This window comes from Benincasa hispida, chromosome 1, assembly GCF_009727055.1.
Source record: "Benincasa hispida cultivar B227 chromosome 1, ASM972705v1, whole genome shotgun sequence".
Classification (NCBI taxonomy): domain Eukaryota; kingdom Viridiplantae; phylum Streptophyta; class Magnoliopsida; order Cucurbitales; family Cucurbitaceae; genus Benincasa; species Benincasa hispida.
In genome coordinates, this window is record NC_052349.1 from 57,203,289 (window position 1) to 57,275,377 (window position 72,089).

General features: G+C 33.6%; 3 protein-coding genes across 3 annotated transcripts; 1 reads left to right on the forward strand and 2 right to left on the reverse strand.

Moving 5' to 3' along the window:
* The first annotated feature begins 5,175 nt into the window (after positions 1-5,175).
* LOC120078148 (subtilisin-like protease SBT3.10) lies at positions 5,176-27,743 on the forward strand. The gene is given in 18 exon segments (XM_039032373.1): positions 5,176-5,245; positions 5,322-5,405; positions 5,529-5,748; positions 20,614-20,677; positions 22,145-22,297; positions 22,384-22,478; positions 22,554-22,651; positions 22,738-22,819; positions 23,150-23,336; positions 23,423-23,857; positions 23,996-24,295; positions 24,925-24,970; positions 25,037-25,437; positions 25,439-25,717; positions 25,938-26,063; positions 26,730-26,886; positions 27,177-27,616; positions 27,618-27,743. Coding segments are annotated over 18 exon segments (3,363 nt in total).
* A 1,009-nt stretch (positions 27,744-28,752) lies between these two features.
* On the reverse strand, positions 28,753-29,974 carry LOC120088550. Its single transcript, XM_039045943.1, has 2 exons — positions 29,778-29,974; positions 28,753-29,269 (listed from the first exon to the last, which is right to left on the reverse strand). The coding sequence occupies exons 1-2, from the start codon at positions 29,905-29,907 to the stop codon at positions 28,917-28,919; spliced, it is 483 nt and encodes a 160-aa protein (XP_038901871.1). The 5' UTR covers positions 29,908-29,974; the 3' UTR covers positions 28,753-28,916.
* Positions 29,975-67,983: 38,009 nt separating this feature from the next.
* LOC120078158 lies at positions 67,984-68,358 on the reverse strand. Its single transcript, XM_039032384.1, has one exon. The coding sequence runs from the start codon at positions 68,356-68,358 to the stop codon at positions 67,984-67,986; it is 375 nt and encodes a 124-aa protein (XP_038888312.1).
* Positions 68,359-72,089: the final 3,731 nt, after the last annotated feature.

The window sequence follows — 72,089 nt, forward strand, 5'->3', positions numbered from 1 at the left end:
AATGGTATTTGATCAAGAATTATCTTGCTTTTGTGAAGAAATTCTTGACTGCCCCTCGGTAGCAATTGTTCTAAATAATTTAAGTATCGTTGCAAATAAATAAAGATTTATTGGGTACTTTATTATTTTTGCTAAAAATGGATTTAGATGCATATTTAATAGAGTTTGTTTAAAATGTTTCAGCAATCTTGAACTCAATCATACAATTGCTTGCTTCTGATAAATTTAATGGAGAGGGTTATTCGAACTGAAAGTCAAACATCAATATATAGAGCTCATACCTCTTATAATTCTCAACCCCTACAAAGAATACCGAGGATTACCTCTTGGTGGTGTCCAAGTTAGGTTTGCTATCGTTTTTGTTCATGACCATTTGGAGAGGAAATTCGTGAAGATCTGGTCTTCAAAAGTAAGTCAATTTCTAACCCTTCTTTCTTTTCTGTTTTAGCATGCTATAAATTTTATTTTTGTGCATAATTTTTGTTTTGTAACTTGTAATTTTGTAAAAAAAATTGAAAATTGGGAACGATTCTGCTTCCGCAATGAACCTCATGGTTCCTTCAAAAGATTCATTTAATTTAAACAATGCCACTAACCCTTAATTACAAGTTTGCCATTGGGCATTTAATTCCTTCAATCTCCTAATAAAAATCCACTTAAATATTGCTCTTTATTTTCTACAAATTAATTGTTGGCAGAAGGTCTTTTTCATCTAAAATTTTAGCTACTTTTTTTTGAACCAAAAGAGTCTTATTCTTTTTCCTCCATAACCTGAAATCACCTCTCTCATCAAATTTAACAACTTTGAACCGTGTAGATAATAAAGTCATCTTTCAAATTAACCTCAACAAAAAATTAACCTAAACAAAGAATATGACAGCACACTACCACACACACTCTTTAGATCGAATGGAGCCCTAATACCACTAAAATTTAAATCGAACTCAAAATGCCCAAATAGAACAGAACACAACTAGCAGAATAAATTGAAAGCGATAAAAAACACATCGAACCATTATATATCCTTGTGTTTGTTGTGTTTTTTATCGCTTTTGATTTATTCTGCTGGTCGTGTTTTGTATTGTTGAGTTCGGTTTAAATTTTACAAGTGGTATTTGAGTTCCATTCAAGCCAAAAGTGTACTTATATTAAGCAGATAAAAGGAAAGTAGTTGCATGTTCTCTCACAATTTTGAATATACTATATTTGCAAGGGATGTTCAAATAACTCAATAACATGAACAATCCGGACTACCCAATCCAAAATGTAACGGTTGGATTGGGTTAGTTTTGTTCTTGTGTTGGGTTAGGTTAAACTTTTTCTATTTTTGTTGGGTTGGGTTGGGTTAGGTCGTGAATTGGCTACTAAAAGTTGGGTTGACCCAACTCAACCCGAAGTATATATATATTAATAATACATACATATATATACATATAACGTTTCAATTTTATGAAATTTTAGTTATTAGTCATGTGTTGTATATAAATTTACATATTTTTAATTAAAAAGAAAAATATACGCATGTACCCACGCCACCCATAGTGATCCCGATATAATTAAGAGAAGCCAGAGCAGCTTCATAATAGCAGCCCGTAGCTAGTTGGGATATAGAGTTGAGTTGGTTGTGCCGAGTGAGATTGGGTAAAGAGGTGCATAGTAAGTTATTCCGTGTTTTCTGGTGTATGTCCATATACTACATCTGGCAGGAGCGTAATCGGCGGTTGCATGGAGGTCGACCAAGGTTGGTGTCTATGTGTTGGCTTTGTTCTGGTCTTATCATGTTGGCTTTGTTTTGGTTTTGTTGCCTTGTCTTTGCTTGTTCTTTGTTGCTTTGATGCCTTGATCCCGAGTTGTGAGATCTCCCATGTTGTTGTATAATAATATCACATATTCTAAAAAAAAAAAATCTTTATACATTTACGAAGCACCCTTAATGTTAGAGAAAGAAAATGCATTTATTATATAGTATTAATTAGTTAAGATTTTCTTCTCATTTTCAATTGGGGAGAGAAAATATATTTATATGCTCTTATTTTTTATTTAACGTATTTCATGTTTCAAGCAACTGGTTTTATTGGCAAATTCATGTTATTTTTAAATATACCATTTAACATTGTCTTAAATTTATGCAAATGTTGTTCTAGCCAATATATGAAATATAATGGTAAATATATTTGATATGTTCTCAAATACAACTAGTTTCATGGCAACCTATTGGTTTTAGTGGATTCATGGTTATTTTTAAATATACCTCAGAACATTGTATTAAAATTTTTGCAAACATTCTAACTAATATATGAAATATAAATGTACTCAAATAGATAGTTGTACCACTCAAAAGTTTCAATATAATAGTATCATATGATAGTACAATATATGAGTATATATTATTTAACTGAATTCCTTTATGAGTTATACCATAGTATATAAATCACAATTTGACTCAATGTTCAATATAAATCACAATATATATCATAAAGTTCATTTATATCATAGTATATATCATACATTCAAAGTAGTCGAAAATAAACAAAAATATCTACCAATCACAGATTGACTCAATAGTCAACACAAAAATACATACGTACAACTGTATATATCATAAAAAAAGAAATCTAAATTAAAAATTACCCTAATTTATATAAAATAAATGAATATATATCACAGTATATATGTACATTTATTCTTTGGTTTCTGTGCATAAGAACCCTCCCATCATCATCTCTCTTTTTCTTTGTGAAGCACTTGCCTTTGTCACCCATCCTCATCTCTTTTTCTTGAAACCCTAGATCTACCGTTGCTCTTGTCTATCATTGCCACACCTTCCATAGCAGCCACCTTGTCATCGTCGTTGGGCCTACTTATCACCGTCAACAGTTGAGTCCGTGCACTACAGTCAACAGAACTCTAACCATCATCTAGAACCCTACGCCGCTCAGATCCGTGCCTCGTGCCAAATCTATTCGCCTTGCATCGTCAATTTGCCTCATGCTAGATCTATTCAGCGACTTCTCAGTTGTCGTCTGATGTTCGTCTCCTATTATTAGTCACTTGTAACTCGTGCCCCCGAGAAGGAGAAAAAGAGAGGGATGAGAAATAAATAATTTAATTAGAAGAAAGAAAGAGAAAGAATAAGGGATTTAAAAGTTTTTTTCTTTTTAAAAAGGGAACATAAATAGGCACGAGGCCCTAGGATATGCATGGGGAGAGATACACAAAATCTTAGGCATTTATTTTTATTTTATTTCAAGAAGCATGTTGTAATTTATTGATTAATGCATTATCTGTTTAGTATGATCGTAAATGTTTTAGTTCTTTCACAATGGAGTTTGGAACGATTCGCTTCCGCTCATATATCCTCTATAAAAAGAGTTCCTTCAAAGGCAATCGTGGACATCAACAAATGCAAAGTCGATCGCAACAAGAATCTAGTTCTTCCTCTCCATTGGAGAACATATTAAAGGAATATATGCAAAAGAACGATTCATCATTGCAAAGTCAAGCAACATTTATTTGAAATTTGAAACTCCAAATGGGGCAAATAGCTAAAGAATTGAAAACTAGGTCGCGGGGAACATTACCTAGTAACACAGAAGCACCAAGACATGGAGGGAACTTAGACAAGGAACAGTGTCAAGTGGTGACACTGAGAAGTGGAAGGCCTTTAACAAATGACAGACTAAAGAAAAGCAATCCAGCAACTCAACAATCAGATGAACAGACCACAGTGACCAATGAAAAGCAACACACAGACCAACCAACATAGAGTAATCAAAAGCAGAACGATTCAACATAAAGGAACAAGGAGAAGGAAAAAAAGTTAATGCAGGATGTTGAATGTAGAGGCTCATCCGCAAGCATTTCAACTTCGAGTGTAATGCATAATGTGCACCCACAACCGTCTTTCCCACAAAGACTGAGAAAAAAGAATGATGAGAGCTAATTTCGACGATTTCTTGATGTACTCGAAAAATCCCACATGAACATATCACTAGTAGAAGCTTTTGAGAAAATGTCGAGTTATATTAAATTCTTAAAGGACATCTTGTCCAAGAAAAGAAGACTGTCGCACTAACATAAGAAAGCAACACATTCTTCAAGACCGGTATTTGAGAAAAGATGAAAGAACTAGGCAATTTCATGATAACAAGCTCAATAGAGGGCCTAGATGTAGGTCAAGCACTATGCGATCTAGGAGCAAGTATTAATCTAATGTCGCTATCCATCTTCAAGAAATTGGGGATTAAAGAAGCCAGACCTACAAGTATTTCTCTTTAACTTGCTGACAGATCTGTTAAACATCCTGAAGGCAAAATTAAGGATGAGCTTGTGTAAGTGGACAAGTTTATCTTTCTAACATATTTCATTATATTGGATTATGAGGCGAACAAAGAGATACAATTTATCCTTGGTAGACCCTTTTTGTCAACTAGAAGGGCTCTAATAGACCTTCACCATGGAGAATTAATAATGCGCGTAAACAATGAACAGGTAAAATTCAATGTGTTCAACACATTGAAAACCCTGATGAATTACAGTCTTGCTAATTGGTGGACGCATTGGAATGGAGCAGTGACAACAAGGATAATGAATCTAACTTCTTACCAGTTAATTATGAAGAGGAACAACAGGTTGTCAAATCTGTATATGTGTTGAACGACATGAAGAGAAAATTTGAATCACTTGACTTATATAACCAAGAAACAAAAAAGACAAATCCATTGCTTGAGGAGCCACCATATTTGGAATTGAAAATATTACCAGCCCATCTGAAATACACTTATCTGGGATAGAACAATCCTTTACCAGTTGTTATATCCTCCTAGTTAAACGCATATGATGAGGAATCACTTATGCAGGTGTTGAAGAAGCATAGCAAAGCCATTGGATGGACGCTTGTGGACATTTGTAGCATTAGTCCAACATACTGCATGTACAAGATAAAATAGGAGGAAGGGGTCCACTCAGTATCAACCCGGGTTGAACCCAGTAATGAAAGAAGTTGCTAAAGAGAAAATTATAAAGTGGTTCAGCACATGAGTCATTTATCCTATCTTTGATAACCACTGGGTTAGTCAAGTTCAATATGTGCCTAAAAAGAAAGGAACTACGGTAGTGTCCAACGACAGCAATGAAATGATACCCGCTCGAACCGTGACAGGTTGGAGGATTTGCATGGACTACTACAAGCTTAATGCTGCCACAATGAATGACCACTTCTCTGCCCTTTACCGACCAGATGCAGGTCAGACTTGCTGGTAATGAACTTTTATATTTCTTAGATGGTTACTCAAGATAAAATTAGATAATAATTGTACCAGAGGACCAGGAGAAAACTACTTTCACATGCCCTTATGGGACCTTCATATTTCGATACATGCCATTTGACTTGTACAATGCACCAGGTACTTTCCAATAATGCATGATGGCCATCTTTTCTAAATTCTTGGAATAGTCAATAGAGATTTATATGGATGATTTTTCTATGTTTGGGAGTTGATATAATGAATGTTTGACAAACTTGGAAGTCGTTCTTCAACAATGTGAAAAGAGGAATTTGGTGTTGAATTGGGAGATGTGTCACTTCATGGTTACAGAAGGAATTGTTCTTGGGCACAAAATCTCCAAATCTGGACTGGAATTTGATCTTGTAAAGATCGATGTAATTGCCAAACTTCCTATACCAGCCAATGTTAAAGCATTAAGAAGCTTCTTAGGCACGCAGAATTTTATCAAAGATTATCAGAGGTTTCTCTCAGATTTTCAAATCTTTCAATGTGTTACGCGAAGCAAACCGACCATATGAGTTTGATAACAGCTGTCATCAGACCTTTAAGACTTTTATAGATGCGTTGACCTCAGTGCCTATCTTGATTGCACCCAACTAGGCATAATAATTTGAACTTATGTGCGATGCCAATGATATTGCAGTCGAAGCGATGTTAGGTCAACGTAGAGATATGATGGTGCATCCTATCGCCTATGCTAGTAAAAAACTCAATGATGCTCAAGAAAATTATACAACCACGGAGAAAGAGTTGCTAGTTGTGGTTTTCACAGTGGAGAAGTTTTGTGCTTATTTGTTAGGATCAAAAGTTGTCATCCACACGTATCACTCAGCCATCAAATATCTAATGACCAAGAAAGATGCAAAACCTCGACTCCTCCATTGGGGTTTTTTCATTGCAAGAGTTTGGTATTGAGGTGTGGATCACAAACAGACTAGGAACAATGTTATTGACCATTTGTCAAAGGTCGAGAATGAAGAAGCCTATAATAAGAAGCCTAAGATCAATGCATGCTTCCCAGATGAAATAATGTGAAAAATTAATGAGTTTGACCCATAGTACGTAGACATTGTAAACTATTTGGTGTGCAAGAAAATCCCTGAAGAGTTCAACATGCAATAAAAGAAGGACTTATGCATGAATGCAAAATTTAATAGAGCCTCATCTTTACAAGCGCAAATTTGATCACATCTTCCATCAATGCATACATGAGATTGCCTTTCACCATATACTATCTCAATACCATGAATCACCATATGAAGGGCATTTTAAAGGCCAAAGGACTACGAATAAAGTACTGCAATGTGGGTGTTGCTAGCTTATATTATTCAAGGATGCAAGAGAATTCGCTATAAGTGTGACCATTGTTAGAAGAAATATATTTACCTGCAATAAGATGCCCTTAACTTCTATTTTTGAAATTGAGCTATTTGATGTATGGGGGATTGAGTTCATGGGACCCTTCCCTCCTTCATGCGAGCATATATACATTCTAGTGGCTGTTGATTATGTTTTCGAAAGAAACGATGAAGTTTCATAGTGGAAGGGGATCATTCCTTTTTCTTTTTTTTTAACTTTTATAGAATCACAAATTTACATAACGGAATTATGCATTAAAATAAGAAATTATAGCATGCTTTGAAGGAAGGAATTAGAGAAAAAATGCTTACCCTTGAAGACAAAATTCTTCACAAGATCCCTTCTTCTAGTCACAAACTCTTCGAAACTTGATCTTCCAAAGAAAAAACAAATGACCACCACCAAGAGGTCAACCTTTGTATTCTTTATAGGTGATGAGAATCCAAAAGTTATGGGCTCTGAATTTTGGGAAGATGGAGAGAATTTGAGAGGAATTTTTTTTTTTTCTAGAGAAAATTGTTGGGAGTGAAAATCAGAAAGAGCTTCTCTATAGGCTTCTGTGAAGTAGATGACCACTCTCATTGAAACCGCAATTTTCGCGTTTTATCAGGATAGAAAAAATAGGGGAAGGAGTTATAACTCCATCCTTTATTAAACTTAAAAAATTAATTTAATTAATAAAAATATACTTTACCATAATCTATATATATATATATATATATATTATACTAATGTTATATCAAATATAACACATAACCTATAGTTATTATATTATATCTAATACAATATAACATATAGTTTTATTTCTCTCAATAATACATGGTATTTAGTATAAATCATATTTATACTAAATTTAATTATATGAATCCCATCCATAAAATTAATATTTGAATCACATTCGAATATTTAATTTCTCTCAAAACAAACTTTATATTATAATGTATCGAATACATTATATTAATTATATCCATATAATTAATTTAATAATTATATCAAATATAATTAATTCCCTCAATTAATTTAAACAATTCAAATAATCCAAAATTAATTCTCAATTATCCTTGTTGAGCTACAGATGGGACCTTATGAACCTATAGATCGAAACTCCAATGGTACTTGGATAATCAATTAAACTCGTTAATTAAATTACCCAACATCCATTAATTATCAGTCATTCCACTAAAGATCAACAGCTGCACTATTCGCACTATAGATATATGTCTGTGTCCATTAGATATAACCAGTCAACAGTATGAAGACCCTTTACAAATTGCTCGTAAGTACAGCTGGGCCAAAATTACCGTTTTTCCTTTGTAGTTACATCTAATTCCTTAAGTATCACTGATCCCTTTAATGAATAATAAGTCATAGACCAACTATGATCAAATCCCTCTCGGACCAAGAGAAGATGTGGCCACATTGTTCAAGCGCCAAAATGAGCCCTTAAAAGAGCAATTTATCTACTTATCCTGACATCAAGAAATGAGTGAATTTCATTTCATGTAGCTGTGTATCCAACTCCTCAATCGGACAAATATCCAAAATAGTAGGCATATTGATTCAGGGACCTAACCACTCTCACCTATGCAAATCAAAGGATCACCTTCATAGACAGGAGTTCACAGCTCACTCAATATTTAAGTTATGTCACTTATGGTCATCCTGGTGAAATGTAAGTCTCTACTATTAATGGCGTTATATATAATGAGACTAATCATTTCATGGTCTGATCTTATACAAAGTCTTTGTATAGGACACTCCTACTCACATGTCTCCATATGAATGATAAGGATCAGATAATTTATAGCACTTTACAGCAATTGTAACATCTACAAAGCGAGTTGTATCTGTAGTCTCACCAGGATAAGGTACCTAACTCTATTCATCTACGACAGACCGTTTAGGTTATCATTTAAACATGATCTACCTGTATGTCTCTACATACATGTTTAAATTACATAAAATAACCTATGATATTTTTTTATTGGATTGAGTGTATACTCATAAAATAACAATTATTTTATCAATAACAATTTGTTTATACAAAGCTTACAAATTGTGAGAATGCAAGAGAGATTTAGGGCACCAATCCCAACAGTTTTAAAATGGGTAGAAGCCATTTCTTGCACAAACAAAGATGAGTTGACCGTGTCAAAATTTCTTACAAAGCACATCTTCACTCGATTTGGTACTTCAAGAGCATTAATAAGTGATAAATGTACACAATTTCTTAATCATATCATTAACAAACTTTTATTGAAGTTTAATGTGCAACATAGAGTGGCGACTGCATACCATTCTCAAACAAATGGATAAGCTGAAATTTCAAACATAAAGATCAAATCCATTCTGAAGAAGGTTGTCAACACATCAAAAACAGGATTGGGCACAAAATCTTAACGAAGCATTGTGGGCATACAGAACAGCTTGCAAAACACCAATTAGAATATCCCCCTATGGAAAAGGATGCCATTTTCTGTTGGAATTCAAACATAAGACACACTGGGCACTGAAAAAAGCTCAACTTCAATTTAGAATCCACTGGTGAAGCGTGAAAGTTACAATTGAACGAACTGAAAGATTGGAGACTGCATGCATATGAAAATGTCAAGATTTACAAAGAAAGAACTAAACATTGGCATGATCAATGCATTAGTAGGAAAACCTTATATGTTGGCTAAAAGGTTCTCCTATTTAATTCACATTTACATTTGTTCCTAGGGAAGCTTAAATCTTGGTGGTTTGGACCATTTATCATCAAGGAAATATTTCCCCATGGAGCCGTTGAACTAAAAGGCGATGATGGATTCAATATGTTTAAAGTAAACGAACAAAGAATCAAACCACATTTTAGAGATGATGTGGAAAGAAAGAAGGCCTCCAAAGACCTCGTTCAACCTCAATGAGGATGACCGATTGTCCCTACACTAATCATCAGCATATCTTTCCAGGGACGCATCTTTTACTTTGCTTTATTTTTACTTTCTAGTTGCTTGTCATTGGTTTATTTTCTTTGATTTTATTTGCTTTTGTAAGATTGATTGCTTTAGTTTGATTGATTGATTGAACTTGGTGTATTTTTGCTATATGATGATTTGCTAATTGAAAAATGAATGATGTGTTGAATGTATGTATGCACTGATTGATTACATTCGATTAGTTCAACACATGTGGGATACGTAAGGCTTTCTGACCGTTAGTGGAAATTGAGGACACTCGAGTGTGCGTCGTCTGAGCATAAGTCTCTTCAAGTCCTCATTAAATGCACCATCATCGTGAGTGACATCAGCATCTTTTTCCATGCGTGTGCTCCCCCTTATTTAAGCCCTAACCCTCTTCGTTTTCCTCTTTCATTTTCGTTCCCATTCTCAAGCTCTCAAGATTTTTTTCTACTGATTCTCTCATAGATCCCTAGTGACCTTCAAATCTCTTCAATTTCTTCAAGATTTCTTCAAGCTCTCATCTTCCAATAAAATGTCTCACCAAGAAAACACCCAAAAGCCCTCTATTGTTCAAGTTGGTGAGAACTAAGCTTTTTTTTCAACACCATCACTAACAGTCCCTTCGCCTTCCTAATCTCAGCCATGCCCGAGTCATATTTTGATTCCGTTACTGCTCTTCAACCTCACCCAAATCCACAACGGATTTGCTCTTTCACTCGCGAAGCTTTTCGTCCATGGTTATCCCTACCATTACTCTGATTATTCCTCTGACCATTCAAATTCCCCCTTCCCTCCAAAAAGCCCCTTCATCTTCCCTACGCCCAGTCGTTCCCTTCGAGCCTGTGTCTATTGAGCTTTTGGTAGTAGTATCCCGCTCAGAGCCCACATTGTCTAGATCATCACTGCATAGCCCTAAAGACAATACTAGCGTTGAGGGCCAACTTAAGCCATTGCCATCCACCATAGGACCAATATTGACTTAAACATGCATCTTAAAGATAATATTTATGTGGCATAAAACAACGAAAGGTGAGTTCTTCATTTCGTAAGTCAAAGACATGAATGGATACTTGTGCATCACTTAGGTGAATGTTAGCGAACCTTCTCAACCCTACCATATTAATTGATTTTCAACCCATTCAACGCACGTTGTTTTCATTTCTGCCACATCTCTTCCATCAACGCATCTCATTCCCCATCATTCAATGCATCACCATCACACACACATACCTTCGATGCATCACCCTTCCATTATCACTCCCCGTTCACCTTCAGCCATTTTTTCTCTTGATTGTAATTAGTTCTTTATTTTATTCATGCAAACAACATCATCCAATCTAAGTGCTCTTACTTTGTAAAAATCATCTTACTAATTTAGATTAATTCAAAAGTCCCTATGTTTGACCTTGATACTTAACATGAATCTCTATTTGAGTTTGCACTTGGGTTTAATTAGAGAAAACTTGTATTCATTTAAGGACAATTTAAATGATCAATATAGCACACACGCACAATTATTTTCACAACCCATACCATAGTATGTATTCATGTTAATAAGTACCCCAAATGTGGTCATAGTGAAAAATTGGGTCATAACCAAAAGACTTGCAAATGTTCTCTCACAATAGTACTCATCATTGTTGTATTTTCTAGATGATTTTCATCATTGTCATTACATTAATATCTTTTTTGCACGATAGTAGTTTCCTTCAAAAGTATATTTAAAAAAACAATAATATAGATGATTGTTCCATTTGATAGTTTCATTTGATGGTATCTTAAAATATACTTTAGAATATTGTGTTAGGTGTGTATAAAATATTCTATACTATATATGCAATATACTAAGATTTTTTATATAACAAAATACATAAAACACCATTCCATATGTGAGTATAAACATTACATAAACCCTTTCACTCCATCTTCATTGTGCTCTTTCACCTAACATTTTTATACAAACCATTTTCCTATAACTTAGTGTCCATATGTGAGCACAAACCATACATAAATAACATATTACATGATTTCTCTTATCACACAGTCCATATCAGTCATTCCATATCATTGACATACGATGGTTCAATATATAAATTAAGAGTATAGAAAATTAAATTTATAACATTGACATATGACAATAGTACATATGTCATGACAATTCCATAATCATATGACAGTACAATATATATTATTTAGCCTTATTCTTTCATCAGTTATACCAGGGTAAACACAACATAGATTTATTCGATATGAATTATAAAACAATATATATCATAAAATCGATAGTCTAAATCACATACCTTCTTTGAATCCTAATTTTTGTCACAATATATATCCTAAAAATCTATTAAAGTAGTGAGAAATCTAATGAACCGACTTAAACATGGATCACATGTATTTAATTAGCATCCCAACAAGAAGAATTAAAACAGTATGACTAGCATCCTAAACGATTTAATTGGCATCCCAACAAGAACCCAAGAATCGCAACAGAATATATCACAAGTTCTTTGTTCAAGCTCCTGTATTGTTATTTCCTCCCCAATTGATATTCACTCCCGTTTGTTGGGTCTTCTTCATATTTCAAGCCCACAAATGAGGGGGAGTATTAGATATTATAATTAAATTTACCTTCACCCATCAGCTTAAGCTTTTGGATGAATCGGTGATTTAAGAGTAGCATCCCAACAAAAATAATAATAAAAAAAGAGAGATTAAACATGCATGGATACTTGGTAAATCCTTAAATGGTATAAATGTGTTTGATAAACCCCTGAACAGTACATAAATGACATGTCATTTTAGTATATATCAATTAACTATAATACTTAAATCTCATATTACACAAAAATTCCCATATAACACAATACATATCAGTTATACCACAATATATGCAAATTAAAAGTATATATCAATTTTACCATAGTACATAAACCAGATTTTGACTCAATATGGATTATAAAATATAAAGGCCAGACTATAATATAATAAAAATGAATGCTTAAAAAAAAAAAAAACTAATAGTGAAAAACCAAAGAATTCGAACAATATATATCACATCTGTTGAGATGATTTTATTATGAATATTATAATAATAAATAGAAGCTCATTGCTTAGTGTCCCAAAAGTCATGTGTACTCTTTATGTTGTCCATATGCCTTGTAATTATTCATACTTGATATCCATGTAAGTCCACATCTTACTTGCCACTTTGCTTATAAATAGTGGCATTTAGTAGATCTTAAAATTACACATACATTGGACAAATTTCATACAAATTGGAGAAAGTAGAGAAATTTTCTCATTTTCTCATTTCTTATTTTCTCATTTTGTTTTATTTTATTTATTTATATATTATGTTTTATTTATTTTAATATTAGATTATATTTTATTACCATCCGTGTTCCCGTTGTGCTCCTCAAATTCACAACAGTTATCAGCACGAGCTCCTATCGTTTTCCCCGCTAAAGGTAGGTCCTAAACATATGCCAATTTTTCCCTCTTCGTTATAATTAATAAATTTAATGTTATTTGCATTTTCAATATCTATTAAATTTTTAACATAAGTATAATATTTTATGATAGTGATGCCATGAAATCTCACAAAATTAGAATTTTCCGCCATTGATATTAACGACAATAATGATTTTTCATGGGTACTTGATGTCGAAATCCACCTGGATGCTATGAATCTTGGGAAGATTAGTAAAGAAGGAAATACGACATCCAGTCAGGACAAAAAAAAAATTATGATTTTCCTTCGTCATCATATCCATGAGGGATTGAAAATGGAGTATCTTACAATAAAAGATCTCCGTATCTTGTGAAAATTTTTGAAAGAGAGGTATGATCATCAAAAAATAATTATTCTTCCAAAAGCTCGTTATGAGTGGATAAATTTGAGGCTACAAGATTTCAAATAAGTAAGTGATTACAACTTCGCATTATTTTGAAATCAATTCAAAATTATTATTATGCGGAGAGAAAATTTTCTACGTTTCATGTCTCGAATATACTCTTGCAGTAGCAATATCAAGACAAAGGTTTTTAACAGTATTCTAAATTAATTTCATGCCTTTTCGTGGCCAAACAAAATAACGAGTTATTGATGAAAAATCATGAATCTTGACCAACCAAAACAACACCATTCCCTAAAGTGAATATTGTGAATTTTTATAATAATCGTAGTCGAGGTCGTGGTTGCAGTCAAGGTTGTGATCGTAGCAGAGGAAGAAATAATTATTATTTTTGTGGTGGTCATTTTAATCATTCAAATTTCGAAAGAACAACACAAAATAATGATCACAAAGATAAAGCTCCACAAGATAAGAGTTCAAAAAATGTTGAAGATAAATGCTTCTGATGTGGAATGACTGGGCATTGGTTACGTATTTATCGTATGTCAAAACACTTAGTTGACCTCTATCAAGCCTCGTTGAAGGAAAAAGAGAAAAATATGGAAGCAAATTTTGCATATTAGGATAATGATATATTTGACCCATCCTAGATGACAAATTTGAATGTCGCGGACTTCATTGAATCTTTTGAAGAAAAAATTGGTGTAGTTGATGGAACATTAAGTGTTTCTTTTGATTTTGATAATATCTAGACTTAATATTATTTACTATTTTTATATATATCTTCATGTTTTTTTAGTAACTTTTGTATATTTTAAGTGTTGTTTTTCTTATTGTAATTATTTTATTTTAATGAAGAAATATGAATCATTTTCATATGTTGGATGTTTCAAAAATGAGCAAAAAAGATCTATGTCTAGCAGACAGTGCAACTACACATACAATACTTACAAATAAAAAATATTTTTCTAAACTGACAATGCTGGAAACAAAAATCAATACGATATCAGGTTCTACAAATCTGGTCGAAGGTTTTGGAAAAGAAAATATTATTTTGCCTAGAGGAACAATATTCACAATTGACAATACATTGTTCTCTAGTCAATCAAAGAGAAATCTTCTAAGTTTTAAAGATATACGTTGTAATAGTTATCATATTGAGACTGATAGTAAAACAAATATGGAATATCTATATATCATATCCACTATCTCAAATAAAAAACGTATATTGGAAGAGTTTCCTGCTTTATCTTCTGAATATATTATACTCATATACGAGTAATTGAAACATATGCAACAATGAGCCTAAAGTTCATAAATTCAAACATATTTACAATTTGGCATGACCGATTGGGTCATCCAGGATCTATAATGATGAGAAAAATTGTTGAGAATTCGAATGGACATCCATTAAAAAGACAAAAAATTCTTCAATCTAATGAATTATCATGTGATGCTTGCTCTCAAGGAAAATTGATAATTAGACCATCACCCGCGTGGGGATTGAATCACCTACATTTTTAGAACGAATTCATGGTGATATATGTGGACCTATTAACCCACCAAGTGGACCATTTAGATATTTTATGGTATTAATAAATGCATCTAGTAGATGGTCACATGTGTGCTTATTATCAAGTTGAAATCTTGCATTTGTAAGATTACTTGCTCAAATAATTAATTTAAGAGCACAATTTTCTGATTGTACAATTAAGACCATTCATCTTGATAATGCTGGTAAATTTACATCTCAAGCTTTTGATAATTATTGTACGTCAATTAGGATAAGTGTTAAATATCATGTAACTTATGTTCATACATAAAATGGTTTAGCAGAATAATTTATAAAACATTTGCAATTAATTGCAAGACCATTACTTATGATAGTTAAGTTTCCTTCATCTGTATGAGGATATGCTATTTTGCATGCAGCGTCACTTGGACGCATTAGGCCAATAGCTTATCATAAGTACTCGTCATTATAATTAGCTTCTGGTCATGAGCCAAATATTTCTCATCTGAAAATTTTTGGATGTGCAGTATATGTTCCAATTACTTCATCACAATGCACTAAGATGGGTCCTCAAAGGAGGTTAGGAATAATATCTTGGATATGATTCTCCATCAATTATTAAATATCTTGAACCCCTGATAAGTGATTTATTTACTACACAATTTGCTGATTGTCATTTTAATGAGACAAATTTTCCAACACTAGGGGGAGAAATTAACAAGTTAGAAAAAGAAATTACATTGAATGAATTGTTATTATCTCATTTAGCTCCCCATACAGATCAATGTAAACTTGAAGTTCAGAAAATAATTCATTTGCAAGATAAAGCAAATCAATTACCAGATGCATTTATAGATGCAAAGAAAGTAACTAAGTCACATATACCAGCTGCAAATGTTACATCAAAAATTGATATCCCAACACAACAAGTTATCGCTAATGAGTCTTGAACACACCATAAGTATGTAGACAAATGGGTTCCAAAGATAAAAATTCTCGAAAATGAAAAATAATTAATAGTGAAAAAGACTTGGTTGAGGATGTAAATACCCATGAAGAAATCCTCGATATGATTAGTGAGGAAGGTGAAATATACCTAAAGATAATAATGAGATTTCAATAAATTATATCATGACAGGAAAAAGATGGAATCGAACTAATGTAATTATTGACAACATTTATGCTATAATGTTGCTCTTGATATTATATCTGAAAATGAGAATCCTGAACCAAAATCTATTGAAGAATATCGACATAGAAAAGATTGGCTTCAGTAGAAAGAAGCAATCGAGGCAGCATTGAACTCACTTTCAAAATGTTAGGTTTTTGGACTAGTAGTCCGAACACCAGAAGGTGTTAAGCCTGTGGGATACAAATGGGTATTTTGAGAAAAAGAAATGAAAATAATGAGGCCACAAAATATAAAGTAAGACTAGTTGCACAAGGTTTTTCACAAAAACCTGATATTGATTTTGAGAAGACGTATAGTCCAGTGGTGAATGAAATTACATTAAGATATTTAATTGGCTTGACTGTGTGTAAAAGTCTGGACACGCATCTTATAGATGTAATCACAACATATTTATATGGATCTTTTGATAATGATATTTATATGAGAATCTCAGAAGGATTTAAGGTACCTGACATATACATCAAATTTCGAAGAATTGTATTCAATAAAGTTACAGAGATCACTATATGGATTGAAACAATCAGAACGAATGTGGTACAATCGTCTGAGTGGATATTTATTGAAAGAATGATATCAAAATAATCCAATATGTCTGTGTGTTTTTATAAAGAAATCATAATCAGGATTTGCTACTATAACTATATATGTTGATGACTTGAATATAATTGAAACTCCTGAAAAGCTTTCAAAGGCAATAGAATATCTTAAGAAAGAATTTGAGATGAAAGATCTTGAAAAAAACAAATTTTTTCCTTGGTTTGCAAATTGAGCATTTAGCAGATGAAATATTTATTCATCAGTCAACTTATACCAAAAAAAATTTGAAAAGATTTTATATGGACAAAGCACATCCATAAAATATTCCAATGGAAGTCCGTTCATTGGATATAAAGAAAGATATATTTTGACCTCGAGAAGATAATGAAGAACTTATTGGTCCTGAAATACCATATCTTAGTGCTATTAGTGCACTTATGTATCTTGCTAATAATACAAGACCAGATATTGCATTTTCAGTAAATTTATTAGTTAGATATAGTTGTTCTCCTACAAAAGGACATTGGAATGGAATTAAGCATATCTCACGGAATTTTTTCTACACTCATGATCTTGAAGAAAATGATGACATTACTGTACAACAAATTTGTTCTAAAGATAATTTGGCAGACTTATTACTTTGGCAGACTTATTACAAAGGCATTACTAACCACAACTGACTCAGATATTTTTAGTGATGTTTTCATGAGGGGAGTAAATATATTGTATTCTTTTATGAGTATATATTATATGAAATATGTACTATTTTTTCTTCACTAGGTTTTCTCTTATTGGGTTTTTCCTATTAAGGTTTTAATGAAACATATTATATATATATATATGGACATCTAAAGAGGTGTATTATGAATATTATAATAATAAATAAATGTTCACTACTTAGTGTCCCAAAAGTCATGTGTAACACTTAGTGTCTATATAAGTCCACATCATACTTGTCACTTTGCCTATAAATAGTGACATTTGGTGGATCTTAAAATTACACATTGAGCAAATTCCATACAAATGGGAGAAAGTGGAGAAATTTGAGAATTTTCTCTTTTGTTATTTTGTTATTTTGTTTTATTTTATTATTATATTATATTTTATTGTCATCCGTGTTCTTGTTGTGCTCTCAAATAGATTTGAGATTTTAGATTTAATTGAATTGTTGGATTTAAGTTGTGTGAGATTGAGAATTTAAGTGGAAAAGAAAAGGAAAAAGAAAAAGAAAAAGAAAAAGGAATATTCATTAAGATAGGGTTTGGTTTTGAGGTACATATATAGGTGTCCAATTTTCTCACGGGGCCCTGCCCGAACGGGGCAGGGATTCCCAGGTGGGGAATGGGGAAGGGAGTGGGGAAATTTTTTTTCTGTGAGCTAAACGGGGAGAATGCATTCCCTGTCCCCACCGTCGCCCTCGTCCCCGCCCTGTTCTCCGTCCCCACCCCGATTAGCTTTTACATATTTATTCATTATAATTATTTAATGTTATGTTATTATTATTATTATATAAATATTACATTTAAATTTCAAATTTGATTATTTATTGGAAAAGATAATGAATATGTTTAAATTGAATGTTTAAATATAGATTATATATGTTAATAATTTGATTTATATTTATTTCTGTCTACTTAAAAAAATTAATTAGCTTTTTTAGGCTAAAATTTGAGTAATTTATCTTTCAATTCAAATTGTCATATAAAACTAACTATAATAAATAATTTAACAATAAAATTAATTATTTAATTAAAATTTGCTTGAAAAAAGTACCAGAAAAAATTTGGGATCCAATACCTGTAAATTCTCGATCCCCATCAGAATTTTACAGGATGGAGAATGAAATGGGGAACGGGAATGGGAAATAACATCTCCGTCCCACTCCGTGGATCTCTAAGTACATATATAGGAGAGCCAACTAAGCCATTTGAGGCGCACGCAGCCCTAAGTGCTTCTTTCTCTCCCTCTTGAACTCTCTTTCATGCAAAAGGGAAGAAAACCCCAGTCGGTCGTCTCATCAATGCCGTCAGCTCTGTCTTGTTACAGCCCGCCGTCAGCTTCGTTCAGTTGCAGCCCCAGAACTGTTGTCGTGCTGCCCGGGTCACTGTCGGTTGCCGCAATTCGTCCCTGGTTTGCACCGTCGTTCACCTCTGCAGATCGCCGCCAACCACCGAGAAGTTGTCCCCCGTCGAACGCGCCGGCCACCTGAATCCATTGCCTTTCGCCCAAGTTTTGTTGAGTAAGATTTTGGGAATTTTATTGGATTTTCTTGAATGACTCTTGAATGCCCTTGAGTTTTGGGCCTATTTAATGATATCCATTATGCTTTGGATATTGTAACGATGTTTAGGGCCGTCAAAAATCGCTATCCAGCAGTATAAAAGATCAATCAGTGATTTTGACATTTTTTTGGGGATTTTTATATAAAAATCAGTCCTATATTTCAAAAATCTTTTTTTTTATTATTTTTATTCTCGACTTTTATATATATTTTAACTTAAGAGAGAAACTCTATTAGGGAGAAAATATTCATATTTGATTTTTTTTTCTTCAAATAGATTCTTGAGATTTTTTTCTTTATTTATATTTAATGATTTTTTTTATTGGTTTCACATTTTTTTTTCTGCAGGTTCGTGATTATTTAAAATATACCTTAGAACATTTTATTAGAAATTTAAAAATATTTTAACCAATATATGAAATATATCACAGTATATAAATTAATGTTTGACATAAATCACCATATAATGTATTTATTATGAAAGAGAGAAAATGAATTTATTATGATTTTTCTCTTTTCTTTTTTCGATTTAGAGATAAAATGTATTTGATATATTTTTTTTCCATTTTTATTTGGAGAGAGAAAATGACACTTAATATGATTTTATTTTTCATTTCGTTTTTCATATTGATTTTTGTTATTATGTGAAATATTTCATTGTTCGTTCATTTGTACATGTAATATATTTCGTTGTTTATTTGTACATATCAATTTATTGTGTTTTATTATTTTTTTTTTTACAATTAATGGTTATTTTAAATATATCTTAAAACATTTTGATGGATTCATGATTATTTTAAATATACTTAGAACATTTTGTTAGGTATTTGAAAATGTTCTAACCAATATATGAAATATACTCTAATTTATAAATTAGAGATTGACTCAATGTTTGACATAAATCACAGTATAAATCAATATACGATAGCATATAATCTTCATAAATTTCATTTACACCACAGTATATATATCATAATATAATAAGTCTAAATAAAAAAAAAAACACTCGTTTATATCAAATAAACGAATACATACATATATATCACATTATATATATATAAAAAGAAAAAATAAAGTTCATCTTTTTATAATACATAACTCTCCATTTTCATAAGAGAGGGAAAAGGAAGAAAAAAGTGTGAATTATGAGGGAAAAAATATAAAAAAAAATAGTGTGAATTATGAGGGAGAGAATATAAAAAATATATTATTGGAAAAAGAGAATATGCATGGAAGGGAGAGAATATGTATGAAGGAGAGAGAAATACATAAATACATAAATAAATATATATATAACGTAGGTAGGAGCTAAATTGTAAATAACTACTGATATTAGTAAAAAATGAAATGTTCAAAACATTAACATAATATGTGCCTATTCTTAAGACATTTTATGTAGAGGATTTTTTTTTTTTTTTTTTTTTTGAGTATTTAGACTTTGGAACTTGTTGGAATCGTTTTAAATGTTTAAAATTGGACTTTAAATTATTAATTATGGATCATGTGTAGATTGATATCTGTGTGTTAAGTTTGGAAGCAATTTTGTAATAAACCACTAATTGGGTAAGTTCTAGAGACAGTTAGGATAAGTTTTATGTTTAATTTAAGCTGAAAGTATTTAAGTTAATTTCAATTTATGTTTAGGGATAATTCAAGAATTTTACTCAAGATTAAAGGAGATGGTTGCAAACTATTTGAAAAATTTGAGGTATGTGATGTTATTATCCAACATCCTCGTGGCCTAGATTAATAATACTAAATCATATGATGGGATTAGAAGCATGATATGAAATATGGAGTATTTGCTATGATTCATGAAAGGAATGGATATTGTGAATAGTATGAGCATGTTTGATCTAAGAGATATGATGATTTACGATATGGGACTAATGATAATATGTATGTTGCGTGTTAGATAAGTAGTTATAATCTACCATCCTATCACTTCCATGTTATGTTATTATGAGGCAAGGAATTTCAATCACATCTTAAACACATATTATTATAACTTAAATTAAAATGGTCTACACCACGAATACATAATACTTTTATAATCTATACTACAATAATCATCGACTATATTAACCAACTTAATTCCCCAAAAGTCCCCTTAGTGATGGACATCAATTTATAATTGTAAAAGAAATCTACATGCAAAATTTAAACTAATAATGGTATGATTGGTTTTAATTTTTAAGCGCTTAATTTTGAGAAAAAAAAATGTCATTTTGAAAAAAATTTGAGTGTTTATGAATAAAAAAGAGTTTATGAAATAAGTTGGTAATTAGTATGAGAGAAACCCTTGAAATCAACTTTTAGAAAAATGATTTTTGAGTGTTTAATGTTTAATCTCTTCCTAATTTGTGCAATACATAAAATAACTAAAACTCTCTCACTAGTCCTCTACACCTCATTTTTAACATGATTATGGCCGGCCAACTTTGACGACGAACATCGACAACCACCACCGAGGACCACCTCTAACGACCATCACTACCAACTCTAGCGACCAACCATGTCCAACGACCAATTTTGGCGACCAAGTCCAACGATCCCCTCTGACAGCCAACTCTAACACCTTGTCTCGGAACGACCATCTCCAACGCCCAACTCTAGCAATTAATTTCATTGACCAATTGCTTCAATTATCTCTAGCGACTAATTCCTAACGATTAATTTTAATGTCCAATTAGATAATAATATGCTGAAAAAAACCTTGAGAATAAAAATATTTTTAAATTATTAGTCCATATTATTTAATAATTGTTCTTGATAGTATCTTGATATTAATAAAAACTCTTCTATGATATAGAAAACCAAACAAATTTGAATACGTTTGAGGGAGGGTGAGTAATTAACATATTTTTATTTTAAATAATATTTATGGAAAGTGTTTAAATGAAAATGAAAAAGGAAATTTTTTCCTCCTAAATTCATTGTATATAGAATTATTGTTGAAATTTCCAACAAGCTCTAAACTCTCCTTCCTTTTGAGAAAAAATATTGGAGGAAGAACACAATATCATGTTTGTAGCCACCTCATAGGAGCATCTAATTCAACGGATGAGAAGAACTTCTCTCCAAAGCACCAAAACTTCATCACATTTACAAACATTTCAACATGGTACTCAGTAATCGATAAAAACTTGCTTCTTCAATCCATGTGTTTCTTCAGAACAATCAGACCAACCTCTCCAATACTCTTCTTTCAATCTCTAAATTTTCTCACCAAAACAACATAAAAAACAGGGGTTGCTTTCTTCTTGCTCTGTTCTTCTATGCATCAATCTTCGAGAAACTGACTGTAAAACCAGAGGCAAGTGGCAAGGCATGAGTTCAAAATTCTATAAGAAAATAACCCCATTCAGAATGATTCAATTTTCCACAGCTTATATGTTTACTCAATTTGATCAGCTTCTTCATATCGTACACCTCGAAGATAATAAGCAATATGATCCCAACTCCAGATTCGAGATTCATCATAATTTCTTGTCTACTCTGTTGGGAAAGTAAGCAAAATTCTAAATTTCAACTCCATAACTCCGTAATTGAATTCTACTAAAAGTCTAATAATTTTATTCAAGCAAAAAGAAGGCTTCGAAATCCATGGTGTACAGTTATACACATGCCTTTTCTGGGTTTGCTGCAAAGCTCACAACTTCTCAACCCTATCAGCTTTCTGGTATTTATACATACAATTTTTTTCTGTTCTTCGGAAGTGGGTTTTGGTTTAGAACTCTGTTTTGATTTTGTGAAATGAACTCTTAGAAATGCTTGGTGTGGTTCGAGTTTTTCGAAATGTTCTTTACGAACTCCATAAAACTAGAAGCTGGGATTTTCTCGGCCTTTTGTTAGCAACTCTGCAAATTATTATTTTTAGTTGGTCTAGTCAATTCTTAGTTTTTAGGAAATAGTTAAAGTTATTTTTAGCTGTAGTCAAAGTCTACGTTCGTATTCTTATGTAATTAGTGAGACTAGTTGCTAACATTGTGTAATCTATTTTTAGATTCAAGATATGTATTTATATGAAATTTTCTAGCATGAAATACACACTTCCCATTTTTCTCATTTCCCTTTCATTAGTTAGAACAACAGTGGTATTAGAGCCCTCGTGAAATATCTCCGAGAGAAACTGAGCGATACACCTGTGATTATTAGAGATGGAATTAGGATCAAACAGTCTTTCTTTGTTGGCTCCACCTGTATTTGATGGTGAAAACTACCAGACATGGGCTATCAGAATGCAAGCCTACATAGAGGGTTGTGATTATTGGGAAACAATTGAGCAACACTATGATATTGCTCCACTTTCTGATAACCCAACAATACATCAGATCAAGACTCAAGAGGAGAGGGTCACCAGGAAGGTAAAAGCTCGAGCTTGCTTATATGCAACTGTGTCTCCGCCCATATTCAACAGAATTATGCCTTGAAGTCGGTAAAGGAGATCTAGGAGTTCCTCAAAAGTGAGTATAAAGGTGATGAGAGGATTAAAGGAATGAGAGTGTTGAACTTGGTGCGAGAATTCGAGAGAATGCAAATGAAGAATTTTGAATCTATTAAAGAGTACTCATATAAGTTGATTGGGATTGCTAACAAGGCAAGAGCATTAGGAGTCAATTTATTTGACAATAGATTTTTTCAGAAGATTCTAGTTTCAGTACCTGATAAATATGAAGCAACCATTGTTTACTTAGAAAATACTAGAGACCTCTCAGAACTCAAGGTGATAGAAGTGGTTAGTGCTTTGCAAGCACAAGAGCAGAGGAGGTTGATGAGACAAGAAGGAAGCATTGAGGGGGCATTGAAAGTTAGAGTGCAGCAAGGAGAAGGTGGAAGAGAGAAGAAGGGAAGTGGCAGCAGTAGCTCAGAGTCTGTTGCAAAGGATGTTAGTAGTACATGCAAGCACTATGGGAAGCTGAATCATCCACATTTCAGATGCTAGAGAAGACCAGATGTGAAGTGTAGAAGATGTCATTTATTGGGGCACATTGAACGATTCTATAAGGAAACAAAAACTCAACAGCAAGGAGGAGCACATGTTGTAGTACAACAAGAAGATCAACTCTTTGTGGCTACTTGTTGGTTGATTGATAGTGGGTGTACCAATCACATGACAAGTGACAAAAAGTTGTTCAAGGACCTTGACAAGTCATTTAAGTCAAGGGTGAAGATAGGAAATGGTGAGTATCTAGAAGTAAAGGGGAAGTGCGCAGTGTCAATAGAGAGTTGTGCTGGAACCAAGTTGATTACTGAAGTGTTGTTTATCCCTGAAATTGAACAAAACTTGTTAAACATTGACCAATTAGTAGAGAAGGGATTCAAAGTGTTGTTTGAAGAAGGAAAATGCCTCATTTTTTATTCTAATGGAAATGAGTTGTTCAAAATAAAGATGCAACACAAGAGCTTCTCGTTGGATCCACTCGAGAAGGAGCAAATAGCTTTCAAGTAAATGACACTGAGTTATGACACAAGAGGTTGGGACATTTTCATCAAAAAGGGTATGCACAAGTTTGGGGAATTGATTTTTCTGAGATTTTTGCACCAGTTGCCAGTATTGACACACTCAGGTTGCTACTAACAGTGTCAACCTAGTATGGATGGAAAGTATATCAGCTAGATGTGAAGTTAGCATTCCTAAATGGAGTGTTAGAAGAAGAGATCTATGTTGAGCAACCAAACAGATTCATCATACCAGGATAAGAGCAGAAGGTTTATTTGTTGAAGAAGACTCTCTATGGGTTGAAGCAAGCTCCTAGGGCATGGTACAGCAAAATGGATGATCACTTGCTGAACCTGGGTTTTGTATGAGTCGTTTTATTTTTAGATTCAAGATATGTATTTATATTGACTTTTCTAGATTGAAACATACACACTTCCTATTTTTTTCATTTCACTCTCATTAGTTAGAACAACACCTTTCTCCTTCTTCATCTGTCTCAAAAAATCTTGTAGATGGGTAATTTTGGTGATGGAATAATCATTGGAGTGGTGGATACGGGTAAGATTAAACTTTTGATTTTAGTGGTGATTTAATATGGTATTCTAATAGCCGTTTCCGGGACAGGAATTTGGCCAGAATCGGAGGCGTTCAACGACGAAGGATTGGGGCCGGTGCCAGCTCGGTGGAAAGGCCAGTGCCAATCAGGGGAAAAATTCAATGCGACGAGAGATTGCAATAGAAAAATCATAGGAGCCAAATAGTACGTTGATGGGTTCATAGCCGAATTTGGGGAATTCAACAGATCTGCCGTGAAGGAATTCATGTCTCCAAGAGATTCAAATGGACATGGGACTCAAACGGCGAGCACCGCCGCCAGTTCGTTCATGAGAAATGTCAGCTACAGAGGCCTCGGGGGTGAGACTGCAAGGGGCAGAACACCAGCGGCGCGGTTGGCAGTATACAAGGCATGTTGGAGCTTGTCCGGTGGTGGTGGCCAGTGTGCGGCGGCGGACGTATTGAAGGCGGGGATTGAACGACGCCATACACGACGGCGTTGATGTATTGTCTCTGTGTTTAGGGAAGAGTGCTCCTCCGTTTCCGGAGGTTGATGACGAGAACGTAGTTGCGATTGGGTCGTTTCGGGCAAACTTGAGGAATATTTCGGTGGTCTGTTCTGCCGGTAACGACGGGCCTTCTGCAGAGACGGTGGTGAACACTTCACCTTGGATTTTGAATGTTGCTGCAAGTTCTATGGATAGAACTTTTTTGGGCTCTATTACTTTGGGAAACAACAACACTTTTTTGGTAAGAGATAGGCAAATGCTTCCAATTTAGAGTCCACTTGAAACTACTTTTTCTACCATGCTTGGAAGTGATTGTAGAATGAGCAAAATTACTTTTGGTTTTGATGGTAGAAAATTAAAAACAAACATTAAAATTATTATATGAAAATCACACAAAAAAGTACTTCAAATATACTTTAAAAGTATTTTTCTGAAATAATTAGCAAGTCACTCTAAACAAGTTAACCGCAAATTTTCATCGAATCTTATTTTTATACCAAAGTGAAACCTTATTCACGAGAAAGGAGATTGGATATAGTGGCTTGGTACATCCAGGATCCAAGTTGAATCCCAATATTGCAGGGTTAGTTAACCTAAAAATCCTTTTTCCTCCACAATATGTAGAAAAGAACGTGTTAGAAGCAAGATCTTTACCCTATGTTGATATATCCATAAATTGGAAGGTTCAACATAGATATTAAGAATTAATCGATATCTCTTATATATTTATACATATACATAAAACATAAAAATAATTGAATCTCATCTCTTAATACCAATATGAATATGAATTCTAATAACAAGATTGATAACTTAGTTTGAGATTAAAAACATGTAAGGTATTAACTTTTGGATACGAAGAAATATTAGTTGATCACGATATTTTATCGATATATCTATCATTGGTGTTGAAATATCTTGAATATGTTATTTGGCACTCCGAATGACCAAGCATGGGTTCAATACCCTCACAACCTAAATTGTATATATATTATATGTTATTTACGATTTCAGACATAGAATTTAGAGGGGTGTCATATCTAAACCCTTCAATCTTATTGGTGCTTCTGTATCTGTATTTTTTTTTATTATTCTACTCAAACAATAAACTTATCTCTCCTTCTATCTGTGGAGATAGCTAAAACATTGTTAATGAACCACATAATTTTTTTTTCTTTTGCTTGTCAATTTCGATTTTATCATTTGAATGTGGTTGAGAGTAACCCAAATGGGTGAATGACCCAATTTGCAAGCTATGTGATTCAATAACATTAGTGAACAGTAGTAATTGGATGGATGGAAAAGTAGTTCTCTGCTTTAGCACAGTGATGGGGATGAATCCAATAGCCATAACAAAAGCTGTGGAGGCTGTGAAAGCAGGAAATGGCTTGGAACTGATTGTGGCTAGAGGTTCGCCCCGATTTGTACAAAAAAAACAGGAGGCCCAAAAGGAGTAAATTTTTTTTTTGTTATTGAAATTTGACTAACAAGTCAAGCGTTAACTTAAAAAAGACGAGTCAAACCGAGTATAACTCAATTGGTATATCAGTGAGTAAGTAACTATGAGATGTGTGGTTCGAATATCCCTACTTCTAGTTGTACTAAAAAAGAAAAGAGTTATGAACGTACAAACACAATTTTCAAAAACAAAATAGTTATCCGATGGTCAGTAGGATTTAAATGCAAAGTATATTAATTATTTTCACTTGCAACATCGAGCAGACATCCTTCTGGAGTTCCAATTCTGGCTGAGGGATCTCCAAATAAACTTGGCAATCCATTCGATTATGGAGGAGGAATTTTGAACCCAAATGCAGCTGCAAACCCAGGACTCATTTACGACAGGTCGACTTCCGATTACATATCTTACTTCTGCTCAATGCGCTACAAAAACTCTGCCATTTCTCTTCTAACAGACCAAAAAACAGAGTGCCCAACAAAACCCCAAATTTCTTTGTTGGATCTTAATCTACCTTCCATAACAGTTCCAGCACTTACAAACTCAACCACTGTGACAAGAACAGTCACTAAGGTTGGAAATTTGACATCCGTGATTCACCCTCCAATGGGGACCGGTGTGACTGTGGAGCTTCTTGTCTTGTTCTTCAATGCTAGTGTCACGAAGATGTCTTTCAAGGTTTGTGATTTCAACCCCTTTTGAGATGGATTATGGCTTTTCTTTTGGAAGTATCATTTGGAGTGATGGAGTGCATCTTGTTAACACTCCATTGTCAGTTAGAATTCAATTTCTACTTTCTTCTACATAGCCCATTGATGGCTCTTGTGATTGCATTTGTATTAGAGCTTTAAATCAGCCCAATCACTATAAATCTCTGTGTTCTTTAGTTTGTCATTAGTCATGGTTAGTTTATGTCTGTCATTGATTTAAACATTACTGTTGTAATATATTAAAGACATGTTTGACTTTGACTTTTGTTAAAGAGTATTCAATTATATGTGTGTGTTATACCATCACAGTATTGATCTTACATGTTGACTGGGTGGTACATTTTATTCGAATATCTTGAATCAGTTATCTAATGTTTTGAATGATCATATCTTGCAAATTGATTTAGTGGTACATTTTTTTAAATATTTTTCTCTAATGATAAACTAATCTCTCCTCTACCTGTAAATGTAGCTAATACATTATTAGTGAACTGCGTAAATCTCTCATCTACCCCTGTTTTTATTGTTTACGTGCTTTCTTGCTTTCTTTTAGGGGTGTCTAGAAAACCTGATGGCTCGAAAAAACCAATCAATTTAACCCAACCCATGTGGTTTGGGTTGGGTAGAGCTCAAATAAATGAAAAATTTATGAGTTGGGTTGGGACGGTTCATGAGTTCACCTAAAATAGCTTAAACCAACCCGAACTTGTTATTAATTTTAAAATTACATTTTTTACATAAAATACAATTCTATATATATATATATATATATTAATTTTATTTAATTTCATTTTTTGGATAATTTATTATGCAAAAACTCTTGAATTACTCCTGTAACACATCAACTTAAACTCTTCAGTTTAATTTGAGTTAATTCGAATCAAATCACATTTTTCATATCTAGAACTACTCCAAAATACTCATTTAATCACTCAAAATCACTCTAAAACAATAAGCTCTAGCTGTGTCATTATGTGTGTATGAATCTTCTCTACTTCTAGCAGACATAAGATATCATTCACATATTCAAACAATTTCTAAATTTCAAACCAAAGTTTATGGTCAACATCTCAAAGAACATAAGGTCTCAAACAAAAACAAGACATGTTTTGAACACAATAAATCCGTTTATTAAGCTTTAAGAAATGGAAAAACTCACAGTAGAAGAAACCTCTTCAATCCTTAGTACTTATATAGGATAATATATTTTATGGATATAAAAAGTTGACGTATGTATATGTATTATGATTACTTCTTAATGCCACAAAAAATCATTCCTTTGAAAACCATGAGCCACCAGACCCAGCATCATCCTTCCCAACTTTCTTGCCTTTAGCTCCTCCTTTCTCAGCCTTATGGCCTTCTTCATGGAGATCAGAGATGTCCATGTGAACTCCAGGGTCATTCCCTGTGTAGCTACCGCCAAACATGATGGAGTTGTTGATGGCTTGGAAGTTGCTGTTAATGTAGGAGGTCAGGGACTCATTCTCGTCTGCACCTGCGTCCTCAAGCTTGGTCGTTTTCCCCTTCAACTCCGCACGCATGGTGGCTCCGGTGTTGGTTCCGGCGAGTGTGATGACGCTCGAGCCTTGGTCGTCGACAACTTCATGGTGTTGGGCAGAACCTATTGATTACGACCAATGCATAAAAAAATTACTTAGGGAAAACATTTTAAAATGGTTAAAATCATTTTTGATATTTTTAAAATCACTCCGAAACATGCTTTTAATCATTCAAAATCAAGTTTGAAATATAAAAATTGTATTAAAAGTATAGAATTAAATATTAATTAAGTTAGTTTTAAGTGATTAAAGGCATGTTTCAAAGTAATTTTGCATATGACAAAAAGTTATTTTAACAATTTCAAAATTGTTCCCAAATATGCACTCATATAATAAATCTAAACATAACTCAATTGGTTCAGATAATACATGATTTAATTATCAAAAGTAAATAACTCTCATTTGTCGAAGAGAATATGACATGTCAGTACAAGAGAATACGACAATGGTCAAACCTAAACTATATATAACTCAATTGGTTCAGATATTATATATTCAAATTCTCACCGACCTTTCCGATTAACCATTGAAATAAATATTACAAAACTACTAGTAATTAAGCTACATTACCTCCTTTCCGAAGCAATCCCAACCGACTGGTGAGGGTGGAAACCATTTCTCGGATGTCACGGTCGATTTCTCGATGCTTCTCATTGTCGTTGACGGAGGAATAGGCTGGATTTTCGTACGAACGCGCCATTAGAGTGTAAGTGAGAGAGGAATAGTAGGGAAGGAGTTGAATGAGAATAGATGAGTTGAAGGAAAAGGGTTAAAATGGGGTATAAAAAGAAGGGGAGGGGAATAAAGGGATGCCTTGAATATGAATACATATGTGATTTATTGTGGCTTCAGCAACAGGAAAAAGAGAGTAGAATTGCTTGAGAATTGGGTTTGTGCTGCCTTTTGTGATTCTCAAGGGTTTTTTCTTTGTTAAGTCTGTTTGTCACATGGAGAATCAAAAGGCTAACTAATATCCAATTATCTAGGAACTATATTGATCACATTATTAAAATAGATGATACTTAGTTATCACATTCAATTCGAGCAATGCAAATTAAAGGAAAAGGGCATGGAAAAGGATAAACCTAAGTTGAAATTTTATGAATTTATCAATTTTATATGCATGGATACTTTTGGATTTGTAAATTTTGTTGATTTGTTAATGGTTAATTTTTATTGAAGTTAGTGAAGTTAGAATGATTTTAACGTGTTGCCTTTTGTAGAAATTAAACCATGGAGATGTGACAAAAGTGAATCTAATGTATTCAAAGATAATTGGTATGATTTCATTCTTTAAAGGTTGGAGGTTCGATCTCCTATCCTCTCAATCAATGTACTTAAAAAAAACAATAAATGATAAAGACTTAACTTAAATCAAACAAAGAAAAGTAAAAATTGTATAATTTAATGGAACTAAAAGTTTTAGAAACCGATCAACTTCTCAAGTCCATGCCTCTTTAATTTCTCTCCGAATTCCTTTATGTAATCCTCCCTTCATAGGATCTTCTTTCCAATAAGAAAGAAGTTTTTGGAGTAATTAAACTTTAAAGTTGATCTTGAAACTTTAGACAAAATTATCATTACTAACCCTTTTCAAATAACAATTAAAAAAATTAACGACTATTTGGTTGCTAATCTATATTTTATTTTATGTTTTCAGATTTATTAAATTCAACAAACATGTGTTTGATAACTCGAATTTTGTAATCTATATAGTATAAATTCTAAAAACAACTGTCAAGTAAATATTAAGGTTGCAAACATAAAAAAACATAGCTTTTATTCTAGTGAATATTCATAAACAAACGTCTTTTTAAATGACTATAGACAATACCCTCAATAACGAGGAACACAAAGTCTACATTTTGAGCATGCACGTATCTTTGTTGAACACTCAAAACAAAATTAACACATGCACTTTTCAATTCAAAGGAGCTAACACTAAAAAATAAATAAGGCCACAATAATTATATGATTCATCTTTGAGAAGATCTTCAAGAATATGAAAGTAGGACAACAAATTTGCACTAAATGCTTCAACAAATAAAGAAAAAGTCTACCAAACAAAATTTGGATGATATAAAATATGTTGTTTGACATAATACAAGACATATTATGGCCTTAACTTTGATGTCATTTCGGCCTAAACTCTTTGAGTTCGGATTTTTCATTGTTTTATGCACATTAATTTGAATGGGTGGGTTTTGGGTCCAATCTTGAGCCAAATTTAATTGAGTTCATTTGATCTAATTTGACACGATTTAAATGTGATTAAATTTGATTAGCTAGACTAATAGCCTATCAGAAATGACTTTATAAGTGCTTAATTCTTTTTTCTATACTTCAAATTTTTTTTAAACCCTTAGAAAATGATCAATTTATTATATACCTTGGGCAATGACATATGACATTATTTTAGATTTTCCATTTTTTCGTCTTCAAATTTAATGTGAGACGTTAATTTATAAGTGGTCTAAAATATAATACTTTTACTAATTAATGTAAAAGTAATAACATGAGAATTTGTCAAATTTTCTTATTCAAACACTAACGACTTTATTTATCACATAATAAACCAACAAAGTTTTTCTATTGTTACACATACAATCAAAGGAAATCAAATCGCAGAGACAAAAAAAGTTTTAACAAGATGCACTCCACTCCATGTTAACCTTCCAAAAGAGTGGCCGTAGTTCCTTTCAATTGTAGTGGAAAAAGTTTCTTCACTTGGGAATTAAAGGCCAACAGCACCCAAGTGGAGCCTCAAGAGTGGCCGTAGTAACTTTCAATTAAAGTCAAGTTCCCAACATTGGTCACAGTCTGAGTCACAGTGGTTTGGTTTGGGAGTGAAGGTACTATAATGGCTGGCAAATTCAAATCCAACACTGACGGCCATGGACACTTTCTTTTTTGCTGCGTTAGGTGAGAAATGTTCGAATAGCTATAACCATGGCGCAGAGGTAATAATATATGTAATCTTTGGCACCCAAATACTAGATAAGACCTGGGTTAACCGCGGCGTTCGGGTTCACCACTTCGCCACCGTAGTCAAATGGGTCCGCCACTTTCGGAGGAGTTCCATCGGCAAAAATGGCCAGTCCTGAAGGGGTCTCTGCACGTGCTACATTCTTGAAAATTCAGGATTTGTTTTGAATTCAAGAAATTGTATGTATGTATTTAGCTATATTTTGCTGTTTACGATAATAATATGATTGATTTAAGGATAGAAAAACTTAGGAATTGTTGGGTCCCCACAATTTAATAAGAAAGATGGGTCCAAATTCTCTTTTAAGTCCAATATGGGCAACTAAGCTTTGATTATTATAATATTATGTGGATGGAAATTAAAAGCTTGTTAGGCGAGCTTGCTTTAGATTTTCTTTCTTCCTTACAAAATGAAGCTGACGGTCAGTGGAGTAAAAGAGAAGAAGAGAGGTCTTCTGCTTTGTGCATTTTTTTGATGGGTTTCCTTCGAGAGAAGAAGAAGTGGCTGCTGTGTTTTATCTTTTGGTGGAGTTCATGTGCAACTAAAATCAGTTTGCTTCTCCATCATTGCTATCTCTAAGTTGTCTTCACCGGGTTAGATCTCTCCTTTTATATTTGTATTCCATTTTTGCTTGAGGAAGAGTATTTTTATGTACCACTTTGTTTGCCGATGATATATTTCATTGATGATTGTTGTATCCTCTAGTTACGACAAGGGAAACAACTGTTGTACCAATTACATTATAGTGGAAGTTATTTTGGAGTCGTCAAAGTTGTCCCGTAGTTTTTTCCTTTACATTGAGAGGTTTTCCATGTAAATTTTGGTGTCGCTATTTTTCTCTCCTTTGTGCTTGTGCTTTATTTTGCTTTACAGGTTTTGACTACATAATAAAAACCCCAACAAGTGGTATCAGAGCTTGGTACAAGCACAAATTGACAAGCTAACAAAGTTTGTGTTGATTTTGTTGACCTGGTTAATTTTTAGTGTGTAGCAATGGATAATACTAACACAAGCTGAATGGTCAGTTTGAATGGAACAAATTGGCAATTATGGAAGGAAAAAATGGAGGACTTGCTTTATTACAAAAAGTATCATGCTCTAATTAAAGGAGAGTCAGCTAAGGAATACATGTCTGATGAAGATTGGGAACTCTTGAATAGGCAAGTTGTTGGATTTATACGTCAGTGGGTTGATGATAGTGTGTATTACAGCATTGCTAAAGAGACGAAGGTAGCACCTTTATGGAAAAAGTTGGAAGAATTTTATGAAAGAAATACGGCAGGCAATAAAGCTTTCTTGATACGGGAGCTTGTAAATATGGAATATAAAGAAGGGACTCCAATTGCAGAACATTTGAATGAAATGCAGAGTATTGTGGATCAGCTATCAAGTATGCAAATGAACTTGGAAGATGAACTTCAAGTACTGTTGCTCCTCAGTTCATTACCAGATAGCTGTGAGACATTGGTGGTCTCTTTGAGTAACTGCTCGCTGAATGGAAAGCTTAGTATGAGTATTTTCAAGAGCATTTTTTTTGAATGAAGATGTGAGAAGAAAAACGATGAATGCTTCAACAAGTCAGTCAAAGACTCTTGTCACCGAAAACCGGGGGAGAAGCTAGAGTTGTAACAAGAATCAAAATAGAGAAAAATCTGGGAGTAGATCAAATAGAGATATTCAATGCTTCCATTGCAAGAAGATGGGTCATAAGAAGATTCATTGTCGAAAATGGAAATGAGAACAGAACAAAGAAAAGAATGAAAAAGGAAATGAAGGAAAAGATGTTGCAGTAGCCACTGATGCAGTCATAACATGTGATGAAATGAGTATTAATTGTGATGCTATAACGCACTGTTTTATCTAATTGAATCCAAGTGCAAGCTCAACTAAATTTCCAGTGAGTCCATGACCGAACTCAGGGATTGCTTTACAAGTATGCAATGAATTTTAATGCATTGATCTTAACGTAATTGATTCTAGTTCAGATTGATTTTTTTGTAAAACTCAAACACTAAGTTATGTGCGATGGGGGAGAGGGGTTTATACTTTGAGTGAAATAGTATATGCGACGACAGAGTTGAGAAGAAGGTTTGTTAACCATTCTTAAGTGAATATATAAATCATGCGCTCATGCGATGGACATAATATTAGAACTTACACTTCTCAATGTATGTGGCCACATTATCCTATCTCTAGGATGCATGCGACGAGTGCGTAATGCAAAAGATGTTACTTATTTCTAAGGAACCTCTTTTCTTGTTTTATGGGTTCTAAGTCTCTAATTTTCTCAAACTGAGATTTAAGCTACTTAGGGTAATCTTTCGAGTTATCCAAGTATTTCAATAGGCATACATAAAACAAGTAAAATGCATGATTTAAATATTACTTGATTCATATTAGCTAGATGCTTCTCAACCCATGAAAGATTTAGCTGCTCATAATGACTAAAGAGAGTATGAATGAAAGTTGAAATGAATATGCATTCATATTAAAGAAATGAGTCCTTGCAATGATTAAACAAAGTCAAGGTGCACAATTTCTTGTTACCCTCGGCTTCCTAAACGGCTGCTTCACTGTAAACTAAAGCTCTCACTAAGGTTGTTGAATGGATGTAAGAGAAAGGGCTCATTTGACAGAATTTGTACTATTGACTCTTTTCTCGCACGTTCCTCCTGATTTCGCATGGCGATTTCATGGCTATTTATAGATGACGAGGGTAGCTTTTCTTCTCTTACTTATGATTGTGTTGATAAGGTGCATTAAATTTCATACCCTGATGCGCCATCTGCTGTGCGTCAGAAGTTCATTGACTCTGTAGCGAAACTTTCTTATCAGCCACCAACCCAATCTTTGATTTGACCTCCACCACCCAAGTGTCGCGCCATGTCACATCGCTTGGAGTCACCAACTCGTCTCGCTATGTGATCATGTGTAAGCGTTGAGATTTCTCATTTGATCACATCGTCAGTTAGTTTGCACTTAAACAAAATGATTTAGCTTTAAAATAAATAGATTAGGCGTTGAGTGAGTGCGATCACATGTTGCAATTATTTCTATGAATTTTCTTAGCAATTCGTCGCATTTTCAGAGCTTTTTTATAATTGTTTTAAATAAAAGAGGTAAAATAACTTGTATTTCTACAGGTTATCATACCTAAATTTAAAACAATGCTTGTTCTCAAGCATATACTCTTGGCAATCTGATCGTTTTGTTACATCGCTTAGACCGCTCAAAGTGCTAAATTCATTTTGCAAGATCAAAGCTTTCTTAAGCTTTACTCTTTTCTCTATGGAAATATGTCTAGTCTTAAGATGCCACAAGCTTTATTCTTCAAAAGTCCCTTACTCATTTCCAAAACCATCTTATATTTCATTTTTCAGAAATGTGCTTTGGTTTGAGATTTTTCAAACAAAATAAAGTTCTCCTTGATATATCCATTAGGTTTGATCTCGCGCTGATCCAAGCGTCTCATCTTCGTTTTGGCTTGCCCTCACAGGTGTCATGTAGACATTCAACTATGAGCAAGATGTTTTTTCAGTCTTAACTCATGCCTTGTAATTTGATATGTAGTGGAGTTGCCATCTCTTATTTCTTGCATTGATCATGGTTCCTACTGTTCGTTTTGGCTTGCACCCGCGGGTATCATGTGGACATTCAACTACGAGCAAGATCCGATCTCAATGTTTTTTTTTTTTTTTTTTTTTTTTGAAAAAAGTTGAAATAAATGAAATCAAGGAGAATTGAATATTTTTCTCTTAAACCTCCCACCCCCAAATTTAGAGAGAAGCAAGCTCCTCATTACTGGAAATTGAATAATGCGATGGAGTCAGAAAGATATTGCAAAAGAGGTATGAAGTAAAGCTTGCACTCGTACTAAATTTTGGAAATGTTTCCTAAGGCAAAATCCTAAAACTTAATACTAACAGCAATCGAGCTACTAATGCGTTGATACATGATATCATCATAGTGTAGGAATGTATCAGCAATAGCGAAAGTACAAGGATCATTTAAGCACTCTAATTCACTAATTTTGGAAAATATAAAGCATGCTCTTGCAGAAAACAAGTGAGTTTCAAGACATACCTCTTATAGAATTTATTCAAAGCTCGATCTCCAGCTGCTTTCTTCTCTAAATCTTATTGTAGAATAACTCAAGATCTTCCCCATTATTCTTTTAATGATCTAGATTGAGTTGTGGGACTCAAAACAAACTTGAATCAAGGGATGAAGGAGAATAGCTCATAACAACAATCTTGTTGAAGAACCCTTTCTTCAACCCGAATTTTCTCTAAAATTCTCTCTAAATTGCATGCCCGAATTTCACTCTAAACTCTTCATTATATTGCAAATCAACCATTTTATGAAATTTTTGAGAGATCAAAAAAAATGCGGATGCTTTTTTTATCACCAAGTCGAGATGAATACTATATGGTAGCGACAGGAAATTCTTTGGCACTGAATCCAGGTATTCAGGAAGAACAGATTGTTCCAGCTCGATACCGTCAAGAATTCTTGACTATTGAATGGGAACAAGTTCATCTTCGAAGTATTTTTCCCTTCCAATATTTTTCTATTGGAGCTTCCCTCATTCCTTTTATCGAACATAATGATGCGAATCGTGCTTTAATGAGTTCTAATATGCAACGTCAAGCAGTCCCGCTTTCTCGGTCCGAAAAGTGCATTGTTGGAACTGGGTTGGAACGCCAAGTGGCTCGCAAGGGAGAGAGTTACACGAGTTGCAGCTCATTCATGGAGAAAGACAAGACAAAGAAGATGACTTTTGTGTGAGCAAGTAAAAAGATGAATAATGGAAAACATAGTTTTTCCATTTGTGTTTTGTTTTTCAATTTTTCAATTTTATCACAAAATCAAATTTTGATATATAAAATCTATTTTGATTTTAAAACTGAAAATTTTAATTAATTTCATAAATTAATTTTTAAAATAAAACTTAATTAATTTAATATCATATATTAAATTAATTTTTACACACATTCATCTTTATATATTTAAATCATATTTAAATATAAATTATCCTATTCCGTTTAATTCTCAAAATCAAATACGTAATTATATCTCATATAATTACTAATTCCCTTAATTCTAATTTGAACGTTTCAAATTAACTTATCACGCTATTCTAGAGCTAGTCCATTACGAGCTAGTAGGGGGACCTCGTGGACCTACAGATCATGGGCTCCAAAGATCCGAGATTAATTGGCTAAACTCATTAGACCAGATTAATCCCTATTCGTTAACTAATGGGCCACTCCACAAGCCCATAGTTGCACTCCCCCCACTGTAGATATATTATGTTCACATGATTTAACCATAATCAGCAAGTCGACCCTTCACAGGTTGTTCTTAATAACGGTTAGGTCAAATATCTGTTTTACCCCCGAGATTACGTCTTATTCCTCAAGTTCCTATTGATCCTCTAATGAACAACTGGTTTGTGATCCAATCACTAAACCAAACTCTCTCAGTTCAGTGAGAGGGTGAGGGCCCTTGTTCAATACCTGGATTCAATACTTGAGAGAACAACCTTTCTCCTATCCCTAAATCAGGTAGGCGTGAACTCTTCTCTTTCACCCTATGTCCCCAACTAACTATTAGGTTTTACTCTTGAAATGGGAGTCTTATTGAGCCAGCATTGTTGGGGCAACCCTCACCTATGAAAATTTAAGGGTAATCCCGAATAAACAGGAGTTCATAGTTAACTCAGGATTAAGATCGAGTTACCTAGGTCATCTAGGTGAAATAGTCAATCTTATACAGTAAACAATGTTAAAAAGTAAGAGTGACTTATTTCTTGGTCCTATCTTATGCAAACTTATTGCATAGGACGCCCCCACTCCTCATGTCATAATATGTACGAATTAGGATCACATCGTATGTATCACTTTACAACTCTTTGTAACAACTATAGAGTAGGCCGCATCCAATGGTATTAGCAGAATAAGGGTACCCAACCTTATTCATGTACCATAGATCATTTTGACTATTTACCCGAACCTGATCCACTCTTATGTCTCCACATAAAGTTCAAGTACTCATACAATAGTCATGTGTCTTAGTTTATTGGATTTAGACTTTCATACAATTTATGAAATCAATAATAAGTATATTGTTTATAGAAAATGTTTATCATTTTACAAACTGTGAGTTTTAGGACATAAAACCCAACACATAGAGGTCATAATTAAAACGCAACAAAACAATTGAACTTAGGCACTCAAAAGTATAGGTAAGATATAAACAAAATGAAAAGGCAAAGGAATGTAGACAATTGCAATGCGATAATACAAAGGAGAAGAGAAAAAAATAAGAAAGAAACACCCTCAAATTTAATTTTCTCCCGCATCGTTGTTGTTTTGCTCTTGTGGTGGATCTTCATTGGGAAATTGCAGAAGAGCTTAAAAATGCAGTGGAACTAGTGGTCCTACCACAAGGCGAGCGACGACGTCTTGAAATAATTGGATCATGAAATGGAATTGGTCATGCTAGCTCTTCGTCTATTGCTGAATGAAGTTGCGTGTTACATTCTACTGTCCTTGAACAAATTTCTTCAACTTGTTATGTTGCCTAACGAGTTCTTTTTGTTGTCGCTTCAGATCATTCATCTGTGTTTGAAGTGATTGTTGTTGCTGTAACAACTCATCAAGACCTCTTATAATTGGTTCTCGAAGGTCAGCATGAAGGAATTTGTACAATTCATCGTCAGGGTCAATACCTTCCGGTGCGTTGGCTTCATCGTGCTGGCGTTCTCCTTGGTTTGACACTCATTGGCCTTACTAATGCCTGAACCAATGCCTATTTCTAATCTGGGCGTATTCAAGCTTGGGTCATCAGTTATGGTGCATGGTGGACTTGATTTAGATTTAGGGGAAATGGGTGGTGTCGGTAATTTGGAGGCGATGTGGAAGATAGGAAGAGGGTAATCTTCAGGAGCATGGTGCTTCTCGAGCGATAACGAGTGCTTGTTAAGGTCAACGCTCAACCTAAGAGGCTCCTCATGATCATTTTCGGGGGAGGATGCTCTAGGCTGAGGCGGCAGGGAACTTTCTTTTTGGGGTGATGCGATCTTCCTTTCTTCAATTTCTGGAGCAATGATCACCTTCCATTTTCCGTTGACAGGGTTCTGGAAGCGCTTAGCTTTGCTAAGGTTGTCATTTGACTTATTGCTTTGGCAGGCTCTCAAATTGAACTGGAAGTTATATGAGGCGGTAGAGGGAATTGCTTGTAAGTGTATTTCTAAATTCAACATCCTCCTCCTTCTCACACTAGCCTTGTGCAACGCATAGTTCTGTTACAAGCGATTGAAAGAATAGCTGCCCCCTAGGTCATGAGAAGAATGACCATATTTGATCTACAATCAGGCGACCAATGTTGATTGGGATTAACTGCATGATGCAAAAAATATGGCCATCACTCTCTCTTGAGAGACCGAGTGATCATGCATTGTTAGAAGCAATTTTCTTTTGACGAAAAAAAACCAAACATTCGCTTCAGGCATTAAGCTATAAGGTGACAACGTCTTGACCTCTTTTGTTGAAGTGGCCCATTCTGTGCCTTCCTTTAGCTCTTCAAGTGTTGGAGCTTCTATGATTCTATTACCTTTAGCATTGGGAATATCTTCCAAATTATGCAGATGATTAATTTTTTTGACGTCGAATCCAATTGTCGCTTCTCCAACATTTGCCCGATAGTAATTTTTGTAAGACTTCCCTTCATAGAATGCACTCACTACAGATGGCTTGACTGTTCGAGCCCTCTGATAGAAATCTCTCCATCTCAACGCATTGTCAGTGATGAAGAGGGGAAACGAAGCACTCTTGGGGAAGAAGCCCATTTCAATCAGGATTGGAGGCCTCTTCTTAGGTGTTATCTCTTCTTCTACCTCTGGTGCCTTGCCCTTATCTTCTTTTCTTGTCGCTCATTTTGACATAACTTCTTTCTTTTTCTTCCTCTCTACCTTTTTCTTTTGCTTTTCTCTCAACAACTTATTTTCTTCTTGAATTTTCTTTAAATTGGGCTTTATGCGCTAAGCCTTCTCCTTCTGGGCCTTCTTCTCCTCATCGTTTTCCTGGTGCCATTCTTTTTCAAATTTGATTGCAGCACAGTTCGCACTATTCAATGACCTATCGCATGCTTTGAGCTCCTAATCGCGTAATTCATGATGGAGTTCCGTAGCAGTGATGAGAGCTATTGCTTCCTTCCTTATCTCTTTAAGGTCCTCTCTTACTTTTTCGGCTTTGCTTTTAAATTTGCCTGCCAACGCTTCCGCAAACGAAGTGGGGGGAATCAATTCATTGCTTTTCCTCTTTTCTCCCCTTGCGTTCATCCTCAACAGGGCTCCTCTTCTATGTTAATCACGTCCCCTCGCCTCGCTTTCGTCTTGCCGCTTTGCTTTTTCGCCTTTTTCTCTTTAAATGCGGCAAACATTCTTCCTAAAGGCCCTTCCTTGACACTAATGGAGCTAGGTGCATTAGATGCTAGTGTCTAGAGTCCCCTCATTGCATGGCCGAAACCATGCGATGATGTTTGAGCACTAATTTTCTCCTTGCTCAGTTGGTTCACGACCCCATCGTCTAAGGATTCGAGCAAATTCAAGTTTTTCAATATATCTCCGTAGACTTTTCGCTCATCTCATCATCTGGCTTCGTTAGTGTTGAAAAAAATTAGTTGCAAATGATCATTGGGCGATGAAGACCGTGATAGCGCTGACGCAGGCTGGAGGAAGGTAGGGTTAAACAAGAGAGGTGATGCCACCATAGGTGGTGGTGCACAAACCGGCGCAGCGGCGACTGGGAAAGCAATGGGCTGAACATTTAAAATTGGAGCGACTATTTCATAGGAAGTTGAGGGAGTGGAGGCACGAGTAGAGGAAGGAGTGCTTTGATGAACCATTGGGGTGAAGTGAGCTGGGGACATAAGAAGAGATAGGTTGGCCGGAGAAGTTTAGGTAGCCGAAAAGCACAGATCTTAAAGAAAATTGATTTGCCTCGGAATTTCAGAGAGCTGAGGTTTACATCGAGCGTAACAAGCTTTAGGAGATTGAAAGGGAAGAGTTTAAATAGACACAAGAGTGGGAGAGGGAACAAATAGCCATGCTCACGATTCAAGGCAATTATGACACACACGTAACAAATAAGATCTAATGGAATGTCAAGCGACGCGTCTCTTCATTACCCTAACAGCAGGCTAACGTATGGCTCCCTCACCTGCAATGAGCTGGATAAGGATACGTTGGGATAATCCTTACGCATCCTCAAACTCATTGCATCACTCATTGCATGTAAAAATAAAAAAAAAACTACATACTTTGTCCAAATTGTTCAACAGTCATTGATCACAAAAGCAAAAGAGAAGAAAATCATGAATTTACGAAAGATGCAAATAATAAGAGCATAAAATAAACGATACAAAAAAGGATATGATGTCCCTGGAAAAGATGTCATCGCTTCTTGGTGCAGGGACTCCATGTGTTTCATCACTCAGATTTTCCCAGGTTAATGGAGGTCTTTTCATAGTGGAAATCACCTCCATAGTAGGTTTTTATCCTTTAGCCATTCATCTTGAATACGTTGGTGCCATCTTCATTTGTCAACTCTACCACTCCATGCGGGTAGATTTCCTTAACAATAAAAGGACCTGACCAATGCAATTTCAATTTCCCTAGAAACAAACGCAATCTTGAGTTAAAAAGTTATACTTTTTTCAAAATTCCTCTTAAAGATGCATTGGTCGTGCAAACGCTTTATACGTTCCTTGTAAATTTTTTCATTTTCATACGCCAAAAATCTCCACTCGTCTAATTCTAACAGTTGTAGTTTCCTTGCCTCACCTTCAGCTTCCATATTGAAATTTAGTTTCTTTGTGGCCCAAAATGCTTTATGTCCAAGTTCTAATGGAGAATGACATACTTTCCCAAAGGCCAACACATATGGGGACATTCCTATAGATGTTTCAAATGCGGTACGGTATGCCTATAGTTCCTCGTCTAACTTGAACGCCTAATTTTTGCGTGTCGAGTTAACAACTTTCTCCAGTATTGTCTTAATTTTCCTATTGGATACTTCAGCTTGACCATTTGTCTGGGGATGGTAAGTTGTGGTAATTTTGTGATGAACATTATATTTTATCAGTAGTTTACTGATGATGCGATTGATGAAGTGAGTTCCTTCATCACTTATAATAGCACGCGGAGTGCCGATGTGGGTGAATATGTTCTTCTATAGGAACTTTGAAATTGTGATCACCTCATTCAAGGTGCATGAAATTGCCTCCACCTATTTTGACATATAGTCGACAGCCACCAGGATGTACTTGTGGCCATTAGAGGGAAAAATGTTCTCATAAAATAAATTCCCAAACATCGAGTAGCTCGACCTCCAAAATAATGTTTAGAGGCATTTTGTCCCTTTCAGGATGTTTCTTGTGTGCTGGCACTTATCTCACTTCATGATATACTTTCGGGCATCTTTGAACAAGGTGGGCTAGTAATACCCACTTTACAACACTTTCATCGTTGTGTATTGGCTCCCAAAGTGGCCATCGTAAGACAACTCGTGGCATTGATAGAGAATGCGATGAAATACCATTTTAGTAATGCATTGTCTAAAAATGTGATCAAGGCCTCTTTTATACAGGTTGGGCTCATCCAAGTAATAGAACTTGAAATCATGTATGAGTTTCTTCTTTTAATGTGATGTATACACTTCAGGGAATTGTTTGCATACCAAAAAGTTGACAATGTCTACAAATTAGGGTAAATATTCGTCAATTTTCAATATCGATTCATCAGGAAAGGAGGCTTTTACAGTAGGTTGGGCATAATCGGCTTCATGACTTTTAAGTTGCAATAGATGATCTGTGACTTTGTTTTTTGACCCTTTTCGATCAACAATCTCAGTATCAAACTCTTGTAGAAGAAGCATCCATCTTATCAACATTGGCTTGGCATCTTTCTTCGTCATCAGATACTTAATTGCTTAATGGTATATGTGGATAACGACCCTTGACCCTAAAAAATAAGGCCTGAATTTTTCCATGGCAAAGACCACCGCAAACAACTCTTTTTCAGTTGTGGTGTAATTTTCTTGAGTGCTATTAAGAGTTTTACTGGCATGGGCGATAGGGTGAAGAATTTTATCTATGCGTTGAACTAATACGACACCCATCACAATAGTCACTAGCATCGCACATTAATTGAAACGGCTTCGTCTAGTCAGGTGCAATTAGAATGGGCACTGTGACTAGCTCATTTTTCAATTTTTTGAATGTGTTTAGACAGTTCAGTCGAAATCAAAATGTCTATCCATTTCTAACAATAGATTCAAAAGTCTAGCAATTTTTGAGAAATCCTTTACAAATCCGGTAGAAACCGACATGCCCTAGGAAGCTTCTTAAGGTTTAAACATTCGTTGGCGGTGGTAACTTTTCGATGGCATCAATCTTTGCTTTGTCAACTTCGAGTCAAAACTTGGACACTCGATGCCCAAGTACTATTCGTTTAGTTATCATGAAGTGACACTTTTTCCAGTTCAGAACTAAGTTTGTGTCCTCACACCTTTTCAAAATTTTCTTGAGATTTGTCAAATATATTTTGTATGTTCTGTCGTATACCAAGAAATCATCCATGAATATTTCAACTGAATCTTCGAGATATTCTGAGAATATGGCCATTATACATCTTTGGAAGATGCTAGAAGCATTGCACAACCCGAATGGCATACACTGGAAGGTGAGTGTCCCATAAGGGCATGTGAAGGTCATCTTCTCCTGGGCTTCCAGTGCGATCATTATTTGGTTATACCCTGCGTAACCATCTAAAAAGCAAAAGTAATCATTTCTCGCTAATCTGTCTAGCATTTTATCGATGAACGGTAAGGGAATAATATCTTTTTTGGTTGTCACATTAAGCCTCCGATAGTCCATACGGTGGTTTCATCTTCCAATTCCATATCTTCATTAAATTCAAACTTAAGCTCATAAGGCCATTCATCCTCCAACGTAACTGCCTCACACGTATTAGCCTCCTCCGGATAGTTCATCGCCTTCAAGATGTTGAATTTCAGTACTTGGCCATTGACGTGCATCGTAATTTTCCCCTTATATACATCAATCTAAGTTCTTCCTATAGATAAAAATGGTCGTCCTAAAATGATAGGGACATCTTTATCTACTTTATAGTATAATATAATGAAATCTGTAGGAAGAATGAACTTATCCACCTTAACAAGCACGTTCTCGAGCTTGCCTTCTAGGTGTACTAGAGATTGATATACTAATTGAAGGGTAATTGTAGTGGGCGAAAGTTCTCCTATTTCAAGCTTTTTGAAAATGGATAGTGGCATGAGATTTATGTTGGCTCCAAGATTGCATAAGGCGTGTCCAATGTAAAATCCACCAATTGAGCAAGGGAATCTGAAACTCCCTGGGTCCTGTATCTTTGGAGGAATAATAGTGTTGCAATCTTGCGTCAGAGCTACTGTCTCATAATTGCCTAATTTTCTCTTTTTAGATATAATATCTTTCAAGAACTTGACATATGTTGGCATCTGCTCTATCGCCTCAATGAAAGGAACATTGATGTGCAATAGTTTCATTATTCTAAGAAAGCGTTGAAACTGACCTTCATCATTCTTTTTTCTCAGTCTATTTGGAAATGGAGATAATTGTACCTCACATGATGCTTTTGACGTAGAATTGCGGCAAATACATCTCTTGATTCTTCTTGAGCTTTTCTTGTCTGCTCCATATCATTGCTTTCGTCAGACGCATGTTGTTGTGCTTCTTGAGTTTCAATAGCTTAGCTTGTTTTTCCTTTCATAGTCTCTGTTGCAATGCATCCACTCATTAATGTCACTGCCTGACATTTTTCTTTACCTGAATTCCTCATATTGCGAGGAATTTCAGTGGTACTTGGGAGTGAACCTTGCGGTCTATTTTTTAATTCTCCCGCAATTTGACCCATTTAAATCTCAAGATTACGTATTGACATCGCTTGATTTTGGAGAACTATTTCATCCTTTTGGATATATTCTTTCAATAAATTTTCTAAGGAAGAGGAGGTTGATTCTTGGGATGTACCAGCTGCTTGTTGGTGCCCACCTTGTCTTTGATAGAACCCAGGTGGTCCATCTCTTTGGGCGTTGTGCGAATTGGCTTGCTGTTGTTGATTACCACACAATGAAAAGTTGGGATGATTTCGCCAACCGGTAATGTAAGTGTTGGAATAAGGGTTATTCTTAATTAAGTAGACAGATTGTGGATTGCGTGGGCATACCTCAAAAGAATGAGGTTCTTCACAAATAATGCAACTTTCATTAGTTGTTTGACCAATTGCATTTACTTGCCCGCTTCTCATACTAGATTAGTCATGGTCATCGCCTGTAGTAAATTAGTCATTACGTTCACCCGTGTTTGTAGTGAGGCGATAGCATCATTATTCTGACTTTTGTTGCTCGACCTTGACCCATATCTACTTTCTTGTCAGTTTTCATGATTCTTCGAAATTCTATCAAGAATGCTCTTAGCTTTAATGTACGTTTTGTCCAGTAATCCACCTATTGAAACAACATTTACTGCTGTTTGTGAGGCTGAGTTCAAACGATAATAAAAAAAAAAAAATTCCATCTGCAAACAATTAGGGAGTCTGTTATGTGGGCAATCTCTCATTACACTCTTGAATCTCGCCCATGCATCGCTGAGCATTTCATTTTCTTCTTGCTGAAAATTAATGATTAACCTTATTCTCTTTGCATTCTCCGTTGGTGGGAAGTATTTCTTCATAAAATTCTCCACTACTTGTTCCCAGGTTGTTATTTCACTGGGTTCAAGTGAATATGCCCATTTTCTAGCATCATCGGATAGTGAAAATGGGAATAATGTGAGTCTCACTTCTTCTGGGGCAATGTTAGGGAATACAAATGTGTTGTAGATTTCAATAAAACTTCTTAAATGGGCTTGAAAATCCTCGCCACGCCTTCCTCTAAACTGACAAACTGTTTGAATCATTTGAAGCACTACGGGCTTCTTATCGAATGTGGTTCCATCCAAGGCTGGTCGCATGATTCCTAGTGAGGAATCATATAAGTTAGGTGATGCATAATCTCTAATCGGTCTATTGCGATCGTTTGCTAATAGAATGGGGTTGGCAAGCGCATCATCTTCTTTGTTGATCACTGCTCATGGCACTTCTGGATGATTTTGCTGTTCTACCATCCTTTGAGCTCTATTTTGTTGTCTTCTTCTGTTAGCTCTCTGTCTTCTGCGAAAAGTTCTCTTAATTTCTAGGTCATATGCAAGGGGCGTGGACCCTTTGCTCATAGAACATTTGTACCTTTCTCTAAGGTACAATATGTTGGCTTTTTTGTCTTAATCCCAAATTAATTAATTTTAATTAATTAATTAATTAATATTTTGATGATAACAAATCTACTTTTATTCATTAACAATTTAAGTTTTTTGAATGCCTATTACGTAGAGCTCAGACTAATAGGTTCAACGCAATTGAATCGCTCAAATTGGAGTTCAAACGAAGAAGATATGACCAAAACAAGTTTAATAGAAAAATATGGTGGTGGGTGACGTGGCATAATCAGACTATTTGTATGTAGACATGTGGCAATATATTGATTGAATGATGGATCATTAAGAGAGTGATACATGGTGGGCTTTTGATTTTTGGATTGATTTTAAAAAGAAAATGAATTTAAAAAGAAAATGAATTTAAAACGAAAATGAATTTAATATTATTTTATGTTTGTGTCTAACGGCTAGTTTTTGACACATAGTATGTTTTTTATTTTTGGATTGATTTTAAAAATAAAATGAATTTAAAAAGAAAATGAATTTAAAAGGAAAATGAATTTAATATTATTTTATATTTGTGTTTAACAGCTAGTTTTTGACACATGGTATGTTTTTTATTTTTGGATTGATTTTAAGAAGAAAATGAATTTTAAAAGAAAAAGAATTTAATATTATATTTTGTTTTGTCTAATAGCTAGTTTACTTTAAAATCTCCACCAATTTTTTTTCTTTTCCAAAATCCAATGGTCCAAAATTAAATGTGGTTTCTAAAAATTTTTCCTCTCTATTTAAACCCATCTTCTTCTCCAAATTTCTAGAACAACTTTTCACATTTTACAATCCATGATTGTTACTCTCTCTATAAGCTTCCAATTTCTTTCTTTTCATCTTATTCTTGAGAGAAATTTTTATTGTATTGTGAGGATTAAAGTGTGTGAGCTCAATCTTGTATACCCACTCTTTTTTATAGAGAGTTGCAAGGTGTGATTTGAAGTTTCAAAACATTATAATAGTTGGATCCTAACCTGTGGAAAGGATCGGATTTGCTCTTGAACCTATAAAAGAAGCAAGGTAGCGGTTTGGCTCTCATTTGTGGAAAGTGTCAAAAGAAGATTTTTTTAATTGAAGTCCCAAGAGGCGCTAGGGAAAGTAGATGTAAGTCGTGTTTGACCGAACCTATATAAAAACCACAGTGTTTCTTCTCTATCTCTTTCCTAGTTATTCTTGCATTTAATTTAAATTGCTTGATTTTGTTTGTTGAGATTAATTGAGTTTATTGTTACATAATTTTTATCAATCTTGTTATTTAGCATAAATTAAAGTTTTTATCAATTTAATTTAAAAATATCTAATTAGATCAAATTCAGCATACTTTAAGAAAAAGTTTAATTAAACTCTATTCATCCTTTCTAGGGTTGCCATACCGGTCCAACACAATACACCAGCAATCGAGGTCTGCGAAAATCAAAGACAGTAGTTTTAGCACACTTAGTTACTGCAATCCATGACGACGACGACAAAAACTTGATGCAGTCATAACATACGATGAAATGAGTATTAATTGTGATGCTATAACACACTATTTTATCTAATTGAACCTAAGTCTAAGCTCAAATTAGAGTCTTGGTAAGTCCATAATCAAACTCAGGGATTGCTTTACAAGTATAAAATGAAGTCTAATGCCTTGATCTTGACGCAATTGATTACAGTTCGGATTGATTTTGTGGTAAAACTCAAACACTAAGTTATGTATGATAGGAGGGGGGTATACTTTGAATGAAACAGTATATGCGATGGCATGGTTGAGAAGAATGTTCAATAACAATTCCTAAGTGAATATATAAACCATGCATTCATGCGATGCACATAATATTATAACTTACACTTCTCAGTATACGTGGCCACATTATCCTATCTCTAGGATGCATGCGATGAGTGCGAAATGCAAAAGATGTTACTTATGTCTAAGGAATCTCTTTTCTTGTTTTACGAGTTCTAAGTCTCTAATTTTCTCAAACTGAGATTTAAGCTACTTAGGGTAATCTTTCAAGTTAACCAAGTATTTCAATAGGCATATATAAAACAAGTAAAACACATGATTTAAATATTATTTGGTACATGTTAGCTAGATGCTTCTCGACCCATGAAAGATTTAGTTGCTCATAATGACTAAAGAGAGTATGGATGAAAGTAGAAATGAATATGTATTCATATTAAAGAAATGAGTCTTTGCAATGCTTAAACAATACAAATACGTTTTAAGATAGAAAATAGAGAAAGGGAGTCAAGCTGAGGTGCACAATTTCTTATTTTCCTCGGCTTCCTAAATGACTGCTTCACTGTAAGTATTGAAAGATGGAGTTTCTCTTCTACTCCCTTAAGAAACCGAAGCTCTCACTAATGTTGTTGAATGGCGATGTAAGAGAAAGGGCTCCTTTGAAAAAATTTCTACTTTTGACTCTTTTCTCGCACGTTCCTTTTGTTTTTGCATTGGCAATTTCATGGCTTAGATGACAAAGATAGTTTTCTTCTTTTATTTATGATTGTATTGATAAGGTGCATTAAATTCCATACTCTGATGTACCGTCTGCTACACATTAGAAGTTCATTGGCTCTGCAGCAAAGCTTTCTTATCCGTCACCAACTCAATCTTTGATTTTACCTCCACCGCCCAAGTGTCGTGCCATGTCTCCTCGCTTGGAGTCACCGACTCGCCTCGCTATGTGATCATGTGTAAGTGTTGAGATTTCTCATTTGATCACATCGTCAGTTATTCTGCACTTAAACAAAATGATTTAGTTTTAAAATAAATAGATTAGTTGTTGAGTGTATGCCATCGCATGTTGCATTTATTTCTATGAATTTTCTTAGCAATTCGTCGCATTTTCAAAGCTTTTTTTCTAGTTGTTTTAGATAAAAGAGATAATATAACTTATATTTCTATATGTTATCAGCCACAAATGATTTATATGTTGTTACGATAAAACACAATCAATTTTACATGTCAGAACACTGATTGGATTGTTGATAGTGGTACGGCTGTGGCAATCCATGTTACCTCCAAGTGTGAGTTCTTTTCATCCTATAAATCAGGTGACCTTGGAACAGTAAAGATGGGAAACAATGGTACATCAAAAGTCATTGGCATTGGAGATGTGTGCTTGGAGACAGATAATGGTTGTCAGCTATTTTTGAAAAAATTTCGACATTTTCTAAATATGCGATTGAATCTCATTTCAACCGGACAACTTGGTGACAACGACTAACACAGTTATTTTGGTGATAATCAGTGGAAACTCACTAGAGCCTCAATGGTGGTAGCAAGAGGAAACAGAAACTCCACAATGTATGTGATGAATGCATTCTTTTTTTAGATTTTAATTTAATTCTAATACGGTGATATGTTCATATTATTTTCATTAAATTTTATCTAGGTCATTATTGGCCGAAAAATTCTTATAAATAGAAAATTTCTAAAAATATTTATACTTTATAACAAAATGTTCAAAAGTGCTACTTTTCAAATTTTTTGCTATAAATTATAAATATTTTTAAATAAGTTTTTTATATTTAAAAAGACTCCTTATTAGAATAGAAACGAATTGATGTCAACTACATGTATAATAAGTTAATGCCATTAAAAAAAAAAAGATAAACAAGAGTGGGTGCGTAAAACAAGGAAAAAAATTGGGTTATATCCATCTATTATGTAGCCTCTTTTTTCATCCAATAAAAAATATAGTATGTAGAGAAAATGAGAGTATGGACTTAGGTGCAGCATATGTTACACCTAAGTATTGCAAGTAAAAAAAACATGTTTAAAATGTATTACTATGTTATAATTTTTAACTGCTCAATTTATATATAGATATGCTAGTGATCAAGAAATTTGTAGTTTAAATCTGTCGTACTTCAATTTATATTGTACTTAAAAAAAATTACCACAAAAGATGTACCTTGAGAATTGCGGGGAAGCAGAATTTGGACCTCTAATGAGAAATAGGCTATGCTGTATGATATGGGCTTGCCGATTATGGTTCTTGCGGGCCTCAACTTGACCACTTGGTTATTACTTTAAAAAATTCCACAAAATTAACTGAGAAATATCAATTCATATCCTACACCATTCATCCCACTAGTTGAACTTTGAAGTTACCCATTAATTACAATTTCAAATTGCACAAAATTAGACTTAGATATATAATACAGTCTCTAATTCTTTTTAAAGATCATTCTCAATTTAATTTTTAATCTTTTAAATTAAAACTCTTCATTTTAATTTTAATAAAGAAGACTTTTCAATTAGGACCTTCTAATAAAGAAATTTGCCCAAATTTTTTAGTATAAAGTTAAGTAACATTAAATTTTTCGATTACCATATTTAGATAAGTAAAGACCCGTTTGGCAACCATTTCATTTTTTATTTTTGGTTTTTGAAAATTAACTCTATAAACATCTTTTCTATGTCTAAATCTCTTGCTTTGATATCGACTTTTTACCTATATTTTCAAAAGTCAGATCAAAATTTGAAAACTAAGACTCGGTTTGGTAATCATTTGGTTTTTTATTTTTTTTAAAAAAATTAAGCATATAGACACTATTTCCACCTCTAAATTTCTTCTTCTATTTTCTACTTTTTATCAATGATTTTAAAAAAAACAAAATTTTGAAAACTAAAAAAGTAGCTTTTAAAAAATTATTCTTATTTTTGAAATTTGGCTAAGAATTAATCAATTATACTTAAGAAAGATGCAAATCATTATAAGAAATGGAGAGTACAAAGGTTTACTTTAAAAAAAATATAAAAATAAAAAACAAAATGGTTACCAAACGAGGCCTAAAAAGCGTAGTTTTTAAAAGCTTGTTTTTATTTTTGGAATTTACCTAAGAATGTAACTCTTCTATTTCAAATTTATATAAACCATGATAAAAGAGTGAAAGAAAATAGGATTAATTTTCAAAATCCAAAAACTAGAAATGAAATGATTATCAAATAAGACCCAAATTATATGCCATTTGAAAGAATTGAACGATATTTTGATGGGTGGATCAAATCTTCTTGTTAATACATTGAGTTTCATATGTCAAAAGGCATTCAAGTGGTCATGATCAACATACATATCTACTTGCGTTAATAAACAATAATTTAGAGTGTATATATTAGAAAGTGTTGTGAACTTGAGAAGCACAACGAGAATACAAATACTAATAAAATATAATATTAAAATAAATATAATATATATAATAATAATATATAATATAAATAAATAACAAAAGAATATAAAATGATATAAATAAATAACTTAACTAAAATAAACAAAATAAGAAAATTATGAAAATTTCACTAATTTTCTTCCCAAAAAGTTGGGATTTCTCACCAATCTTCATCACCTTACAAAATCTATAAAATGGCCACTATTTATAAGAGAATTGGCAAGTAGGAGGTGGAATTAATTGGACACTAAGGATGTGTACTCATAAGATATATGAACTATATGTTCAAAGATACATGGGGTAGGAGAACACAATTTTTTCTTTTAGGCACCAAGCTTTGACACTAATGGGCATCTATTATTATTATAATATTTATAATACTCCCCCTTAGATGCCCATTATATGTATGAAATATGTCTCATTAAAACCCTACTAGGAAAAAACTTCATGGGAAAAAATCTTAGTGAAGGAACAATAGTACATATTTCATATAATTTATACTTTTAAAAAGATATATTTGCTTTCCCTCACGAAAACATCATTTAAGATCTTTGAATCGCCACATTCGGATATTGTGTACCAATTTTTCAAAGGTTGCGGTAGATAATGCTTTTGTAAATAAGTCTGTCAGGTTATCTTTCGAACAAATTTGTTGTATAGTGTAAAAGAACTTCGGTGAAGTATGCTTTGTTCTATCTCTTTTAATATATCCTCATTTGATTTGGGCTATGCAAGTTGTGTTATCTTCGTATAATATTGTTGGAAGATTTTTATTAGAAGATAAACCACACGTTCCACAAATGTGCTGAGTCATTGATCTTAGCCATACACATTTTTGACTAGCCTCGTGAATTGCAAGAATTTCAACATGATTTGAGGAAGTGGCTATTATGGTCTATTTCACCGATCGCCATGATATAGCAGTTCTTCCACATGTGAACAGATAACCTGTTTGAGATCTAGCTTTGTGTGGATCAGATAAATATCCAGAATCTACATAACTAACTAGATCAAAATTTGATTTATTTGAATAAAATAAACTCATGTCAATCATTCCTCAGAGATAACAAAGTATATGCTTAATTTTGTTCCAATATGGAATATATGCTTAATTCTGTTCCAATGTCTTTTTGTTAGAGAATAACTATATCTTGCTAATAAATTTACTGAAAATATAATATTTGATACATAAGTACAAATTGCAATAAGATATGGTACTTTAAGACCAAGAAGTTCTTTATTAACATCTCGAGGTCGAAATATATCTTTCTTCACATCTAGTGAACGAACTTCCATTAGAATGTTCAATGGATAAGTCTTGTTCATATAAATTCTTTTCAAAACTTTTCCTGTATAAGTTGACTAATGTACAAATATCCCATCTGCTAAATGCTCAATTTGCAAACCAAACCAAAATTTTGTTTTTCCAAGATCTTTCATCTCAAATTTTTTCTTAAGGTATTCTATTGCCTTTGAAAACTCTTTAGAATTTCCAATTATATTTAAGTCATTAACATATACAATTATAATAACAAATCCTGACTGTGATTTCTTTATAAAAACACATGGACATATTAGATTGTTTTGACATCCTTCTTTCAACAAATATCCACTCAGGTAATTATACCATATTCGTCCCGATTGTTTTAATCCATATAATTATCTTTGTAACTTTATTGAATACAATTCCCGAGAATTTGATTTATATGTTTTAGGTACCTTAAATCCTTATGGAATTCTCATATAAATATCATTATCAACATTCATAAGATGAATGTCCAGATTTTCGTACACATTCAGACCAAAAAAATCTCTTAATGTAATTGCATCCACCACTGGATAATATGTCTCCTCATAATCAATACCACATCTCAGTGAAAAATCTTATGCAACTAGTCTTGCTTTATATCTTGTGACCTCATTATTTTCATTTATTTTCCTCATAAGTACTCATTTGTATCCCATAGGTTTGACACCTTCTAGTATTCGAACTATTGGTCCAAAAACTTGATATTTTGAAAGTAAGTTTAATTATGCCTCAATTTCTTTTTTCCACTGAGGCCAATCTTTTCTATGTAAACATTTTTCAATAAATTTTGGTTTAGACTCCTCATTTTCAGATATAATATCAAGAGCAACATTATACAAAAAAATGCTGTCAATAACTACATTAGTCCGGTTCCATCTTTTTCCTGTCATGACATAGTTTATGGAAATCTCATTATTATCTTTATGTATTTCAGCTTCCTCATTAGTCATGTCACAAATTTCTTCATGAAAATTTATATCCTCAACCAAGTCTTCTTCACTATTAATTATTTTTCTTTTTCGAGGATTTTTATATTTAGAACCCACTAGTCTACCACACTTCTAGCGTGTTTCAGACTCATTAGTGACAATTTGCTGTATTGGGATATCAATTTTCGATGGAATATTTGCAGCTAGTATATGTGACTTAATTATTTTCTTTGCATCTATAAATACATTTGATAACTGATTTTCTATATTTTGCAAATGAATTATCTTCTGAATTTCAAGTTGACATTGATCTCTATGAGAATATAAATGAGACAATAATGATGCATTCCATGCAATTTCTTTTTTCAACTTCTTAATTCCTCCTTCTAATGTTGGAAAGTATGTCTCATTAAAATGAAATCAACAAATCGTGTCGTAAATACATCACCTGTCAGGGGTTCAAGATATTTGATAATTGATGGGGAATCATATCCAATATATATTCCTAACCTCCTTTGAGAACCCATCTTAGTACGTTGTGGTAAAGCAATTGGAGCATATACTGCACATCTAAAAATTCTCACTTGGAAAATATCTAGCTCATGGCCATAAACTAATTGTAATGGTGAGTACCTATGATAAGATACTGGCCTAATGCGTATAAGTGATGCAACACGCAAAAGAGCATATTTCCATACTGTAGGAAGCTTAGCTCTCATAAGCAACCATATAACAATTAACTACTAATGTTTTATGAATTATTCTGCTAAACCATTTTGTGTCATGAGCTACAAGATGTTCAACACTTATCACAATTGACATACAATAATTATCAAAAGCTTAGGATGTAATATACCTGATGGAACACGAGACATACGCAGCGGAAAAAAGGATCTAATTACACTCTAATTGCTTTTAATTTAAAGGAAATTAGCATGCAACCCTACTTAATTAATTAGGGTTTTATGAAAAAATTATCTTTAAAGCTCTTGAAATGTTTTTATCTCCACTGAATCTTAATTCGAACTCTTTCGAATCACCACTAGAGCTGACCTACTATCCTCTGGACTCAGAATCGGGTTGTGGGACCCGATGGATGAAGAACCCGAGAGAGAGAAAGAGATGGAAAAGAAGATGAAATTTGGGTAGGATTTGGGTTTATTTTACAGCCCAGTTTTGAAAACAAAAATTGGCAAAATTTCAAAAGTTTTTTCATCCAAATTTAAAGCCCAATTTATAAAAAAAAACCATGTGCATGAAACAAATCCATAAAAACCCAAAACCCATAATCCACTATCTTAGTAGGCTTAATGTCTCCACTATAAGCCAATACCTAGCCCATTATTTTGTTAGTGGAATTATCCAATAAAAGTTTGGATTTTCCCACTAACTTTAGTCAAAGGGCAAAATAGTCATTTTGTCAAAGTCAAACTTTGACCAAAAAGTCAACATTTTGACTTTTTATGATTTTTTTCGTGTTGACTAATTTTGACCTTCCAAGCATGAATCCACATTCATTTTCTCGAAATTCAAATAACATTTGAATATAAGGTCGGTCAAAAGTCAACTCTTTGACTTTTTACATCTTTGATCATTTCCATTATTTTCGAGCTTCCGAATATGAACATATTCATATTCTTGGTATTTAAATCACATTTAAATATTAAAGTTGTATCTCTAAAGTGAAAAATCGACCACTATATCACATATACTTGTCAGTTTCTCTCTCTTCCCCTAATTCGAACAATTCGAATTATTCTATCATACTGTTCTAAGTTTATTCCATATGAGCTAGTAGGGGAACCTAATGGACCTATAAATCATGGGCTTGAACGATTCGAGATTAGCTGGCTAAACTCTTTAGACGGAGCTAATCAACATTCGTTAACTCACTTAACTCACGGGTCATTTCACTATAGTCCCATAGTTGTACTCCCCTCACTATAGATATATTTATGTCCATTTGATATATTCATGATTAGTAAGCTAATCCTTCACAGGTTGTTCATAATCTCGGTTGGGTCATAAAAACTGTTTTACCCCCAAGATTACATCTTGTTTCTTAAGTTCCACTGTTCTTCTAATGAACAATTGGTGTAAGGTCCAACCTATAAACCGAACCCCTCTCAGGCCAAGGAGAGGGTGGAGCCCTTTGTTTAAGACCGGGAACAACCTATCTACTATCCCTATAACGGGCAGGAGTGAATTCCGTCTTGCACCCTATGTTTCCAGCTATCCACCTGATCTTACCCCTGAAATGGGAGCCTTATTGGGCCAGCGATAATGAGCTGCCCTCACTTATGGAGATCTAAGAATAATTCCGAGTGAACAGGAGTTCATAGTTAGCGCAGGATTAAGATTAAGTTACCTAAGTTATCAATTAGGTAAATAGTCAGTTTTATACATAAAACAACATTTAGAATGTAAAAAATGACTATTTCATAGTTTAGTTTTATGTAAACGCTTTACATAGGATGTCCCCACTTTCATGTCTCCACATGAACGATTTAGGATCACATCATTTGTACTAACTACAAAGTGGGCCGCATCCATAGTGTCCCCAGAATAAGGTTAGAATAAGGCGTCAAACCTTATTCATATACTATAGACCATTTTGTCTATATATTTGAACTTGATCCACATTTATGTCACTACGTTCAAACTACATTAAATAGCCTCAGGACCTTAGTTTATTGGATTCAAGATTATAATTTTAATAACAATTTTATCGAAAAACAAAATAGAATATGTTTATTAATTTACAAATTACGAGTTTTAGGACATAGAATCCAACAATACCAGTATTATCAAGATGAATGATCTTAGTTGTATAATTAGGAAATTGTGCTTTTAACTTAATTATTTGAGTAAGTAATCTTGCAAATGCAAGATTTCAACTTGTTAATAAGCACACGTGTGACCATCTATTGGATATGTCTATTAATACCATAAAATATCTAAATGGTTCAGTTGGTGGTTTAATAAGTCCACATATATCACCATGAATTTGTTCAGAAAAATGCGGGTGATTCAGTCCTAACTTTGACTGGTGATGGTCTAATGATTAATTTACCTTCAGAGCAGGCATCACATGATATTTCATTAGATTGAAGAATTTTCTGGCTCTTCATTAGGTGTCCATTTGAATTCTAAAAAATTCTTCTCAATATTATAGATCTTGGATGACTGAAACGGTCATGCCAAATTGTAAATATGTCTAGATTCATGAACTTCAGGTTTATTGTTGCATATGTTTCAATTACTTCTATATGAGTATAATATAATCCAGAAGATAAAGTAGACAATTCTTCCAGTTCCAATATACATTTTTCATACCAGACAGTAGATATGATGTAAAATACTCCATATTATTCTTTTTATCAGTCTCAATATGATAATAATTGCAACATATATCTTTAAAACTAAGTAGATTTCTCATTGATTGACTAGAGAACAATGCATTATTAATTGTAAATTTTTTTCCTCTAGACAAAATAATATTTATTTTTTCAAATCCTTCAATTAGGTTTGAAGAACCTGATATTGTATTGACTTTTGCTTCCAGCAATGTCAGTTTGAAAAAATACTTTTTACTTGTAAGTATTGTATGTGTAGTTGCACTATCTGCTAGACATAGATACTCTTTACTCATTTTTTAGTCATCTAACATATGAAAATGATCCAGATTTCTTCACTAAAAGAAAACAATTACAATAAGAAAAACAACAATTAGAATATACAAACGTTAACATCTACTAAGAGAAGAAAAAAAAACATGGAGATGGATGAAAATAACAACATTATGTCCAAATATTTTCAAAGTCAAAGTAAACACTTGATATTCCATCAATTCTATTAATTTTCTCTTCAGAAGATTCAAAGAAGTCCGCACATCCAAATTTGTCATATGGGACAATTACGTCATTATCCTGGTATGTAAAATTTGCTTACACATTTTGGTTTCCTTCAGGGATGCTTGAGAGAGATAACTAAGTGTTTTGATGTATGATAGGTATGTGATCAATGTCCAGTCATTCCGCATCGAAAATATTCATTTTTTCAACACTTTTTGAACTCTTATCTTATGGAGCTTTGCCTTTGTGATCATCATTTTGTGTGGTTCTTTTGAAATTTGAATGATTAGAACGACCACGACGAAAATAACAATTATTTCTTCCTCTGCCACGGTCACGACCTCGACCACGAACACGACCTCAACCATGATTATTATTAAAATCCACAACATTCACTTTAGGGAATGGTGTCATCGCGGTTGATCGAGATTCATGAATTTTCATTAATAACTTGTTATTTTGTTCAACCACAAGAAGACATGAAATTAGTTCATAATACTATTTAAAATCTTTCTCTGGATATTGCTATTGCAGGAGCATATTTAAGACATAAAATGTAGAAAATGTCTTCTCTAACATATCAATATCAGTAATTTTCTCTCTACATAACAACAATTTTAAATTGATTTTAAATAATGCAGAATTGTAATCACTTACTGATTTAAAATCTTGTAGCCTCAAATGCATCCACTCATAACATGCTTTAGGAAGAATAACTGTTTTTTTATGATCATACCTCTCTTTCAAAATTTTTCACAAGATACGGGGATATTTTATTATAAGATACTCCATTTTCAATCCCTCGTGGAGATGATGATGAAGGAAAATCATAGCTTTTGTTTTGTGCTGACTGGATGTCTTATTTCATTCTTTATAGGCACTCCAAGATTCATAGCATCCAGGTGGATTTTGGCATCAAGCGCTCATGAAAAAATAATTATTGTTGTTAATATCAATAGAGGCAAATTCTAATTTTGTGAGATTTGTCATGACAATACTATCATAAAATATCATATTTATATTAGAAATTTAATAGATATTAAATATGAAAAATAACATTAAATTTATTAATTATAACATAGAGGGAAAAATCGACATACCTTTAGGATCTACCTTTAGCGAGGAAAACGATAGAATCTCGTGTTGATAACGTATTGTGAACTTGAGGAGCACAATGGGAGCACAAATACCAATAAAATATAATATTAAAATAAATATAATATAATGTAATAATAAATAAATATAATAATAATATATAATATAAATAAATAACATAAGAATATAAAATGACATAAATAAATAACTTAAAGAAAATAAAGAAAATTAGAAAATTATGAAATTTTCTCTAATTTTTTTTTCAAAAAAATTGGGATTTCTCACCAATCTTCACCACCTTACAAAATCCACAAAATGACCACTTTTTATAGGAGAATTGGTAAACAAGAAGTGAAATTAGTTGGACACCAAGGGTGTGTATTCATAAGACATATGGACTACATGTTCAAAGATACATGAGATAGTAGGAGAATGCCATTTGTTCTTTTAAACACCAAGCTTTGACACTAATGGGCATTTATTATTATGGAGAATTTTCAAAAATAGAAAAATAAGGAAAAGTTTTCTTTGATAGAAGCTGATAGAGAATGATAGAAGTCTATTAGTGTCTACCAATAATAGAAACTGATAGAAGTCTATCATTGATACCATGTGATAGATTGTAACGACCCGGCCCCCCTAGGAATTAAGTAGGTCATTACTAAATACATGCATGCATGGAACTTAAAACGACACTCTTTTATGGTAAAATAAATGCTAAATAAATAAGGTAACTGCAAAATGCTTTCATTAAATTCAAATATTAAAAACAACAATAGGATACCCATAAATCATAAGTGATAATAAATAAGTCCGAAAACGATTCTTAATAGTAAGTTTCAAACATCAAAACTGAAAGTTAAGAAAAACATGAAAAGAAATCTAAATCTCATGAGCGGAAGCATAAAACTAGTCCCAGTGACTCGATCACGAATTTCGCTTGTTCATCGCCGGTGCATCTCTACCTTACCTGAAACAACAACATGAGAAAGAATAAGTATAAAATACTCAGTAAGTAACCCCACTACTAGGGTTAGGTTAGACATCTATGTCCTCTAGATGCCTACCTCTAGTGGAACATAGAAACTGTCCTAGTCCTCATGGGACACATGCATACATGTAAAACTGAGTTCTATCCTACTGTAGCTAAATATGCTCATTACCTCTGGGATTGGCATTCTAACTAATCAGTAAAATCACTATCATAATCTCGACATCACAATCTCAACATGGTTCTATAACATACATATACATCTCATCATCATGATTCTACAATATACATATAAATTTCTTCATCATAGCTTTACAACATATGTATGCATCTCATCCTCCTCAGATTTAGCAGGATCTCCAATAAAAATAATATACTCAAATCATACTAGTATTCAAACATCTCTATGCGGAACTAGCCTTTTAAACTCTCATATTAGCAAGGCAGACATAAACATTAAACTATCAATATATCCTCAGTAAATCATATTTGTCAATTCCTGACTCCAGTCATTTCAAACATCAGTCAATGAAGGCAGACATAAATATCATGCTAACTAATAATCCTCAATAAATCATAATTATCATTGTCGGGCACTAGGACAGTTCCAGTAGTAAGATTACTTACCTAACTTGGTAAAAAAACGCAAAAGAAAATCTCCTTAGAACTTCTTTAGCACACTTGAATCAACCTAAAGTTGTGGCTTGGTCCAAGACAAATTCCAATACTCGATTTAATTAGCCAATCTGATCATGAATTAAATCCAAAACAATAACTTAATTTTTCCACTATTACTCTCAATCCAAAAGAAATAACCATCCAACAACTTACAAACTTACCGATCTTCACCAATTTTCTGCAAAACAAAATGGTATCTAGCTTGATTGGTCAATGCCTCAAAATTTTCAAACCTTGAATCTAAGTTTCAAATCAAAGAGAGATTACTAATTTAACCCAAAATCAAAGGGGTAAATTTCACCTCCCAAATTATAAGAAAAAATAAGTCTTACCTAAGGTTTTTCTCAAAATACCGACAAAGATCGGGACAATGGCGACCGACGGCACGTCAGCTTGTGGCTGCCATAGATAGGCAGCATGTGTTGCTGTCGGACAACATAAATTGTTTAGGCTAGCGACTGGTAGTGAGGGTCTCACATAAGGAGGGTTTGCGAGAGTGGGAGAGAAGAGGAATTTCTAGTTTACAAATTTCATTCAGCAGCGATTACGAACAAACCAGAGCTTCAAACAACGATCCAACCATTCAAAATGAGAACAGACTGACCAACTTTGAGCACGATCCAACGGTTCAAACTCTGGCAAATGACAATTTTGTGGAAGTTGTAGCTGAAAAACCGAATTGCTTTCTCCCCAATTTTTTACCTCTTTTCACTCTCATTTAATTTCGAAAAAATCTCAATTCTTTTTTTTTTTTTCCAAATTTTGAAAAAATAAATAAAATATTTTATCACAATATCTCCAAAATCTCCAAAGATTCTATTAAATTTAAAAATCAATTAACTTTTCAAATTATCTTAATTTAGGCTTCAAAAACCAAAATTAGAGAGCATAAGATCCATCAATTTGATACAAATTAAATCCTTCCAAATATTTAAAGCAATTCAAAACCACATAAAATTAATTATCTCTTTTAATTTTTTTTTACGTTGGCCCTAAAATCCAAAATCAAAGGGAAGCAAAATTCAATATTTTCAAGATAATCAATTCGAATATCTAATCAATTAAATTCAATTTAACCAATAAAAGTTTTTCAATTATTTCAATTTAACCCCAATTTTCCAATGAAAGGGAAATTTATACTTAATAATTTTAGATAATTAACTTAAATTTTTCTGAAATTTGGGATGTTACATGGACGCTAATAAAAGTCTATCAGTGTCTATAGTGTTTTTTTTTCTATTTCACTAAATAGTTTGACATTTTTCTATCCATAAAAATTTCTCTATTATTATTATAATATTTATATTAGGAAGACATAACTAGTTTTTTGGTGCCCAATTTTTAACGAAATAGTAATTTATGTTTTGAAAAGTTGATCATAAACAGGGTACGTATAAAACTTAAGTGTAATGATATATTGAAATTGCAAAGACTAGATTTAAAAAAAAGAATAGTAATTTAAGTGAAAATGAACTTTAAATAAGAATAATTATTACCTGTTTTGCAAGTCGTCATGAATTCAAATGTATAGTATGATACATCCAATCGAATAATCAGAAAAAATCATTTAAATTTTATCAATGACCTATTAAGCTTATGTTTGTTTAATTTTACTTTCAAACATAAATCTTTCAACGATGAAGTTTGGGATTTGATCTTCTTTATCGATGAACTCAAAATAATTAAATAAATAAATGATTTTTAAGGTACCTCAATAGTAACATTTTTAAAGAATTACAAATATAACAATTTTCTCGAATCTCCTTATTTATTTTATTTTTATCCTTATTATACATTTGATTCTTATGACATCGACAACATATGTTATTGGGAGATTCTATCATCTAACCTCCGGGTTCATTTTTTTTTTCAAATGATCTCTTCTCTTGTTTTTGTTTATCTTCTTTCTCATTCTTGATTGACATCTGAATTTTTCTTTTCAATTTTTTTTCTCATTTTCATTATATGTCTAATTTCTTATAATATTCTCTTTCTATAGTTATATTTAGTTTTCTTTGACTATTATCTTCTTTACAAGTTCCTTTCTCCTCTCTTTCTTGTTATTTTGTTGGTGTTTTCCATTATGTTTTTTAGCACAATAATTGTGGGATTCAAACTTTTGACTTTTAAAATAAAAAATCTATCTCTAGTTGAGCTATGTTCATGTTGGCTTCTATCAATGTAGCTTTTTTATGGTTAGAAGTCAATCTGTAATGGAAGTCAATCGGTAATAGAAGTCTATCACCATCGTACTTTTAATTCACAAACCTATATCTACTTTTAATTCACAAACCTATATCTACTTTTAATTCACAAACCTATATCTATCTATGATAGACTATTTTGATTGATAGAGTATTGGTGATAGACTCTATAATTGATACTAGTCTATCAGTGATATAATTCTACTAGTGATAAATTTTCTAACAATGATAGAAATCCAACATTGACATGAATCTATCGATGACAAGTCTATTACTAACGATAGAAAAATCTATCAGTGATAGCTTGTATCACCGATAACCTCAATCACTAATAGGCTCTGAAGGCTAGATCTAAACGTTGCTATATCTGCAAATTATTTTGTATTGTGTTATATATGTCAATATTTTTAATTTGATTACTATATTTGCAACTTTCCATTTTAATTACTATCGACTTTCAGAATACATATATTGTAGTAGGTATTTGTTTTGCACTCTAATAATACTCACTTGATAACACGTTAATACACATTGAAACTATATTAACTATATGTCAGAAACATGATGTAATTACTACGTAAATCACTATACTTTATTAGGTCGATTATACTTTTAAAATTTCTATTTCGATCTTTGTGATCACTTTTTAAAAGTATAAAAACAAAAATGAATCAAAATTGAAAGCCTAAAAACTAAAATGAATATTTTGAATTTACAGAGTTCAAAATGAACCAAATTCAAAATAACACAGACTGAATTAACACTTAAACTTAAAAATAAAGGTAAAAACCAAAACCATCTAGTATCTTCTTAGAATTTAGAGAATAGAATATATCTTTTGAAAATTCAAAACTACAATAAATGAACCAAACCCTCCTTCCTCCTTATCTATCAAGGGAAATAGTATTCCTACGACCAATATTATAAATTTAACAAGATTGTGATATTTACTTTGATTTGTGTAGTCATTCGTTAGATTCACCTAAATTTCAATTGTATCAGAGCAGATCTTATTTTTTGATGTTTTGATCCGTGATTCTTTAAATAGAATCAATCAAAGAAGGTGGATCTAATATTCGTCTCTCATTCCTTGATAAGGTTCAAATGATTGCTTTCCTCAAATTCATTGATGAAAAAACATGAAAAGTTGTAGTAACTAGATGAACCCCACTGCAGATTGTTGTTCCAAATGTTGGGAATGCTCCTAACAAATGGAGAGAAAAGGTATGTGGAAATACTTTCTTATTACTTTCACTTATTGTATTTACGTACTTCAAGTTCCTTTTATAAAAGAACTTGTTAGTTTGCTTGACTAACTAACAGCTAGAAAATACAAGCAAACTCAAACAAAACCAAACTCAAACAAAATCTTAACTGTTGTAACAAACAAATTGTTATAACATAATGTAACAAATAAATTGTTGTAACTAATAAACAGAATGTAACTGTTTTACTGTTGATACTCTCCCTCAAGTTGGACGATGAATGTCAATGATGCCTAACTTGGATACTAGTTTAGACAAAACAGATGTAGGCAATGCTTTAGTGAATATGTCTACGAGTTATTGACTAAATTGGATAGGGAGAACCTTAAGGAACCCATCAGCTATCTTGTCCCGAACGAAATGACAATCAATTTTTATGTGTTTTGTCCTCTCATGAAACATTGGATTAGAGGCAATGGCAATAACAGCTTGATTGTCACAGAATACAGTAGTGGGCTTTAAGATCTTAGCCTGAAGATCTTTGAGGAGTTGAGAGATGCACATTAATTCACTAATAACTGAGGCTAGTGCCCTGTACTCTACTTCTACAGAAGATCTAGAAACGGTGGATTGTTTCTTTGATTTCCATGATATGATAGATGCCCCTAGGAATATGCAGAAACCAGTAATGGATCTTCTAGTATAAAGACATGATCCCCAATCAGCATCCACAAAGGCTTTTAAATGAAAGGAAGTGATAGGGCTGATTAAAATGCCTTGTCCAGGAGACCGTTTTAGGTACCTGAGTAAGTGATGAGTGGCATTGAAGTGAGCTTTAGTGGGGCTGTGGATGAATTGGCTTAGCCGATGAACAGCAAAACATATGTCTGGCCGAGATATTTGAAGATATATAAGCCTGCCAATCAGTCTCATATAACATGTGATGTCATCTGCCTTTAGAAGCTCTCATTCATTCTTTGATAGTTTCAAATTGGGATCATAGGAGTTGTAGCTAGTTTAGCTTCAAGAAATCCAGTATCCTCAAGTATTTGGAGGCAATATTTTCTTTAGGAAATCATGATCCCTTGTTGAGATCTGGATAATTCTAATCCCAGAAAATATTTCGCATGGCCTAAATCCTTGAGTTTGAAATGTCCTTTGAGGACTTCTTTGACTGAGCTGATTATTTGAGGGGATGGTCCGGTTAGTAATATGTCATCTACATATACCAACAATGCTACAAAATCATGTCCATGTCCTCGGGTAAAAAGAGAATAATCATACTTGGATTGATGAAAGCCATGTAAAGATAGAGCAGTTGTAAACTTGAGAAACCATTGTCTCGAGGCTTGTTTCAGCCCATATATAGATTTGTTAAGTTTGTAGGCTAGTTTCTCACCTTTCCGTGGTACTTGTGAGGTTTGATAACCCAATGGCAAAGACATATGCACTTCTTCAAACAAGTCACCTTTTAGGAAGGCATTATTGATGTCTATTTGAGTGAGTGACCAATAGTAGGATGCAGCAAAGGCGAAGAAGATTTAACAGTGACAATTTTGGCGACAGGTGAGAAGGTGTCTGAGAAATCTATTCCTTCTTGTTGCTTGTAGCCTTTTGCTACAAGTCTCGCCTTATATCTGTCAACTGTTCCATCTTATTTGTACTTGATTTTGTAAACCCATTTCCTGCCTACAGTATGATGATTCTTTGGAAGAGAGACAATAGTCCATGTATTAGTTTGTTCCATAGCTTCTATTTCCTCTGCCATAGCCTTCTTCCAAATCTGGTGGTTCACGGCTTGGAGGTAATAGGTGGGTTCATAGATGGAAGTGACATTTAGGATGTATGTCTGATGGTTTTGGTTGTAAGTATTATATGAGAGGTATTTGTGAAGAGGAAAGGGTGATTTTCTGTGGGATGTAAGGTTACAGTGGAAGTCTTTTTAGGTAGGAGGGTGGTAATGTTGCTCTCGAATGACTTTTCTTGGGGCTGTGGGAATGGTTGTTGGTGGTATGATTGGTTTCTTCTGAGGTTTCAAATTGAGTTTGAATCATCATACCGTGGTTATCCTCACATAAGCGTTCTAAGGTATTAAACAACAAAGATCTCTTCAGTAATACCTTCTGTTTTCAAAGTTGATCAAAATAGTGGCATTGGTATGACGAACTGATCAATAAAATCATGTGAAATGGGCTTGTTGTCTTCTTTGACAGACTGGAATGGGAACCTTTCTTCAAAGAATAAGACATCCCTGGAGATAAAAAAATGTCATTTTAGTCATATCATATAGCTTATAGCCCTTTATACCTGATGGATATCCCATGAAGACAAATGGTCTTGCTCTTGGATCAAATTTAGACTTGTTGACTGTTGATGTAGAAGCATAGGCAAGGAATCCGAATGTCTTTATGAAGCCATAGTCAACAGTTTTGTTAAATAGAACAGCATAGGGAGTGTTGTTGGATAGTAAAACCATAGGTGTTCTGTTGATTAAGTATGCTGCAGTGAGGATGCACTCTCCCTAAAAAGTGAAAGGAACATTGGACTGAAACATTAGGGCTTTTGCAACGTTGAGAAGGTGTTGATGTTTCCTTTCAACCACTGAATTCTGTTGAGGAGTATATGCACAGGAGAACTAATGAGTAGTTCCTGTTTTGGCAAAAAAATCTCTGAAATTTAATTCAGGAGCATTATCAGAACGAAAAATTTTGTTTTTCTTTGAGAATTGAGTCTCAACAAGTTTGAAGAAACTGGGAATGACTTGTAGAATGTCACTTTTATTTTTCAAGAGATGTATCCATGTGTACCTTGATTTATCATCAACAATGGTGGCAAAGTATGTGTGACCTGCATGTGTTCGGGTTTTAAAAGGACCCCATATATCACAATGCACAGTATTGTTTACAATTAGAGAAATCAGAAATCTCTATAATCTTTGAAAATTCTTTTATTCTACTAATAGAGGGGTGTCCCATACGATTATGCCAAGTAGTTGCAGAAGCTTTACACAAAAACACAGCAGATCCAATACGCCAGTCAGCAGATTCAATAGATAAGTCTTTATTCTTTTCATCATTTACTTTGAGTAAGTATAGGTCACTGATTAGTTCAGCCCTCCCAATCGTTCTCGAAACTGACTTGTCCTGAATGATACAATTGGTGTTAGTAAAGGATATAGAATATCTTCCATCCTTAAGTAAAGCACTCACTGATAGCAGGTTGTATTTGAAATCAGGAATGTATAGAACATCCTTCAATATCAACTGTTTTGCTATTAGAATGTCCCCTACATACTTAACCTTCAAACGAGCTTTAGTTGGTAGTATAACTGACATATTTTGAGTGTTGTGTAGTTCTTTAAACATAGATTTATCATGGCATATATGAGAAGAGGCTCTAGAATCAATGATTCAACAAGAATCGATGAGTGAAGTAGAAAGACATGTACCTGCTATGTGGGTAGTATCTGTCTTAGGGATTTCATCAATTTGTTGAGTATTCAAGTGTGTTTGCAGCATGTTCAAAAGCTGTGAGTATTGGTCATTATTCAGGCTGGCAAAGAAGGCAGACTAATTGCTCTTAGAAGCTTCTAATGGCTTTTCATTACTAGTTTGCATAGAGTTCTGCGGCCTTTGTTGATGGACTGAATTGTTATTTGCTAGTCTATGCCCTGGTGGATAACCATGTAATCTATAACATTTGTCAAAAATATGACCTCTATCTCCACAGTTAGTGCATACTGGCCGAGTATCTTTCTTCTTAGATTTCTCAGATGTAAATCTTTTCTCAGCATTAGCCATTAGAGTTATACTTTCAATTGTAGGTGTGGATCCAATGGATCTTTACCTTTCTTCTTGGATGATAAGAGAGAATACCTTGTTTATTGTTGGCAGAGGGTTGATCAATAGAATTTGTGCATATGACTCGTTTAAGCCCATATGGAATGTCATTACAAATTCTGCATTCAAGAATTCTATCATCTTCTTTGACCCTTAACAAGTACATTTATCCGTTGGTCTGTATTCAACAAGTTCTTGCCATATCGTAGTGATTTTTGCGTAATATACTTCCACTGAAAGGTTTCCTTGAGTAGTAGTTGCAAGATCCTTTCTCAACTGGTATATATGTGGCCCATTGGACTGATGGTACCTTTCTTTTAATTCATCCCATATCTCTTTGACGCTTCCCCTGTAAACTAAGCTGACAGCAATTTCTTTTGAGACTGAGTTGATAATCCATGAGGTTATCACATCATTATTACATCTCCATGCTGATTGTAAGCTTCCTTCTAATGGTTTTTCAATCGTTCCAGTAATAAAACCAATCTTGTTCTTCCCTGATAATGTAAGTTTCATTGTCTGCTCCATGGAGAGTAGTTGCTTGATCCTGCAAGTGGTGTAGATACCAAATTGATGGTTGGGATGATTGAATGATGAAGGATGAAGGGATTCATTTGGGCGTCGAGTTCCGAAGAGTTGCCGGATGTTGAACTCTCTGATGTCGTCATGATAGAACTGCACGAGGGTAATGGCTTTCGGGTGGGTTTTTAATTTTCTCTATTGTGGAAATGCTCTGATACCATAACAAATGGAGAGAAAAGGTATGTAGAAATACTTTCTTATTACTTTCACTTATTGTATTTACATACTTCAAGCTCCTTTTATAGAAGAACTTGTTAGTTTGCTTGACTAACTAACAGCTGAAAAATGTAAACAAACTCAAACAGAATCTTAACTGTTGTAACAAATAAATTGTTATAACAGAATGTAACAAATAAATTGTTATAACATAATGTAACAAATAAATTGTTGTAGCTAATAAACAGAATGTAACTGTTTTACTGTTGATAGCTCCAAAGCCTGAAAAGGACTAGAATGAAGTTGAGGATGAAGCCCCTCAAGAAAACTCTTGTGCCTTCAATGCTATCTTTAATGGTGTTGACAAGAACATCTTCGAGCTAATAAATATTTTTATCTCCACTGAGAAGGATTAGGATATTCTAGTTGTATCTCATGAAGGAACATCCAAGGAAAAATGTCTACTCTAACTCATAACTACAAAATTCGAAAATTTGAGGATGTTGGAATATGAGAGTATAACAGACTTCAAAGTTCATTTGTCAGACATTGCAAACGAGTCCTTAGCTTTTGGAGAGAAATTTTCTGAAGAAAAATTGGTTCAGAAAGTATTTCGATCACTACCCAAAATATTTGACATGAAAGTTACTACCATACAAAAGGCTCAGGATATTACAACCATGAAAGTTGATGCACTTATTGGTTCTCTCCGCACATTTGAAATGACATTCGATGATAAATGTCATAAGAATAATAAAGGTATAGCTCGACAGTCAACTGTAAGTGAAGATCAGCCTAAGGTGAAAAACAAAGAATCTGAAGACAATTTAATTGACTTTATTTCTCTATCAAGTAGGAAGTTTAGTTGAGCCATAAAGCACTTGGATAAGAGTTTTGGTAATTATGTTCCATTACATGTGAATAACATTATGATCAAATCTCAGAAGTTTCAAGGCAGAAAGAAAGAAGGTGAGAAAGGCTTAAGCAATTCACAAAATACTAAAGGAAAAAGTTTTAAATGTAGAGGGTATAAAGGTTTTTAACATTTTTATTCTAAATGTCTAAATTATCTCAGGAGGAAAAATAAGGGATATTCAGCCACGTTATCTGATGATGAATCAGATGCAAGTAGTGATTCTGATGAAGAAGTTTGTGGTCTTGTTGGATGCATCTCTTATGTCATTATTGAAGATTTTGAAAATCTGAATTTTAGCGTTGTGCATGATGATAACAAAGTTGATGTTATGTTTGTGAATCAAGCACAACCACTTATGACAAGCTCTTTAAAATGTGGGTTGAAGACTCCAAATTCTTGGTTGTACAGAGGGAGAGAATTGAAAATCTGCTTTATGATAATCACATATTAGTATGTAGTATTTTAGGGTTGAAGAAAGAAGTTAAGGCAGTCAAGTCTGATATTGACTCCATGTCAAAATTAGTTTGAATGCTTAACAGTGGGACTAATGATCTTGAAAAGATTCTGTCGTTATGTCAAGCATCTAGGGATAAACGAGATCTTGGCTTCAGCCATGTTCATAAGAAGTCAAGCTCCTATACTGAACCCTCATCTAATAGATCCGCTGTCTGTTAGAAACACATATGTGAATTCTCATTATTCCCAGATGTTAGAATAGATGTTCAAGGCAAAGAAGATTTCACCTTATCCCTCTATCGCCCCGGAAACAAAATTATGTTTGTCATTGCTGTGGAAAGGAAGGTCTCATTGTCAATTTTTCTAAAGATAAATGCTTGGTAACAAATAACGGAAATTCTCTCATCATGTCAGATATGTGCTCTTCTAATAACTGTTATCTTTAGATTCCTAATGTCGTATCCAATATTTGTAATATTATAAGGAATAATGAAGCTACTCTTTGGCATAAGAGACTGGGTCATGTTAGTCTTTGCTCTATTTAAAAGGCTATAGTGGAAGAAGCAATATTAGGAACTCCAAACCTTTCTTCTGACAATGGTACTATTTATGATGACTGTCAAGCTGGAAAAACAAATTAAAGTTGTTCATAAGAAATTTTCTCAACTTACTACTGATACGGTGGTTAAATTGTTTCATATGGATTTGATGGGCCCTATTCAAGTGGAAAGTCTTGGTGGAAAATGATATGTGATTGTTTGTGTTGATGATTATTCCTGTTACACGTGGGTGCATTTCATTCGTGAGAAGTCTAATATTTTTCAGGTTTGTCAAACTTTATGTTTCCAACTCTAGAGAAAGTAAGGGAAGAACATCAAGTAGTCGAAGTGACCATGGTAAAGAGTTTGATAACTCAAAGGTTGCTGAATATTGTGCTTCTGAAGGGATTCATCATGAATTCTTCTCTCCTAATGCCCCTCAATAAAATGGTGTTGTTGAAAAAAAGAACACGGCCTTATAGGAAATGACTCAAACCATGTTGTGTACCAATAAACTTCCTTTACACTTATGGATTGAAACTCTTGATACAACTTCTCATTCATGACATGACTGCTCTTCATCTTGGTTAGATCTGCACAAATTATGAAATATAGAGGGGAAGAAAATAAATGTCAAATATTTTGATCTCTTTGGAAGTTCGTGCTACATTCTAGTTGATAGGGAGTCCTCATTATGAAGATAGTGGTATTAACAAGAAAGCTCTATTTAGTAGAATTCAAAAATATCATCTTACAATTGATATTGTAGGAAGTCTTGAAGTTGGGGTTTCCACTGGAAAAGAAAGAAAGGAAGAAAGAATGAGTTGACTATTTGCAAATGACAGAAACATCTATTACACTTCTCATGTGGAGCAAAAGAATGTAAAAGAGACGTTGAATGACGAGTTCTGGGTAAATGGAATTGTTACTCTCAATAAAGTCGTCTGGTTGCTCAAGGTTATGCACATATTGACGGTGTTGATTTCAATGAAATGTTTACTTTAGTTGCCCAATCAAGGTGTTGATTTCAAGGTTTACACGTTGAATGACGAGTTCTGAATGTTTACTTTAGTTGCCCAATCGGTCTTTTAAAAAAAATTTAGCCGAAGGGGGGAGTTTGTTACTGCAGTTATGTTGGCTAAGTTTTTTTTTTTTTTTAATTATTTATTATTATTATTTTTTTATGCAGCTTGTTGTTACTATTGTGAAGAGTTTCATGGGAGTCTGAACAATCCTTCTCTGGAAAATATTTTTTTCCTTATCTGTTGCAAATTTTTTGACACAACAATCTTGTTCACACGAGGTTTCCGGAGAAATGTGTTTCGTGGAGTTGAACTTGAGTTGGTGTTGATGTTGGAGTTGATTTGATGCGATGTAGTTCGATCTCTAATACTTGATCCTCTGATTCTCTCTCAGTTGGGTGAATATGCTTGACTTGGAGAAGGAAAGCACCGAACGTTCTTAAAGTAGAAGTCTTGGAAGCTTGAAGTAGAAGTCTTGGAATAGTATTTGTGTCTTCAAAGGTCTTCTGTCTTATAGGAGTGCAGCTTCAGGAGTCTTGGAAGCTTGAAGTAGAAGTCTTGGAAGAGTATTTGTGTCTTCAAAGGTCT

What these genes read in the sequence shown, in the direction of transcription:
- LOC120088550 (XM_039045943.1), bottom strand. Translation starts at nt 29,907, where the DNA reads ATGGCGCGTTCGTACGAAAATCCAGCCTATTCCTCCGTCAACGACAAT. An exon ending in GGGATTGCTTCGGAAAGGAG is followed by an intron (nt 29,270 to 29,777) that starts GTAATGTAGCTT and finishes CGTAATCAATAG; the next exon opens with GTTCTGCCCAACACCATGAA.
- LOC120078158 (XM_039032384.1), bottom strand. Translation starts at nt 68,358, where the DNA reads ATGGAGCAGACAATGAAACTTACATTATCAGGGAAGAACAAGATTGGT.